This window comes from Giraffa tippelskirchi, chromosome X, assembly GCF_054371585.1.
Source record: "Giraffa tippelskirchi isolate mGirTip1 chromosome X, T2T-mGirTip1v1.2.pri, whole genome shotgun sequence".
Lineage (NCBI taxonomy): Eukaryota > Metazoa > Chordata > Mammalia > Artiodactyla > Giraffidae > Giraffa > Giraffa tippelskirchi.
In genome coordinates this window covers 49,022,546-49,094,634 of record NC_137289.1, presented here as the reverse complement: position 1 = coordinate 49,094,634, position 72,089 = coordinate 49,022,546, and the positions used below count along the sequence as shown (strand labels likewise).

At 39.4% G+C, this 72,089-nt stretch overlaps 1 protein-coding gene across 3 annotated transcripts; it reads left to right on the top strand.

Annotated features, from left to right (window-relative positions):
- The first annotated feature begins 28,465 nt into the window (after nucleotides 1-28,465).
- On the top strand, nucleotides 28,466-36,171 carry NXT2 (nuclear transport factor 2 like export factor 2). 3 transcript variants are annotated; one of them, XM_081566808.1, is made up of 5 exons: nucleotides 28,466-28,650; nucleotides 29,654-29,738; nucleotides 30,786-30,872; nucleotides 32,927-33,071; nucleotides 33,953-36,171. In XM_081566808.1, exons 1-5 carry the CDS (start codon nucleotides 28,556-28,558, stop codon nucleotides 34,132-34,134), a joined length of 594 nt encoding a protein of 197 aa, XP_081422934.1. In that variant the 5' UTR covers nucleotides 28,466-28,555; the 3' UTR covers nucleotides 34,135-36,171. The 3 variants fall into 3 exon arrangements, with proteins under 3 accessions (XP_081422934.1, XP_081422935.1, XP_081422936.1); XM_081566809.1 differs by lacking the exon at nucleotides 28,466-28,650 and adding an exon at nucleotides 29,489-29,531; XM_081566810.1 differs by lacking the exons at nucleotides 28,466-28,650; nucleotides 29,654-29,738 and adding an exon at nucleotides 29,832-30,001.
- Nucleotides 36,172-72,089: the final 35,918 nt, after the last annotated feature.

The window sequence follows — 72,089 nt, the reverse complement described above, 5'->3', positions numbered from 1 at the left end:
ATGTTGCTGAAGTGTTTAGCACTTGCTTCTATCTGGCAGATCCAGTTCCTGATCATTTTAAATTTTGGTCTAGAATCCTCTATCAAGTACTTATAATGTGAAGTTCCCCCCACCCTTGCTGGAGTTATGCCACACTGAAAATCTGGACTCCTAGAACCATTCACTATCATATCATCATTATGAAGAAGGATACATTGAGAACCTGGTTTGTCCTAGGCGTGTGTGAGCACTCAGTGGCTCAGTAGTGTCTGACTCTTTGCGACCTAATGGACTGTAGCCTGCCAGGCTCCTTTGTCCATGGACTTTTCCAGGCAAGAATAGTGGAGAAGGTTTGCCATTTTCTCCTCCACGGGATCTTCCCAACCCAGGGATTGAATCCATGTCTCTTGAATCTCCTGCATTAGCAGGCAGATTCTATATCACTGTGCCACCTGGCAAGCTAGGCCTGTAGCTACAAGAAAAAAAAGTGGGGGCATATAAGGCTTGGCCAAGAAATTTTACCAGGAAAAGAAACTATACACACATCAGGAGGAAAAGGGCAACAATGTCCATCAACATGGTTCTATGTAAAGTCAAATTTGTAAGTTCCCTGCTTGTTTTTGCTCACTATGGTATCTCCAGGGCCATGCCCAGCCTGAAACATTATACATATTCAGTAAATATTTGTTGAATAAAATAGTGAAGAGGAGACATGGAGTACAAGTAAAATGTTTTATATTACCACGTTCTTGAAAAGGCTCTATTTTAGGCCTTGGTTAGGAACCACCTTTGGCAAATTATCCAGCAGGCAAAGTTTGTGTTCAAAGTTCTAGTTGGGCTTTCTTTGCTCCCTCTATTAATGGAGAGGAAAAGCAGCTCTACAGAAAGAAACTTTTTAAGTGATTTCCACTGATATGTAAAAGAATAATAATATTTGATACTTTCCCCTTCTCCTCCCCAACAAATGGTGTTTGTTTTTAAACATGGGGTGGGGAGAAGTTTATGACAAAGGAATTAATCCATAATATTATCATTTCAATTTCAAGCATCAGTAGCAGGTAGGCAAAGGGGGATGGACACTTTTTGAATAGAAAAATAAAGGGATTTTTGGCACTTCTCATATCAAAGTGATCAGCTGTCTATTCTAGTTGTAAGGTTGGCATTTTTAAGTTATAATTCAGGTCATTCCACCTAAGCAGAATGCTTACCCATTCCAAGTTCTAAAAAGTTTGTTTTTCAAGAGTACTTTAAAGATTTATATACCATGATCAAATTGGATTTATCCCTGGGATGTAAGGATGGTTCAAATTCATAAATCAATAAATACGATACTGCATGAACAAAATGAAGGATTAAATCACATTATCATCTCAATAAAAGCAGACAAAGCATTAGGCAAAATTCAACACCCTTTCATGATAAAAACTCTCAACAAAATAGGTAGAGAAGGAATGTACCTCAAAACAATAAAGGCCATATATAATAAGTTCACAGTTCATATCATACTCAAGGGTGAAAAACTAAAAGCTTTTCCTCTAGATCACAAACAGGACAGGGATGCCCTTTCTTACCACTCCTATTCAACTTAGTACTGGATGTCCTAGCTAGGGCAACTAGGCAAGAAAAAGAAATAAAAGACGTCCAAATTGGAAATGAAGAAGTAAAGTTATCCCAGTTCCTAGATTACTTGACCTTATACAAAGAAAACCCTAATGACTCAAAACAAAAACCCCACCTATTAGAACTTAAAAGTGAACTCAATAAAGTTGCAGGAATAAAACCAATATACAAAAATTAGTTGCATTTCTATATACTAACAATGAACTACACAAAAAAGTAAATTTAAAACACAATCCTATTTACAATAGCATCAAAAAATAATAAACTACTTAGGAATAAATTTTACAAAGGAGTTGAAAGACTTTCACACTGAAAACTATAAGACAATGATGAAAGAAATTAAGGAATACTCTCAAATAAATGGAAACATATCCCAGATAATGGATTGGAAGAATTAATATTATAAAGATGTCCTTACTACACAAAGCAATCTATAGATTCAGTATTATTCCCATCAAAATTCCAATATTTTTTATAGAAACAGAAAAATAATCCTAAAATTCATATTGAACCACAAAAAAACTTAATAGCCAAAGCAATCCTGTTAAAGCTGGAAGTATCACACTCCTGATATCAAAATACATTACAAAGCTACAGTAATCAAAACAGTGTGGTATTGGCATAATCACTGACATATAGACCAATGGAGCAGAATAGAGAACATAGAAATAAACCCATGCATATAGAGTCAACTGATCTTTAATAAGGGAGCCAAGAATACACTGTCCTCACTGTCCTGTGAGGAAAGGACAGTTTTTTCAATAAATGATAATAGGAAAACTGAAAAGGGATGAGTTGGACTCTTACTTTACACTATATACAAACATTAACTTGAATGGATCAAAAATCTAAATAAGTAAGAGCTAGAACTATTAAACTCCTAGAAGAAAACAAGCAGAAATCCTCTTGGCATTAGTCTTGGCAATGACTTCTTGGATTTGATGCCAAAAGCACAGTAAACAAAAACAAAAACAGAAAAGGAGGACTACATCAAACGAAAAGCTCTGCACAGCAAAGGAAATAATCAACAGGATGAGAAGGCAACCTACAGAGTGGGAGAAGATATTTGCAAATTCTAAATCTGATAAGTGGTTTATATTCAAAACATATAAGGAACTCCTACAACTCAACAGCAAATAATACTAATGTGATTTAAAAATGGGCAAGGGACATTAATAGATATTTCTCTGAAGAAGACATACAAATGCTATGTCTATGAATATAGACAGATGGTAGATGAAGAGGTGCTGAGTATTACTAATCATCAGGGAAATGCAACTCAAAACCATAATGAGATACCCCTCACACTTGTCAACATGGCTATTATTTTTTAAAAAGTGCTAACAAATGTTGATAAGCATGCAGAGAAATTGAAATCCTTGCATACTGTTGATGGGAATGTAAAATGGTGTAGCAGCTGTGGAAGACAGTATGGACATTCCTCAAAACATTAAAAATAGATCTACCATATAATCTAGTAGTCCACCTTCTGGATATATATCTAATGAATTGAAACTAGGTTCTCAAAGAGATATCTGAACTCCCATGTTCATTTCAGTATTATTCACAATAGCCAAGATATAGAAACAACCTAAATGTGCATTGATGGACAAATAGAAAAGAAAATGTGGTATATACATAAAATGGAATATTATTAAGCCTTTAAAAAGAAGGAAATCCTGCCATATGCAATTACATGGATTAACCTGGAGGATATTATGCTAAGCGAGATAAGCCATGACAAATATTGTATAATTATACTTATATGAGATATCTAACATAGTCAAATGCATTAAAGCAAAGAATAGAATAGTCGTTGCTGAGGGCTATGGAGAGAGGGAAATGGTGAGGTGTTTTTCAATGAGTATAAAGTTTCAGTTAATCAAGTTGAAAAAGGTCTAGTGATTTACTGTACAACACAGTGCCTATAGTTAACAGTATATATTTTGCACTTAAAAATTTGTTAAGAGAGTAGATCTCATGTTAAGTGTTCTTATAATAAAAATTTAAATTAAAATTTTGTTCTTTCTGTGTAGCATTATTCAACTTTACACATTTATAACATGGATCCTTCCTCAAGGCACATGTCAGAAAATACCTTTCTATTTGTATTTGTCTAGGTGTTGCCCTTTGTAAAACAACTTCCAAGCTGAAGATTTGTCCCTCCATTCTTTCTGGGCTCTATTTCATGCCTTGGCTGGTATTTATAACTCTTCTAGGACTCCCTTGGAGACCAGAAAGTTCTGTGTTGCTCTAGAATTTAGTCTTGATCCCTGATACCAGGATTTTTCAGAAGTAAACTTAGTCTGAGAAAACATGTGGGAAGACAGAAAAGAGAGGAAGACAAGGAAGGAAGGAGGGAAGGGGAAAAAAGGAAGAGGGAGGGAGGGGTGAGAGAGGATACCCTAAGCCTTCTTCATTGGGTTTAAAAACAAAATTATAAAGTTCTCATGTAAAAGACACCACCTTCACAACAAGCCTGCTGAAGCCTTCCTTCAGGTTAAAAGGAAATAAGGATATAACTGAAAGTTTGAAGGTATGAAATTTTGAAAGTTGAATACTACTGACCCACAGCTCTTCTGGGGCTGTTGCCTAGGTAACTCAGGTTTGAAATCCTGCATGGAATCAGGCTTCCATGGAAAGTAACTACAGCATAGAGATGCAACATTTTATTTCTGGTAGCTTTCATAATGTGACGGAAAGCCTGATTTCACAAGGGAAATGACTGTTCTTTAAACCTGTACAAAGAAAGACTATGACAAATAGCTCTGAGGAAAATGGTTCCTCATCCTAGCTTGTCAAGCTGAATACATCTATGGATGATTGATCTTTGCAGTTACAGCCTGAGTCAAGTTAACAGCTTGTGTAAGACAACATCAGGAAGAAATAAAAAAGAATCATGAGAGAAACTAAATGAAAACTTGGATGAGAGCCTTTGAGCCCAAATCTTGATTTAAAGTGTCCTGAAAGTTCCTTTTCCAACCCTTTTCTCTCATTCTTTCTCTTCTTTCACTCTTTATTTTGTTTCTTTTTCCCCCACTACATATTGCTATAAAACTGATGTATCTCAGTCAGAAGTCTGAACTGTCGAGTGGGCTGTGTTTTTTCCCCACTACAATCTTTCTAATAAACAAGAGATGTCAACGACTCACCATGTAATTCACTGCTCCAATGTCTTCAATTTACCGTCTGCACAGGCAAATCTCTGGCATGGCTACTCAGTGGGCCCATTTTGGTGCATCCTCTATGCGTTCATAATCCTGCCAAGGACTCCAGTCTGTTGATAAATTCCATTAATGGGGTAAATAATTGAGAGGGATAGTAAATCATTTTTAAAATTACTCTTCAGCATCCTTAGCCCAAGACTAGGATTAGGATTTAGAGACACTTCTAATCCTTTAAATTGATCCCACCTGTAGCAGAGATACTGCTGACCTAAACACATTGACCCAGAGATTAACAAACAGTCCCCTGGATAAATTCGTCCTCAACAGACTACTTACTGCCTTCTTCTACCTTTCAAAGTTGGACTCACATACCCTCGGATTTTGCCTCTGAGTTCTTTGTTCTTTTTCCATTCTAATAATCACATATCACCCTTTTTCTAGGATGGCTTTAAATGCCAGAACATTCATCATTTGTGATTCCAGTCCAGGATATGAAAGGTGATCCAGGCTGACTCCCTGCAAAATTCAAAGTAGGTGAAGTTTTTCTCCTTCTTCTGTTCTCCTTGAATGCCTTCACTGCCTTTCCTTCCAAGAGAAACCCCCAACTCCCTCCCCTCAACTCTGCACATACCCTCACCCTTTAAATCTATCCATTTTCCCTTAGCAATCTTCCTTGTCGTGAGTGTCATTCATTCAGGGAACTGTTCTGGAATCCTAAGGTAAGAGCTGAGGTGTTGGTGGCTAAAAATGACTTCTGTTAAATGATGACTACCACATGGCAGACATTAAAAAAACTGACAGCTTTACTGAGACATAATTCACATACCATAAAATTCACTCCTTAAAAGCGTACAATTTGGTGGCTTTGATATATATAACCACACAGTTGTATAACCATCACCACTATCCAATTCCAGAACATTTTTATCACTCCCCACAAAGAAATCTTGTATCCATTTAGCAGTCATTCTCTATTCTTCCCCTCCTCCCAGCCATTGTCAACCACCAATCTACTTTCTGTGGATTTGCCTATTCTGGAAATTTCATACAAATGCACACATACAATATGCTGTCATTTGTGACTTGGCACAATGTTTTCAAAGGTCATACATATGGTAGCATGGATCAGTACTTCATTTGCTTTTATTAATATCACTGAATAATTTTCTACTTTACTGAATATATCACATTTTGTTCACTCATTTATGAATGGATAGACATTTGGGTAATTTCCACTTTCTAGCTAGTATGAATAATGCTTCTACCAACATTGTGTACAAGTTTTTGTGTGGACATACTTTTTCAATTCTTTTGTTTATATACCTAAACATCAAATAGCTGGGTCATGTGATGATACCTCTGTTTAGCTTTCTGAAAAACTGTCAAACTGTTTTCCAAAGAGGCTATACCTGAGATTTCCCTGGCGATCCAGTGGTTGGGACTCTGTGCTTCCACTATAGGGGGCCCAGGTTCCATCCCTAGTCAGGAAACTAAGATTCCACAAGTTGCACACGGAGGCCAAACAAACAAATTTAAAAAAAGCTAAAAAAACAAAGAGGCTGTACCATTTTATATTCCCACCATAAATATATAAGAGTTCTTGTTTCTCCACCTGTTCTTGCCAATTCTCATTATTTGTCTGCCTTCTTTTTTTTAGTATAGTAAACATTTTTACATGTATATGATCTCATTTTATATTCACAATAACCAAGAAAGTAGCTATTATTCCCCCCATTCTGTAAAGGAAGATGCCAAGACTCAGATAAGTTAGACAATAATAATATTTATTGAGTACTGATGATATGGCCGGCATCCCTATCTTGGAATCCCTAGTTCCTTTAATCTGTACAGTGATCTCATAAGGTAGGTACTGTTTGAATTGCAGACATAAAGATAGGAGGTTAAAGTAACTTACCCAAAGTCACACAGCCACTAATCAGTGGAGCCAGAATTTAAACCCAGACAGTCTGATTCTGAATAAGTGATGTAGTTAAAATTCAAACCCGAGGCCATTTGACTCCAACAAAGCCCATTCGTATCCTTGCTACATTCCACTAATGCATCTCTTGTGCTATGCCTCCAAGGCTACTTGCATCTTAACAGGGGGCTCCAGGAAAACCTGGTGACTACCCAAAGGAAACAATCCTTAATTGTGGAATGCTGGGTAACCTGATGGAAATATTCATGCAAGTGAGGGCCTTCTAGATATACCTACAGTGCCAGCAGATAATTCACAGGAGTGTTCTGATGAGGGCTAGGATGGATGCTCAAGGAGCCATATTCAAGAAATGCTTGAAAATCCTGAATAGGCATGAGATTCCAAATTTCTAGGTAGGAGTAGCTGAGAATTACATGAATAAAACTATATAAATAAAATTTATATAAAGTTATATAAACTTCTAAAGAGATATTTTTACTGAGTTTCATAAACACTTGTCTCTCTCTTGTTAATAATGATAATTAACAGTTACTAAAGGTTCACTATGTACTAGGCACTGTTCTATGGGCTTTACATATACTAAATCACTGAATCATCACAATAGTCCTATAGGATTTGTAGTATTACTATCACCCACATTTTATAGATGAGGAAACTGAAGCACAGAGAGGTCAAGTAACTTGCCCAAGGATGCACAACTACTATGTGGTGGAGCCAGATTGTGAAAAATGGTGTAGCTTTAGAGTCAAGGCCTCTTAAAAGGCATCATAGGGTGAGGCCATTGGATTTATCCATAAGCTCAAAAATATCCATTGGATCTCTAGACCTCCCTCAGTGACAGTATAATTACTGATGATATATGACTGAAAATGATTCAAAACCACTTGGGTTCCTTGTGAGTCAAAAATTGCAAAAATTTTACATTCATTCATGAGTACAGTCTTAGGGAACATTCCTATGGACCTTTTAGGATCACTGTGTCAGAAACATCAGCTACATTGTCTGATTAAATATTGTCCCTCGGGGTCTTGTTGAAAAGCATTCATTGGATTCTATTGGATTTTATTGAAGCTTATATCAGTTCCCATTCTATGTTCCTTATATTGAAGTCTAGTGATTTACAGAATTCAGGCATCTCTGGATGATCTTTACTTCCTAAGGAGCCATGGAACAAAAGGATCCAAATGGATCCAACCCTCTCTCCCCACAAGACTGATTGTGAAGCCAGACACATATCTCTAGATTCCTTCTTAACTTTAGCTGCAAAAGCAGAAACACAATCCCTTAATATTTAATGATTCTTTTTTGTACTTCTAAACACTACAGGAAACCTCCAATTATATACATCATGGGAAAGTGGCCAAGGTTTTCCATGACATTACCCTGGGATCTATGCATTCTTTTCGAGACACAGGATGAATAGTTCTGCAGGGCTGGAGCCTCAATTATAAAAATAGGTCCAGAATGATGTGTTCCTAGTTAATCGTCCAGAACAAGGCTTAGACAAGTAGCTCTTTGCAGTCAGGAAGTCATGTGAGAGCCTAAGGAGCAAGGGAGGTAGGGGAAGATGACAGAATGGGAGAGGAAAACAACAAGGAATGATGTTAGACAATCATACACATTTTGCCACAAGGGCTGTCATGTCATGTGTAACCCCACTGAGGATAAGGAGGAAAACAAAATTTAACAGTTGCTGTGAGCTCTACATGTGCTACAAGCATGAAAGGCACTCTCACTTTTCAATTATCACAAAAACTCTATGACGCACATAATATTATTTTCTCCATCTTTGACAAATGAGGCGTAGACAGAGCAGGTAACTTGCTCGGGCTCAAGCCAGATCTTCCTGATTCCAGTACAGGCTCTGAACGGCAATTTTCAACTTCTCTTTAAATGTTTCATATAAACCCCATCCCACTGAAACTTCTCTTGTGAATTCAGTAATAGTGATAAAGTTCTCTTTGCTTATAATGCTCAACAAGGTATATACCGATTCTTAAAGGAAGGATAGCTTTGGATAACAGGCAATATAATAATTACCAATCATTAAGCACCCCCCAAATGACACTGTAAGTGTATTATTTCATTTCTTTCTCACAAAACCCTAATACGGGACAATTCTTATCCTCAGTTTAGAGATGTAGAAAAAGATAAAGTACAGAGGGGTTGTGTGAGTTGGCCAAGATCACAAAGCTAGGAAATGCTAGAGTCACGTCTCAAATTTAGGCAACATGGATCCAGGGCTGGGAGCTTAATGACTTTGTTATATTGCTTCAGGATACAGAGAAGCTATTAGAGAGTATTTTATTTACCTATTTATCCGTCTATCTATTTATCTATGAGTCAGTGGCAGCTCCGCTTCTTGTGATCTTCTCTCCAGGACCCGGCTAGTGGAGTAGCCTGTCTAGAATACACCCAACCAAGGCATTAGTGAACTTTTCCTGCTGTGGATTCCTGGCAATTTTGTGAAACTTACAGACCCTTCCCAGAACAATATTTTAAGTATAATAAAATCACATTAAACTCTACTTAAGTATAATTGCCCAAAAAATGGCATTATAAATTTTCTTCTCCAATTTTGAGAGAAAAGGTGAAATCCTGACCAAGTTTTCTGCCACATTAGCCCAGAAATCTTGACCAACATAAAGCTCAGTGCTGCCTTCAAGTAGTCAGCTCCCAAACTGTAATTAAAGCTAAGACTGCAATGACCTCCATATTTCCACAGGATGTCACTATTGTGCAAGTATTCTCAAACGCATTTTTTTTAAGTGTTGCATGACTTGTAAAAATATTTTAGAAAATGCAGAACAGTAAAAATCAGAAAAATTTTGTTATTAATGAATACTGTATTTTTTTCTAAAGTCACAATCAAACCACATATACATTTTTGTGAGCTTCTTTAATAAAAAATAACTTCATAATATACATAAACTTAAAGGTTCAGGATATGGAATCAAGCCAACCTGCCTTTGAATTCCAGCTTCACCTTTCCTAGCCATGTGATCTTGAGATACTTGCGTAATTCCTCTTATGAAAGAAATGATGATTAAACATAGCTACAAACCAGCACTATTGTGGGGATTAAAAATGATGCATATAAAGAGCTTGGCACACACTAGGTACGAAAAACATGGCATTTCGTAGGCAGAGCATTTTAAGACCATACTAAACCGCATGTACTCTTACTTTTGGAGGCCCACTCTATATATTTCTACTTATACTTTTAACATGTACTCACATCCTACATTAAATATATTTTTTGCTAAATTGAAGTAATTTTTAAAATTTTGCTTTTGAAATTTAGAACTTATGACTTCTTAGCAGAGATCATGTATACTCAGGAGTTCTTACAAAAAGGTAACCATCAAATTTTTTTCTGATATATTATAATGTTTCTGAATATAAAAAGAAATAATTTACAAAATTAATGTGTTACATTTTTTACATCTACTTAGACATTTATTGACTTTAATTTTGCAGTTACCTACATAATTTGAAGCCAATAATTTTCAGCAAGTGTAAAGCACATTTGCAGGTCCTTGAAAAGGTCAGTCAGTCAGTTCACTTGCTCAGTCGTGTCTGACTCTTTGCGACCCCATGGACTGCAGCACACCAGGCTTCCCTGTCCATCACCTTGCTCAAACTCATGTCCATCGAGGCAGTGATGCCATCCAACCATCTTCTCCTCTGTCATCCCCTTCTCCTCCTGCCTTCAATCTTTCCCAGCATCAGGGTCTTTTCAAATGAGTCAGTTCTTTGAATTAGATGGCCAAAGTATTGGAGCTTCAGCTTCAGCATCAATCCTTCCAATGAATATTCAGGACTGAATTCCTTTAGGATGGACTGGTTGGATCTCCTTGCAGTCCAAGGGACTCTCAAGAGTCTTCTCCAACACCACAGTTCAAAAGCATCAATTCTTCGGTGCTCAGCTTTCTTCACCTTCCAACTCTCACAACCATACATGACCACTGGAAAAACCATAGCCTTGACTAGACGGACTTTTGTTGGCAAAGTAATGTCTCTGCTTTTAAATATGCTATCTAGGTTGGCCATAACCTTCCTTCCAAGGAGTAAGCGTCTTTTAATTTCATGGCTGCAGTCACCATCAGCAGTGATTCTGGAGCCCCAAAAAATAAAGTCTGCCACTGTTTCCACTGTTTCCCCATCTATTTCCCATGAAGTGATGGGACCAGATGCCATGATCTTAGTTTTCTGAACGTTGAGCTTTAAGCCAACTTTTTCACTCTCCTCTTTCATCTTCATCAAGAGGCCCTTTAGTTCTTCTTCACTTTCTGCCATAAGGGTGGTGTCATTCGCATATCTGAGGTTATTGATATTTCTCTCGGCAATCTTGATTCCAGCTTGTGTTTCTCCAGTAGGAGACTTTAATACCCCACTCACACCAATGGACAGATCATCAAAGGAGAAAATTAATAAGGAAACACAAGTCTTAAATGATACATTAAATGAGATGGATCTCATTGATATCTTCAGGACATTCCATCCAAATGCAGAAGAACACACCTTCTTCTCAAGTGCACATGGAACATCCTCCAGGAGAGACCACATCTTGTGTCACAAATCAAACCTCAGTAAACTTCAGAAAACTGAAATCATATCAAGCATCTTTTCTGACCACAACACTATGAGACTAGATATCAATTACAAGAAAAAAACTGTAATAAACACAAACACATGGAGATTAAACACTACATTCCTAAATAACCAACAGGTTACTGAAGAAATCAAAAGGGAAATAAAATATTTTCTAGAAACAAATGACAATGAAAACATGACAACTCAAAACTATGGGATGCAGCAAAAGCAGTTATAAGAAGGAAGTTTATAGTAATTCAATCCTACAAGAAGCAAGAAAAACATCGAATAGACATCCTAACTTTACACCTAAAACAACTGGAAAAAGAAGAACAAAAAAAATTAGCAGAAGGAAAAAAATCATAAAGATCTGAGCAGAAATAAATGAAAAAGAAATGAAAGAAACAATTGTAAAGATTAATCAAACTAAATACTGGTTCTTTGAGAAGATAAACAAAATTGACAAACATTTAGCCAGACTCATCAAGAAGAAAGGAGAGAAGAACCCAATCAGCAAAATTAGAAATGAAAAAGGAGAGGTTACAACAGACAATTCAGAAATACAAAGGATTATAAGAGACTATTATGAACAATTAAATGGTAATGAAAGGGATAACCTGGGAGAAATGGACAGATTCTTAGAAAAGTTCAATCTTCCAAGATTGAACCAGGAAGAAATAGAAATTATGAACAACCCAATTACAAGCACTGAAATTGAAGCTGTGATCAAAAATCTCCCCCAAAACAAAATCCCAGGACCAGATGGCTTCACAGGAGAATTCTATCAAACATTTAAAGAAGAGCTGATGCCTATCCTTCTAAAACTCTTTCAAAAATTGCAGAGGAAGGAACACTTCCAAACTCATTCTACTAGGCCACCATCACCCTGATACCAAAACCAGACAAAGACAACACATAAAAAGAAAACTATAAGCCAATATCACTGATGAACATAGATGCAAAAATCCTCAACAGAATTTTAGGAAACAGAATTCACCAACACATCAAAAAGCTCATACACCACGATCAAGTTGGTTTATTTCAGGGATTCAAGCATTCTTCAATATACACAAATCAATCAATGTGGTACACTGTTGTGGTCTTTGATGGACTGGAACCTGGCAGTCCAGAGTCGACGGTAAGAAAGTAAAAGAGAGAAAGAGGCTGATATTCCCTGGTTTACGCAGAAAACCAATAAAGCCCTTGACACAGTGCTTGCACCACTCACGAAGGCTCAGGGCATCCTCTCGAGGAGGTCTTGAAAGCCCGGGCAAGAAAGTGAGCTCGGGGGGCTTCCATGCTCTGGAGAATTAGCCTGAGGGAGAGAGAGACAGAGGGAAAGAAAGACATGGCGACCCAAGCTCTGATGGAACAAAGGTCCTTTATTTGCAGAAATGCAGATTTTTATATCTTCATACAAGGCAGCTTTAGGCAGTAAAAAAAATTGAGCAAAAACAAAGCCAAGCAAATAGCAAATTCAAAAAGGGCCAGAAAACATTCCATATCCTGAGTAAGTGGGGCATAACTGAATAGATTTCACTTAAGTAAGGTCATTGAAGGGAGTCATTGAAGGGAGTCACTAAAAGGCATCCAAGCAAGTGTCCTCTCTCATAATCTCATTCCTGAGAGCTGCTTGCAGTTCTGCTCGTCCTTGGACTGATAAGGAATAGAGAATCCTTGAGAACCGGCACACAGAATAACATATTGGATCCCTTAAAGCTGAACGTCCCCCAACAATACACCATATTAACAAATTGATAAAAACTATATGATCATCTCAACAGATGCTGAAAAAGCCTTTGAAAAAATTCATCACCGATTTATGATGAAAACTCTTCAAAAAATGGGCATAGAAGGAACCTACTCCAACATAGTAAAAGCCATATATGATAAGCCTACAGCAAACATTATTCTCAATGGTGAAAAACTGAAAACATTCCCCCTAAGATCAGGAATAAGACAAGGGTGTCCATTTTCACCACTATTATTCAACATAGTTGAATACAGCAATCAGAGAAGAATACAGAATAGTTGAATACAGCAATCAGAGAAGAAAAAGAAATAAAAGAAATTCAGATCAGAAAAGAAGAAGTAAAACTCTCAGATGACATGATACTGTACCTAGAAAACTCTAAAGATACTATCAGAAAATTACTAGAGCTAATCAGTGAATTTAGCAAAGTTGCAGGATACAAAATCAATACCCAGAAATCATTTGCATTTCTATATACTAACAATGAAAAATCAGAAAGAGAAATTAAGGAATCAATCCCATTCACCATTGCAACAAAAAGAATAAAATATCTAGGAATAAAGTTACCTAAGGAGACAAAAGAACTGTGCACAGAAAATTATAAGACACTGATGAAAGAAATCAAAGATGACATAAACAGATGAGAGATATTCCATGTTCCTGGGTAGGATGAATCAATATTGTGAAAATGACTATACTACCAAACACAATCTACAGATTTAATGTGATCCCTATCAAATTACCAGTGGCATTTTTCACAGAACTAGAACAAAAAAATTTCACAATTCATATGGAAACACAAAAGACTCCGAATAGCCAAAGCATTCTTCATGTAAACCCATGGCTGATTCATGTCAATGTATGGCAAAAACTATTGCAATGTTGTGAAGTGATTGGCCCCCAACTAAAATAAATAAATTTATAAAAAAAAAAAAAAAAAAAAGAATGGAGCTGGAGGAATCAACCTTTCTGACTTCAGATTATACTACAAAGCTACAGTCATCAAAACAGTATGGTAGTGGCACAAAAACAGAAATATAGACCAATGGAACAAGATAGAAAGCCCAGAAAGAAACCCATGCACCTATGGGTACCTTATTTTTGACAAAGGAGGCAAGAATATACAATGGGGCAAAGACAGCCTCTTCAATAAATGGTGCTGTGAAAACTGGACAGCTCCACGTAAAAGAATGAAATTAGAACACTTCCTAACACCATACACAAAGATAAATTAAAAATGGATTAAAGACATGAATGTAAAAGCAGAAACTATAAAACTCTTAGAGGAAAACATAGGCAGAACACTCGATGACATAAATCAAAGCAAGATCCACTATGACCCACCTCCTAGAGTAATGGAAATAAAAACAAAAGTAAACAAGTGGGACCTTTGTACAGCAAAGGAAACTATACACAAGATGAAAAGACAACCCTCAGAATGGGAGAAAATAATAGCAAATGAAACAGCTGACAAAGGATTACTTTCCACAATATACAAGCAGCCCATACAACTGAGTACCAGAAAAACAAACAATCCAATCAAAAAGTGCAAAAAAACCTAAACAGACATTTCTCCAAAGAAGACATACAGATGGCTAACAAACACATGAAAAGATGCTCAACATCGCTCATTATTAGAGAAATGCAAATCAAAACCACAATGAGGTACCATCTCAGGCCAGTCAGAATGGCTGCTATCAAGAAGTCTACAAACAATAAATGCTGGAGAGGGTGTAGAGAAAAAGGAACCCTCTTACACTGTTGTTGGGAATGCAAACTAGTACAGCCACTATGGAAAACAGTGTGGAGATTACTTTAAAAACTGGAAATAGAACTGCCATATGACCCAGCAATCCCACTGCTGGGCATACACACCGAGGAAACCAGAATTGAAAGAGACACGTGTACCCCAATGATTATCGCAGCACTGTTTACAATAGCCAGGGCGTGGAAGCAACCTAGATGTCCTTCAGCAGATGAATGGATAAGAAAGCTGTGGTACATATACACAATGGAATATTACTCAGCCATTAAAAAGAATGCATTTGAATCAGTTCTAATGAGGTGGATGAAACTGGAGCTTATTATATAGAGTGAAGTAAGTCAGAAAGAAAAACAGCAATACAGTATATTCACGCATATATATGGAATTTAGAAAGATGGTAACGATGACCCTATACGCGAGACAGCAAAAGAGACGGAGATGTAAAGAATAGTCTTTTGGACTCTGTGGCAGAAGGTGAGGGTGGGATGATTTGAGAGGGTAGCGTTGAAACATGTATATTATCATATGTGAAGCAGATCACCAGTCCAGGTTCGATGCATGAGACAGGGTGCTCAGGGTTGGTGCACTGGGATGACCCTGGGGGATGGGATGGGGAGGGAGGTGGGAGGGGTGTTCTGGATGGGAAACACATGTGTGCCTGTGGCTGATTCATGTCAATGTATAGCAAAAACCACTACAATATTGTAAAGTAATTAGCCTTCAATTAAAATTAATTAATTAATTTTAAAAAACTAGGAATAAAACGACCATATGACCCAGCAATCCTACTCCTAGGCATATATCCTGAGAAAACCAAAATTGAAAAAGACACATGTATCCCACTGCAATACTATTTACAATAGCTAGAACATGGAATCAACCTAGATGTCCATTGACAGATGAATGGGTAAGAAGTTGTGGTATATATACACAATGTAATATTACTCAGCCATAAAAAGGAATGCATTTGAGTCAGTTTTAATGAGGTGGATGAACCTAGGGCCTATTATACAGAGTGCAGTAAGTCAGAAAAACAAAGATAAATATCATGTACTAACACATGTATACAGAATCTAGAAAAATGGTACTGAAGAATTTATTTACAGGGCAGCAATGGATAAACAGACATAGAGGATAGACTTATGGACATGGGGAGAGGGGAGAAGAGGGTGAGATGTATGGAGAGAGTAATATGGAAAGTTACATTACCATCTGTAAAACAGATAGCCAACAGGAATTTGCTGTATGTCTCAGGAAACTCAAACAGGGGCTTTGTATCAACCTATAGGGGTAGGATGGGGAGGGAGATGGGAGGGAGGTTCAAAAGGGAGGGGATATATGTATACCCATGGCTGATTAATGTTGATGTTTGACAGGAAACAACAAAATTCTGTAAAGCAATTATCCTTCAATTAAAAAATAAATAAATTTAAAAAAATAAAAAAAATAAAATGTGCATAGTTGCATTTACTTCAGAACATAGAGAGGATTTCATTCAAGACTTACAGACATAAATTATTACCAGTATGCAATGATACATAAGCATGGCATTTTTCTGGAAACAGAGATCACTCCATCTAGTATTGCTTAGTGCTTTTTTAATAAGGTTATATTATATTTTTGCACTGAAATTTGAAATCAAATGAGACTTTCTTGATGCAGGGTTTGTTTCTAGAGGTTTGGGTTTTTCTATAAACTCCAAATCCATGTGTGGTTCATAGAAAATATTGGTAAGACTCAATCAACTTTTAGAAAACATGGATAAAATTTCAAGCAATTAGGAACAAGAGAATAAATGTGCTTTGTTTACTTTAGGCCAAACTTTGTGGCTTTTGAATTTTGAATTGAACAACTGGGCTTTAAGTTCCATCCATTCACAGGGAAATCATGACTTCCTAATGGAAAGATCTGGAGAAAACAACTTTTACTTTGGAAAAGTATAGAAATTGTTCATGCGTAGCCTCTAGAACAAAACATCATGGTTTAAAAGAGGTTGCCTGAAAGGAATTTAAAGAAATTGTGTAATGCAGTATGTTACCACTGGTTGTTATGCTTGCTACTGAGATGAATTCCCAGAAGCTATAAGAGCTGTCAACACACATAATCTTTAGCAAAAAAATGTTAACATAAGTCATATATTAATAGACAAAATTCAACAAGTTGCTTTTAAAATAAACAGTGTGTTTTGAAAAGCAAAAAAAAAAGTAATACAGTATAAAAATAGGGTAATAAAAATATTTTAATAATAAAAAGGCAAGAAAGGAAAACTAAAAATAGATAGGCCAAGTAAAAAACAAGTAGCACGATGGTAGCTATAAGCCCAACCATATTCAATAGTTATTTTAAGTGTAATGGATTAAACACTTCAATTAAAATTAAAAGATTATCAGATTGCTTTTTCTTTTATAGAAAACAATGCAAATACGTGGTGCTTAAAAGAGACTCAGATTAAATAATAGGTACAGAAAAGTTAAAAGTAAAAAAGGTGGGAATATATACAATGCAAACACCAAAAGAGAAATCCAAAGTAGTTGTATTTAATGAGGCCAGCAGAACACTGATACCAAAGCCTAATAAGGAAAAAACAAGAAAGGAAGAATGCAAGTCAGTATCTGTCATGAAGACAGATTCAAAAATCCTAAACAAATTTTAAGAAAATAAATCTAGCAATGTATGAAATGAATCATGACAAGTGAGGTTTATCTCAATAACAAATCTTGGTTAAACATTTAAAAGTCAACCAATTCAATTTATTATATTAGCTGAATAAAGGAGAAGGCTGCCAATACTTGCAGAATAGGCATTTGATAAAATTCAACACCTGTATATAATTTTAAGGAATAAAAAACATACACACCAAATGAGGAATGGAAAGAAACTTCTCTAAATCAAGGACTTTTTTTAAAAGCCAGAATACAATTTAATAATGAAATATTGAACTCTTTCTCCCTCAGATCAGTTTTCTTCTCCACTCTCCCTTTTGTTATCTCCCTTTTGAAGCTGTTATAAAGAGTGAACTATTGCTAAAATGCAAGAACTTGGATGCTCTCATACTAATGCTGAGTGAAAGAAGCCATTGTTAAAGAGTACATGCTATATAAATCCATTTATATGAAAAAAGTGATCTATAATCATAAAAGTCATTATACTGGTTTCCTTTGGGGAGCATTGACTGAGAGTAGACAAAATGGAGCTTTCTGGGCACTGAAAATATTGTTTGATGTAGTTAGTGATTAGCTATATGACTGTATACTTTTGTAAAAATCCATGATGTAGTACACAAGCTTTATGAACATTACTGTAGGAACATAATACATTATTTTTGAAAGACAGACTATGAAGCCCAGAAAAATCAAGCTATATGAAATCTACAAAGGACACTCTTCAACATAGCGACTCAAAAGGTTAAAAAGAAAATGATGAGAAAATGTTTTGTCAGGAAAATAAAAACAAAAAAATTTGTAGATCTATGTTAATATCAGGAAAACATATACTTAATGGTAAAAAGAATAGAGAAAAAATGAGTGACTACATTAAGCCCCTAGCAGCATCTTTTTTTCCTTTCCTTTTTTTGAGGGGTGGGGACAAGTTTTTGTTTTGTTTATTTCTGTTGAATACATGGGAGCAGAAAAGAAGTTGGAAATAGATGGGAGAGAGAAGGTAAGAAAAAGTACAGATGTTTATTATAAAAATGACTTCTAAGATAGAGCCAAATAAGATAAGAAAATTTGCAGATCTTAGTTTCTCATCCTGCTAATTAACAGTATGCCCCTGTCTGAACCTTACATTATGATGTCTTGACAATGATAATTCACGTTTTTCTAAAAATTTTTAGACTGGTTGAGCCAGAATGTTAGTCAGATTTCCCAAAACCTGAGCGCTCAGCCAATACAAAAGCCTTATTGTACATTCTGCTTCTGAAAATAATTACTTGAAGGAAAAGAAGTTTGCATCAGAGTTGAAAGAATTGTTCTCTACTTAAGATAAGGCTTGTGAATACCCCATAGAGGAGGCAGTTGAAAAGCAATGAGGTGAAAATGGATTATTCTCTCATTTTTATCATGGTAGGAATAAAAAGTTCCCTTTGTAAGAAATTAGGTCACATTCTCACTTCCTTCAGAATGGATTCAGAATGAGGCTAAAGGAGGATGAAATTTCATTTGAATATTCACTTTTAACTACCTACTACTCCATGTAAGGTTTTTACTCAATACCAGTGGTATGAGTGAGTGTTTAAGGTATGAAAAACATACGGTTAGCCACAGGAACTTCAAATCTAATAAAGAATATAAATAAATAATAACAAAAGGAAGACTACAATAATGCCTTTTAAAAGATTACACAAGGGCTATGCAGGCAGGGTTTCAGGAATGGCAGAGTGAGGACCTCTGTAAGTCCACCCTTCAATAAAAGCAATAAAAACACTAGCAAAATTGTCAAAATTAACTTTTTCAGAACTCTAGAAATTAAGCAAACACTTTCAAATTCTAAGAAGTACTTATTCAAGAGGAACTGCTAAACACTGATAAACACATCAGGGTTTGTAGTGTTATAACTTGACCTACTCACCTATTCCCATCCCCCTCTCTACAGCTCCACAGCAGTGAAAAGACAATTCGCAGAATGAGAAAAAATACTTACCAATTGCATATATGATCAGGGACTTGTTTCTAGAATATATGAAGAATATTTAAAACAGTGATAAAAAGGCAGATAACCTAATTTTTAAAATAGACAAAGGATCTGAATGTACAGATTCTAAAGAAGATTGTTGTTGTTGTTTTTCAGATGCTAAGTCATGTCTGACTCTTTGTGGCCCCATGGACTGCAGCACACCAGGCTCCTCTGTCCTCCACTAAAGAATATCTACAAATGACCAATAAGCTCATGAAAAGATGCTCAACATCATTAGGTATCAGGGAGATGAAAATCAAAGCCTCAGTGAGATACTACTTTGAACTCACTAGGATGGCTATAATTAAAAAGATAGACAATACAACCACCTGAAAAAGAATGAAACTAGAACACTTTCTAACACCACACAGAAAAATAAACTCAAAATGGATTAAAGATCTAAATGTAAGACCAGAAACTATAAAACTCTTAGAGGAAAAACACTCTCTGACATAAATCACAGCAGGATCCTCCATGACCCACCTCCCAGAATACTGGGAAAAAAAGCAAAAATAAACAAATGGGACCTAATTAAAATTAAAAGCTTTTGCACAACAAAGGAAACTATAAGCAAGGTGAAAAGACAGCCCTCAGAATGGGAGAAAATAATAGCAAACGAAGCAACAGACAAACAATTAATCTCAAAAAAATACAAGCAACTCCTGCCCCTCAATTCCAGAAAAATAAATGACCCAATCAAAAAATGGGCCAAAGAACTAAACAGACATTTCTCCAAAGAAGACATACAGATGGCTAACAAACACATGAAAAGATGCTCAACATCACTCATTATTAGAGAAATGCAAATCAAAACCACAATGAGGTATCATTTCACACCAGTCAGAATGGCTGCTATCCAAAAGTCTACAAGCAATAAATGCTGGAGAGGGTGTGGAGAAAAGGGAACCCTCTTACACTGCTGGTGGGAATGCAAACTAGTACAGCCACTATGGAGAACAGTGTGGAGATTCCTCAAAAAACTGGGAATAGAACTGCCATATGACCCAGCAATCCCACTGCTGGGCATACACACCGAGGAAACCAGAATTGAAAGAGACACGTGTACCCCAATGTTCATCGCAGCACTGTTTATAATAGCCAGGACATGGACGCAACCTAGATGTCCATCAACAGACAAATGGATAAGGAAGCTCTGGTACATATACACAATGGAATACTACTCAGCTATTAAAAAGAATTCATTTGAATCAGTTCTATTGAGATGGATGAAACTGGAGCCCATTATACAGAGTGAAGTAAGCCAGAAAGAAAAACACCAATACAGTATACTAATGCATATATATGGAATTTGAAAGATGGTAACGATAACCCTATATGCGAGACAGAATAAGAGACACAGATGCACAGAAGAGTCTTAAGGACTCTGAGGGAGAAGGTGAGGGTGGGACGTTCTGAGAGAATAGCATTGAAACATATATATTATATTATGTGAAACAGAACACCATTCCAGGTTCGATGCATGAAACAAATGCTCAAGGCTGGGGCAATGGGATGACCCAGAGGGATGGGATGGGGAGGGAGGTGGGAGTGGGGTTCAGGATGGGGAACACATGTAAACCCATGGCTGATTCATGTCAATGTATGGCAAAAACCACTACAATATTGTAAAATAATTAGCCCCCAACTAAAATAAATAAATTTATTTTTTAAAAAAGGAAAATGCTGGAAATGATATGGAACAACAACAACAACAACAAAAAAAAACTCTTAGAGGAAAACATAGTCAGAACACTCTCTGACATAAATCACAGCAAGATCCTCTATGACCCACCTCCCAGAGTAATGGAAATAAAAACAAAAATAAACAAATTGGACCTAATTAAAAGCTTTTGCACAACGAAGGAAACTATAAGCAGGGTGAAAAGGCAGCCTTCAGAATGGGAGAAAATAATAGCTAATGAAGCAACTGACAAAGAATTCATCTCCAAAATATACAAGCAACTCATGCAGCTCAATACAAGAAAAATAAACGACTCAATCAAAAAGTGGGCCAAAGAACTAAACAGACATTTCTCCAAAGAAGACATGCAGATGGCTAACATGTGAAAAGATGCTCAACATCACTCATTATCAGAGAAATGCAAATCAAAACCACAATGAGGTACCATCTCACACCGGTCAGAATGGCTGCCATTCAAAAGTCTACAAACAATAATGCTGGAGAGGGCACGGAGAAAAGGGAACCCTCTTACACTGTTGGTGGGGATGCAAACTAGTACAGCCACTATGGAGAACAGTGTGGAGATTCCTTAAAAAACTGGAAATAGAACTGCCATACAACCCAGCAATCCCACTGCTGGGCATACACACAGAGGAAACCAGAATCGAAAGAGACACATGTACACCAAAGTTCACTCTAACACTGTTTACAATAGCTAGGACTTGGAAGCAACCTAGATGTCCACTGGCAGACAAATGGATAAGGAAGTTGTGGTACATATACACAATGGAATATTACTCAGCTATAAAAATGAATGCATTTGAGTCAGTTCTAATGAGGTAGATGAAACTGGAGCCTATTATACAAAGTGAAGTAAGTCAGAAAGAGAAACACCAATACAGTATATTAATGCATATAATATGGAATTTAGAAAGACAGTAACAACAACCCTATATTGAAGACAGAGACAGCAAGAGACACAGACGTAAAGAACAGACTTTTGAACTCTGTGGGAGAATGCAATGGTGGGATGATTTGAGAGAATGGCATTGAAACATGTATATTACCATATGCAAAACAGATGACCAATGCAAGTTCAATGCATGAAGCAGGGCACTCAAAGCTGGTGCTCTGGGACAACCCAGAGGGATGAGGTGAAGAGGGAGGTGGAAGGGGGATTCAGGATGGGGGAACACATGTACACCCATGGCTGGTTCATGTCGATGTATAGCAAAATCCACTACAGTATTGTAAAGTAATTAGCCTCCAATTAAAATAAATTAATTTAATAAAAAAAATTTTTAAGATAGACAATAACAAGCGTTGGTGAGGATGTGGAGAAATTGGAACTCTCATGCATTGCTGGCAGGATTGTAAAATGATTCAGCCACTGTTGAAAACAATCCAGCAGTTCCATAAAATGTTAAACATATGTTTAAAAACAAAACAGGACCAAAATGGAATGGTTTATGCTAAGCCTCAATATCACCAAACCAAGGCTTAATTACAGTTTGGGCTCTCCCCAAAATGAAATAGTAAACCAATCAAGAATCATCTGATCACTACTAGTTAGGCAATCTGCCCAATAGGCCCCTGGTGGTGGTTTAGTCGCTAAGCCACGTCCGACTCTTGAGACCCCATGGACTGCAGCCTACCAGGCTCCTCTGTCCATGGGCTTCTCCAGGCAAGAATACTGCAGTTGGTTGCTGTGCCCTCCTCCAGGTGACATTCCCAACCCTGGGATTGAACCCACATCTCCTGCGGCTCCTGCATTGCAACTGGTTTCTTTACCACTGAGCCACCTGGAAAGCCCATAAATTACAACATGACCCAGAAATTACACTCCCAGATATCTACCCAAGAGAACTGAAAGTATGTCCACACAAAAACTTGTACACAAACTTTTATGGAAGAATTATTCATAATATCCTAAAATGGAAACCACCCAAATACCCATCAATGGATTAATGAATAAACAAAACTTTATATTCATACAGTTGGAATATTATTCTGCAATTAAAAGGAAAAGAGTACTGATACATGCTAAAACATGGATGAACTTTGATAACATTATGCTGAAACACAAAGAACCATGTATTGTAGGATTCCATTTATATGAAATGTCCAGAATGACAAATATATGTAAGTAAAAAGTGCATTGCTGGTACCAGGAGCTGGGGTGAAAGAGGAATGGGAAATGACTGCTAATGGGAAAGGGATTTCTTTTCAGGACATTCAAAAAGTTCTAAAATTTCATGATGATGCTTTCACAACTCTGTGAATATACTAAAATCCACCGAATTCTACACCTTAAATGGGTGATGTGAATTGTATCTCAAAAAAAGTTGTTTTTCAAAAGCACTATTTAATGTGAACAGGCCAAATGTGCCTGGCTAACTTAGTGGGTAAAGCAGGAGACTTAATGTGAATGCTGGTCACCAGTTAGAGACCTGAGAAGAGACTGACTGCTCAGATCACTTCCCTGATTGACCTAGACTAGTCCTTCTTGAATCAAGACCAAGGGGAAGGTTCAGATAGGAATGGTGATAAGTCCAAAGAGCTTTGGTTCCATTATGTCTACACTTGACCGAGAGAAATGGCTGAACAGAATAGCCATAAGCAGCCCTACAACCCAGTTTATTGCTCCTACAGTCTGCTATTCCAGGCCTCTTAACCATCTCCTGAATTGTACTGATGCCTCTCAACACACCAAAATTTATCTAATCAGTCCCAACTTCATACACTCAAATAGGGGGCTGGCTGCATAATCTCCTGTCATGGGTAGGAAAATATTTCTGAATCAGGGACTGTATGCCAGACGATCACCTATAAAGCGGTAAACATCAGTCATTTTTGGTAAACAGTAGTTAACCCAAGACGGATGGGTCATGGTGGAGAGGTCTGACAGATTGTGGTCCACTGGAGAAGGGCATGACAAACCACTTCAGTATTCTTGCCTTGAGAACCCCATGAACAGTATGAAAAGGCAAAAAGATAGGACACTGAAAGATGAACTCCCCAGGTCAGTAGGTGCGCAATATACTAATGGAGATCAGTGGAGAAATAACTCCAGAAAGAATGATGGGATGGAGCCAAAGCAAAAACGATACCCAACTGTGGATGTGACTGGTGATAGACGCAAAGTCCGATGCTGTAAAGAGCAATATTGCATAGGAACCTGGAATGTTAGGTCCATGAATCAAGGCAAATTGGAAGTGGTCAAACAGGAGATGGCAAGAGTGAACGTCGACATTCTAGGAATCAGCGAACTAAGATGGACTGGAATGGGTGAATTTAACTCAGATGACCATTATATCTACCACTGTGAGCAAGAATCCCTTAGAAGAAATGGAGTAGCCATCATGGTCAACAAGAGTCCAAAATGCAGTACTTGGATGCAATCTCAAAAACGATAGAATGATCTCTGTTTGTTTCCAAGGCAAACCATTCAATATCACGGTAATCCAAGTCTAATCCCCAACCGGTAATGCCGAAGAAGCTGAAGTTGAATGATTCTATGAAGACCTACAAGACCTTTTAGAACTAACACCCAAAAAAGATGTCCTTTTCATTATATGGGACTGCAATGCAAAAGTAGGAAGTCAAGAAACACCTGGCGTAACAGGCAAGTTTGGCCTTGGAGTACAGAAGGAAGCAGGGCAAAGGCTAATAGAGATTTGCCACAAGAACACACTGGTAACAGCAAACACCCTATTCCAACAACACAAGAGAAGACTCTACACGTGGACATCACCAGATGGTCAACACCGAAATCAGATTGATTATATTCTTTGCAGCCAAAGATGGAGAAGCTCTATACAGTCAGCAAAAACAAGACCGGGAGCAGACTGTGGCTCAGATCATGAACTGCTTATTGCCAAATTCAGACTTAAATTGAAGAAAGTAGGGAAAACCACTAGACCATTCAAGTATGACCTAGATCAAATCCCTTATGAGGATACAGTGGAAGTGAGAAATAGATTTAAGGGACTAGACCTGATAGACAGAGTGCCTGATGAACTATGGACAAAGGTTCGTGACATTGTACAGGAGACAGGGATCAAGACCATCCCCATGGAAAAGAAATGCAAAAAAGCAAAATGGCTGTCTGAGAAGGCCTTACAGATAGCTGGGAAAGAGAAGAGAAGCGAAAAGCAAAGGAGAAAAGGAAAGATATTCCCATCTGAATGCAGAGTTCCAAAGAATAGCAAGGAGAGATCAGAAAGCCTTCCTCAGCGATCAATGCAAAGAAATAGAGGAAAACAACAGATTGGGAAAGACTAGAGATCTCTTCAAGAAAATTAGAGATACCAAAGGAACATTTGATGCAAACATAGGCTCGATAAAGGACAGAAATGGTATGGACCTAACAGAAGCAGAAGATATTAAGAAGAGGTGGCAAGAATACACAGAAGAACTGTACAAAAAAGATCTTCATGACACAGATAATCACGATGGTGTGATCACTCACCTAGAGCCAGACATCCTGGAATGTGAAGTCAAGCGGGCCTTAGGAAGCATCACTACCAACAAAGCTAGTGGAGGTGATGGAATTCCAGTTGAGCTATTTCAAATCCTTAAAGGCGATGCTGTGAAAGTGCTGCACTCGATATGCCAGCAAATTTGGAAAACTCAGCAGTGGCCACAGGACTGGAAGAGGTCAGTCTTCGTTCCAATCCCAAAGAAAGGCAATGCCAAAGAATGCTCAAACTAACGCACAATTGCACTCATCTCACATGCTAGTAAAGTAATGCTCAAAATTCTCCAAGTCAGGCTTCAGCAATATGTGAACCGTGAACTTCCAGATGTTCAAGCTGGTTTTAGAAAAGGCAGAGGAACCAGAGATCAAATTGCCAATATCCGCTGGATCATCGAAAAAGCAAGAAAGTTCCAGAAAAACATCTATTTCTGCTTTGTTGACGATGCCAAAGCCTTTGACTGTGTGGATCACAATAAACTGTGGAAAATTCTGAAAGAGATGGGAATACCAGACCATCTGACCTGTCTCTTGAGAAACCTGTATGCAGGTCAGGAAGCAACAGTTAGAACTGGACATGGAACAACAGAGTGGTTCCAAATAGGAAAAGGAGTACGTCAAGGCTGTATATTGTCACCCTGCTTATTTAACTTATATGTAGAGTACATCATGAGAAACGCTGGGCTGGAAGAAACACAAGCTGGAATCAAGATTGCCGGGAGAAACCTCAGATATGCGGATGACACCACCCTTATGGCAGAAAGTGAAGAAGAACTAAAGAGCCTCTTGATGAAGGTGAAAGAGGAGAGTGAAAAAGTTGGCTTAAAGCTCAACATTCAGAAAACTAAGATCATGGCATCTGGTCCCATCACTCCATGGGAAATAGATGGGGAAACAGTGGAAACAGTGGCAGACTTTATTTATTTGGGCTCCAAAATCACTGCTGATGGTGACTGCAGCCATGAAATTAAAAGACGCTTATTCCTTGGAAGGAAGGTTATGGCCAACCTAGATAGCATATTTAAAAGCAGAGACGTTACTTTGCCAACAAAAGTCCGTCTAGTCAAGGCTATGGTTTTTCCAGTGGTCATGTATGGATGTGAGAGTTGGACGGTGAAGAAAGCTGAGCGCCGAAGAATTGATGCTTTTGAACTGTGGTGTTGGAGAAGACTCTTGAGAGTCCCTTGGACTGCAAGGAGATCCAATCAATCCATCCTAAAAGAGATCAATCCTGGGTGTTCATTGGAAGGTCTGATGTTGAAGCTGAAACTCCAATACTTTGGGCACCTCATGCGAAGGGTTGACTCATTGGAAAAGACCCTAATGCTGGGTAGGATTGGGGGCGGGAGGAGAAGGGGACAACAGAGGATGAGATGGTTGAATGGGATCACCGGCTCGATGGACATGGGTTTGGTAGACCCCGGGAGTTGGTGATGGACAGAGAGGCCTGGCGTGCTGCAATTCATGGGGTCGCAAAGAGTCGGACACGACTGAGCGACTGAACTGAACTGAAGTTAACTTTGCCGGAGGAGGCAATGGCACCCTGCTCCAGTACTCTTGCCCGGAAAATCCCATGGACAGAGGAGCCTGGTAGGCTGCAGTCCATGGGGTCGCAAAGAGTCGGACACTACTGAGCGACTTGGCTTTCACTTTTCACTTTATTGCATTGGAGAAGGAAATGGCAACGCACTCCAGTGTTCTTGCCTGGAGAATCCCAGGCACGGGGGAGCCTGGTGTGCTGCCGTCTATGGGGTCGCACAGAGTCGGGTACGACTGAAGCTACTTAGCAGCAGCAGCAGCAGTTAACTTTGCCAGTATTGGTAAATAATAGGAGAGAAGTCTGGAAGGGAAAATTGAGGCTAGACTAAGATAGGTCTTTAAAAACTAGAAGAATTTTGGAAAAAATGAGAATAGAGCGATCAAAGTTCGTGTCGAGGAAAGGGAAAGAAAGGCGGAATGGGGTGAGAGAGAGTTAGAATGGGCAGAATTGGGCAAGTTACTTGGAACTCCTCTGTAATCCATTGTTTCATTTATTGTCCATTATTCCCAATTATATTTTGAGCTTCATGAGGGTATGCTAAGTCGCTTCAGTCGTGTCCGACTCTGTGCGGCCCCATAGACGGCAGCCCACCAGGCTCCGCCCTCCCTGGGATTCTCCAGGCAAGAACACTGGAGTGGGCTGCCATTTCCTTCTCCGGAAAGGGAAAAGTGAAAGTGAAGTTGCTCAGTCGTGTCCGACTTAGCAACCCCATGGACCGTACCCTACCAGGCTCCTCTGTCCATGGGATTTTCCAGGCAAGAGTACTGGAGTGGGGTGCCATTGCCTTCTCCTCATGAGGGTATAGATCATGTCTATTTTGCTCATCACTATATATCCAGAACCTTGCACAATGCCTGTCCCATAGTATGTGTTCAATAAATATTTGTTGAGTGAACGAATGAATTACAATGATGGGGGGAGGAGGGGAAAGACACCAAAAAAATTAAATAGAAACATTCCAAAAATTCAAGCACGGATAACAGAAAGCATACAGAAGATTATAAGTGCAGAAGAAAAAATGCATTCAAATTTTGGACTCACCAAATCTGAGAAGCCTGTAGTGCATGCCGGTGTTCATATTTAGTGAAATTCAATAGGTAGAACTGCAACCCAGAGACCAGTTGGGGGGCGGTGCTGGACACGTGTTATTGAAATTCATTAGCATACAAGTAACAATTGAGACGACGTAGGAGGAGGGAGGTGTTAAACGGAAGACACCCCGGAAGTGATGTCAATAAGAGGGGCGCAAAAGACGTAGCGTACGCGGCGATCTCGCGCAAAGGTTGTAGGGTACGCGGCAGAGTCGTTATTTCAGTTAGAGCTAGGCCGAAGGGAGGAGACACAGGAAAAAGGCAGATTGAACTATGAGAAAATCCAGAAGTGACTGGTCTCAGCGAGACAGAGAACGATACCAAAGAAGAAGTGATGTTTCTGAGGAGCCACACACCAGCTCTTCATGGTAAGAATATCAAAATATCTGACTGACTTGACTGCCCCGAAATCGTTGGAGACTTTGATTGGGTTTGAAGTATGTTGAGGAGTGGAGTCCAGTTGCAGTGGTAGTTAAACTATTTAAACTTTAATTACAATTAGTTTTGTGACCCTATTTAATCACTCTATGTGTTAAATGTATAACAGATAATTACCTCATAGCATTATTGTGTAAGTGATAAATGATTATGTGTTAAATGTATAACAGATAATTACCTCATAGCATTATTGTGTAAGTGATAAATGACTATGTGTTAAAATGCTTAGAAAAGTACCTTGCTCATGGTCACCACTCTGTAAAATTTTAGCTGTTTTTAGAGAGTACGTTGTGGAAAGTGGTGAAATCATTCATTTGAGGTCTCCAAGACCTTTCATAATAGAAGAACTAAATGAACATTTTCCACTGAATAGTGCCAAATCAAAGTAGTGAATAATTGTAGGAGTATTACTTAGACACTGGGGTAAATTCAGTTAAGATTGAGTCTTTGAGAAGGTTCCAGAACCTTACGCCATTTTCTGCCAGTCCTGTGCAGTATTGTTGCACGCTTTCCCCCAAGCTCCACCCATTTTTCCTACTCGCTACAGATCTGGTAGGTTTCCTCTCCTTTCATCAGCTAGCCCTTTCCGCATCCCCTGGAGCAGAGAAGGCCCCACATTGGACGCTTTAAATAGGTCTTTTTTTTGCTGTCCTTGGACGTGTTGGAGAAATGGATACTTTTGTTAACATTATCCAGTTACAAAAGCGGAGTGATTTTTTTTTTTTCCAAACTAAGTTAATAAATATCAAACAAGTGAATACATAAGGCAGACGGTACGGTACGGTCGGAACTGAAGAGAACTGTACTTAAGGTTGGTACACCGGGGTGATTTTAACATCGGACCGAGTTACTTCCGGGAGAGAATGGGCGGGCAGAGAATTCTGTGCGTTTGGCGGGTTTCGCTGTCTTGCTAAGTATTTGATCATCCCACAGGCGGGGGAACCAGAGACGAGAGGACGCAGTGACGCCGCCACTGCAGGAAAAGGGCAAGTTGGACTCCCCGATGGCCATGGCTGTGGTGAGTGCCCCGGCCGCTGCAGGGTGCAGGGCGCGGGCGGCTGAGGGGAGGGGCTCTGGGGCGGGCTGGTTGCTGGTCACGTGGTCAAGCGGCGAATCAGGGTTTGGCGCGTCAGGCGCCGGGGGCGGGGCCCACTCTCTGAAGCCCTCCACTATTCCGGGACCCCCGACCCCCGACCCCCGTACCTCCCAGGGCTGTGCAGTTGCTTTCCGATCCTGGAAAGGACCCTAAGACGGGAACTAGCAAGAGTTGGAAATGTTGAGGTCTGTTGCTTATGGCTTGTAATCTTTTCACGATTTAAATAACTTTCAGTTACCTGAGAGTGAAATGAAATTAGTTCTTAATTCAAATAATAGTTTGGTCTGGTAAATGGCTGGGGAAGAAAGTAATTTTCTCGCTGGAGAAAACCACAACAGCATTTCTTTTCTTCCGTTTTAAAATCCTTTACATTGCTTGCTTTGGCAGCACGTATGCTAAAATCCTTTACAAACTCCTGTAAATGTTTACATAATGTGAGGACGTTTTCTGAGGACCTACTTTTTCAAATAAGTTCATAGAACATACTCAGTTTTTTTCTCATTCAACAACTTTTGAATAACTTATCAATAACTTATCAGCTTGAAAAGAGAACTCAACTTATTGCTAACTTATTCAATGGCAATTCGCGCCTGCCTGCACCGCCCCCCGCCTCTTTTTTTTTTTTTTTTTATGGTTCAGAACCCATCGTTTATTAAGGTAAATGTTTTCTAAAATACTGGAAGCCTAAAACACCAGTTGCCATGCAAAGATAGTAAATTTATGTTTAGAGTAAGAAAAAACTGAAATTCACTAATGAATGGTTAATATGTCCTAACCATAATGTACTTAAAAATAGTGAAAGTTGGAAACTTAGGCCCTAACCTTAAAAATGTTCAAATTTATATGGAAGAATGTAGACTGTGTATGGAGTTATAAAATGATTGAAATAAACTATCAGCTTTTGTTGGTGATATGTTTGTGAGGGGTTGGAGGGGTGGTAATTACATTTTAATGAAATTTTTCTTGTAGGAATTTAAAACTTATGTAGATCAGGCGTGCAGAGCCGCTGAGGAATTTGTCAATATTTACTATGAGACAATGGACAAAAGAAGAAGGGTGAGTGTTACAGACTACTATTCTTTATTAAATACCATTTCTTTCTTTCTTTTTTTTTTTTGAGCCAGCCATTCATCTGAATTGCATAAGTGATATAGCTATGTTCTCTAAAAGCACACTGCTTAGGAAAGGGTTGGTATGGCATTATGGATGTGTGAACTCTGGAATCATACCCCAGCTTTGTGTTTGCCAAGCTCTGTGATCTTGGGCAAGTTGCTAACCTTTCTCAACCCCGTTTTATTTTTAGGGTGGTAAATGGGAATTAAATACTGCACTTAACATGGGACCCAACATATATTTACTTAAATATGTTACATTTTCTTAATCACATCATTTAACCAATATGGTTAAAATAGTATTAGTGCTAGTGAAGGGGTCTGTCATTACAGAGAATGTTCCCTGATTTGCCCCTTTAATTTCATATATTAATTGATAATTTTGTGTTAAAGCTCACAGCTGTATCTGGCACTCACATAATCTGCCTGGCTTGTATACTTTTAGTCTTCCACAGAGAAAGTTGTCACTTAATCAGCTTTTTTCATGGCAGTGTGTTCCTGAGCCATATCTTTTAAGGATTTCTGTATGTGACCTAGAATCTTCCCTAGGTCTCTTATCAGTATAACACTATGTTGCAGAGAACTCTGTCTATGCTGCAGAAGTTAATATCTCTAAAAGCTATTTTGTTAAGGCAGAAGATTAAAAAGAAGTTCTTGATACTGATGTTTTGATGATGTGGGACCCGGCACAGGATGTAACAGTGGACATTTGTTGGGCTTTGGTGCCTTCAAGGAAAAGTAGCAAAAAAGAAAGCAACATAGCTCATTTCCAGAGTCCAGATATGTGTTGGCCCTTTAAGTTAAAATTTAGAGCTAAGCAAATAATGTCCCCTGTCACACACTAAATTCCTGTGGCTGACTCCAGGGACTAAAGAGTTAACTGTTGAATTCTGCCTTATTTGAGTTTTAACTTACTTGACTTATCAAAGACTCTGCTTTAGCAAGTACTACTGATTCTTTTGGACTGAATATGCTATTTCCATGGCGATAAAAGGAACTAATTCTTCTTAACACATACAACATTAAATGGTTCAGATATTAAAGGGCTCACATGTATATAAACACTAGGATTGAAAGGTACAGGTAGGGCCTGACAGACAACTTTGTTCACAGAATTAGAAAAAGGAGGGAGATTCAAACTGGTTCTGGGCTGCAAGGGCTTTGAAACCTGTGATCATTTAATTCATTTTAATTACAGAAAACAAAACTTAAAAAAAAAGCCTCTCTTTCCATTTGATACAAAGGTTTCTCAGTGTGGCTAAAGTGAAATATGAAAAAAAAAGCAATAGTCTCTTATGATCCTTTGTATTTCTGTGTTGTCTGTTGTGATCTCTCCATTTTCATTTCTAATTTTGTTGATTTGATTCTTCTCCCTTTGTTTCTTGGTGAGACAGGGTGCTCGGGGCTGGTGCACCGGGATGACCCGGAGGGATGGGATGGGGAGGGAGGTGGGAGGGGGGTTCTGGAAGGGGAAAACATGTACACCCATAGTGGATTCATGTCAATGTGTGGCAAAACAAATACAATATTGTAAAGTTAAAAAAAAGATAAATTAATTAAAAAAAAGTAGCTAGCTGCCTAGTATATTAAGAGGGCTTCCCTGGTAGCTCAGCTGGTAAAGAATCCACCTGCAATGTGGGAGACCTGGGTTCAGATCCCCTGGAGGAGGGCATGGCAACCCACTCCAGTATTCTTGCATGGAGATTCCCAGGGACTGAGGAGCCTGGAGGGCTACAGTCCATGAGGTTGCAAAGAGTTGGATATGACTGAGTGACTAAGCACAGCATAGCACAGGATAATACCCATTTAAGGGCAACTTGATAAGGCAGATACCTTGTTCACATTGTCCTCCCGTGGGAGGGGACAAGGGAAGGAGAGATGGAGGAAGAACTATAAAAACGTTTAGACACTCGCTGTAACCTTTCAATCCATTTCTACAAGATAATTTGCCTGAAAGCAAAAATCTTTCCCCTTTTTTTCTTTTTTCTTTCTTTTTAGGCATTGACCAGGCTGTATCTAGACAAGGCCACTTTAATATGGAATGGAAATGCTGTTACAGGGCTGGAAGCCCTAGCCAATTTTTTTGACATGTTGCCTTCTAGTGAATTCCAGGTCAATATGTTAGATTGCCAGCCAGTTCATGGTAAGATTATGGTCTTTTGAGGTATTTGTTTTCCTTTAGTGGGCACTGAACTTTAACACCAAAAGCAGCTAGCAACTTTCAGTGGTAGCAGTAATTACTTTTTTGAGTAAGTTAAATATGAAAAATTCAGCTATCAAATCAAACTTTTGATCTTTGTTTAGATGCATCTAACTCCAGAGAGCCACTGGTAGGTTTTGGTGGATTGAGTGATTGTGCGGCTTATTAAAAGTCATGTGGCAAATTGAGCCTTACTATGATTTCTGTTGATGGAGAGGAACAACTATCTGTTTTCCCTAAATAAATAGTTGCCTTCTGTACCTTGAAATGTCTCAAAAGAAAAAAATATACCATATCTCTGATTAATGTGTTTTATTATCTTACAACCTATTAAAATTTCACAGCAGTTTACTCTGTTATGTGAAAGGGTAGCTTTTGTCAAGGCAGATTTTGATTCCAGGCAGACTGATGCAGTTTATAAGATTAACCTCTAGGTGGGGTCCTAAGCATTTTAAGCAGTAGTTTCCTGAGTGATTTTTTTGCCTTTATAGTTCTTGAAAAGAATGACAACTTAAGAAACAAAATTTTGACAAAGTTCTGTTAAAAAAACCAAGGAGATATTAACACAGGAACCAAAAAGCTAGATATTGAAAGTTAACCCAAAATCTTTCTGGACTGAAAATAATGTTAGCATCTTTGAAATGGTTATTGAGTTTTCTGGCTTTGGGTGTGCATGCTCAAGATTATGCTTAAAGTAAAGACAGTTTATAGTGTCTTTTTTTTAAACACTGTTTTTAGTGTTTAAGTTATAGGCAATGTGTTTAAGCCTGAAAATCTGCTTATGTAAAGAATCCAATCTCTTCTCTTTTCTTGTGTGGGTGCAGAGCAAGCTACTCAGGCCCAGACCACAGTTCTTGTTGTGACCAGTGGAACTGTGAAGTTTGATGGCAACAAGCAACACTACTTCAACCAGAACTTCCTGCTGACTGCGCAGACTACTGGTAACAATACGGTGTGGAAGATTGCAAGTGACTGCTTCCGTTTTCAAGATTGGGCTACTATTTAAAGGGGGCAAAAGTCCATTCTTTTTTGGTCCATTAGTTCCAGCAACAGAAATTTATGTGAGTTATTAATTAATTTCATTGTGGAACCACTAAAAACCAGTATGTGCTGAAACTAAATTTAATATTTTTTTATTCCTAGCAGCACCTTTTCTAGCGGCTGCCAATTTGAATCATTGCCCTTAAGAGCTTTAATGCTAGTTTTCTACATGCCTTATACATGTTCCACTAATGACATTCTTACAGTAACATTATATCCATGATCTCTGTATTAACATACTCACTGTGAGCCCAGCTTATCGCAAAAATGAAATCTTTTTATAGTATTATCTATGGGATATCAGCACAATGTAACTTTCTGGGAGGAAGTGGAGTGTTTATTGTTGTTGTTATTAGATTAATTTAGGTTAATTTTGTAGTATAAAATGTACCTTTTTTGTTTAACACTGGTAATGCAGTTTTAATACAAGGCTTTTTCAAAGCAATTCAATGAACACATTACTAGTTTAGGTTTACATAACTACTCTGACATACTAGAATCACATGTAGAGATGTTCAATAGTCTTTTTATGTTAAGTAATTGTTTTCATGTTGGCATGTTTTCTTATGAAGTGAATTAATCTACTCGAGAGATGTAAAATGTTCTCAGTTGATACCCGAGTGTTGGATACACTCAGTGGCTTAAAAGCAAGACTTCTTTAAAAGCTTTTTCTTGGCAGCCCCAGGTCTGTAATTTTAGATAGTAAATAGTAGTAAGACTAATAGTTTTAACCGGGAGAATGAAGAGTGAGAAATGTATAGATCCGAGGTTGGCCACAAGTAAGGAGGGATGGCCAAGTGGTACACTTTGGGTATTTGTTTTCTACCTCCTAAAAATGTAGCCTAATTTTAGGATTTAAGTCATTAAGGTAACAAGTATCTTTACCAAAAGGTCACAACTGTCACTTTTGTTCTAAGAATTATTTTTAAATGTTTTTCTAGTTCACCTCATACTTATCACCAGTATATGTTTCAATTTATTTAAGAACTTTTTTGGGGGAAATGTCAGCAATAAGCCTGACCCTGCAGCAGGGTCTGACAGAAAAGTTGGAAACAAAGCCATGGCTCTCTCCTTGGGACCCTTAACTTCTAAGTCTTCCACGTGAACTTCAGACCAAAGGTCTGCTACATACTACCCACCCCCAAAGTGAGTGATTTGTACCCTGTGTTTACACTGTCAACTGCATGATATTTTTACTACTTAAAGCTAAAATTATTTAATCTCATGATGGTGTTCTTCCATATGGCATTGAGCAAATAGATCTGCTGTAAAACATGTTCCTGTTATGTAGCTCATGTTTTCTTTTTGGAAAAGATAGAGAACAGCAGATCTTCATAAGCCTATGAACTTCAGAAAAAAACAGTTGATTCATTCTGTGTCTCAGCATCTGAAGGGAAAGAAATCTTTGTTTTTTTGGTTAAAACTTGATAAACGTTTTTCCATTCTTGAATTCATCATTCTCATGTTTTTACACTATATGTGCCAGCTTTGTTTCCACATTCCAACTCCGTGTTTCTTGTTACTTAATTTGAAGATCAACGATTCATTTACTCTTATCGCAAACTACCTGTCACATTTCTGATATATTAATAAAATAGAATTAGGAGAAAGGGATGGAATAGAAATTTAGACCACTCCTTCTTGCAGTACTGACTAAAGCTTACACATATTCTACTCAAACTGAGTTTATTCTAATTTTGGATTGACTTTTTAAAACCACAGCTTTAGTAGCAACAATCAGATTGCCCAAATATTGCCTTTTCCCTAAAGGAGAACAGTCTCAAGTAAAAGTGGCATATACTAGCAATAACTGAATTGACTGGTTTTATATATACTGTTTATTAATTGAATGTCTTAAGACTTGTGTATGAATTGCTATTTCCAAACTCTGTATAACTTTTAAATGGCTGGAACTACTCTTATATGGACTAGACTGTATTTTTAACATGTGCATATTTTTGTAACTTAAAAAAATAAAATTGCTTTTAACAAGTTTTCTCAAGCTTGGTTTAAGGTCTTTTGATTTTTTTTAAGGCTCCAAAACAGTTAGTTGTTTCTTCTTATACTATAAGGTTTAAAAAAGAATTTTAAGTTAGGATATTGAAAACAATGATTGACAGCTAGGACTTTGTCTTTTCTCTAGCCTACCTTGTTCTTCCTCTTTTCCTACCAAATACATTCCTGAGATCACCTGTTTGAAGTAGCAATGAAGTTTCTAGTGAAATGTTAGAAATTTTAAGTTTGAAAACTAGCCAAATATTAAAAAAAAAAAAACTAGCCAAAATTCAGTAGGCAGTGAAACCAAAAGACAGTTCATTTTCAGGAAAAAAAAAATGGTCCCATTAACTTTAATTCTACATTAAAAATATGTCAACAGACACTTGAGGAGTGAAAAGAGGCAACAGCCTTTGAAATCAACCCCTGTATTTCATCTCTTCAATGAGGCATGTATTTTTCACAGTTTAATACCCCTGAAATTGATGTATTATAAATTCTTGCTAAAGCATACTTTAATCAGCCTTTTTCTCCTTTCTCACTGGTACATAAAATGCTGTCTTAAAATCAATGGTGTTTTAGATTGATGAAATACAGTAATGAATTTTGCTAGATAAAAATGGTTAGGAATCTACTTAGGTGTAAATTTTTAGGCATTAGTGAAAGTAAAAGACTACAAGCTTAAAAGGTTCATGACTCATGACTCAAACTCTGTCACCAAGTTATTTGCTTTTCATGTCTACCTCATAAGGCTGAAAGAGCCACAGACCTCATTTAAGCATATAAGTGCCTTGGTGAACAGGAGTCAGCATTTTCCTAATTTCTGGAAATTTCCTAGTAATGTATTTGTTGTTTAGCTAAGTGGTGTCCAACTCTTTTGCAACTCCATGGACTGTAGCCTACCAGGCTCCTCTGTCCATGGAATGTCCAGGCAAGAATACTGGAGTAGGTTGCCATTTTCCCTCTCCAGGGGATCTTCCTGATCCAGGGATCAAACCCCCATCTCCTGTATTTGCAGGTGGATTCTTTATCACTGAGTCACCAGGGAAGCCCATTAATAACATACAGTGTGTCTAAAAAGATAACTCTTGATGAGGTTAAAGGATAAATGCAGTGTTTGGGAAAGGAGCAAGAAGTCAAAGTCAAGAAGGCATTTTATTCTGAAATGTTGCTGGATTGACTTGCCTGAAATTACTGATGCAGGAAATTTGATAAGGGACTTCAGTTGCTGATTTTTGTTATAATTTAATTATTTAATATTAAATTATTGATTTAATATACGATAGAAAAAGCATAGATGTGCTTTAACATAACCTTATATATTTAGGGAGAGATGGTGGCTTATTTAGCTTTTTTATTTAGCAACTGTCTCTATAATAAAAATACTCCATCAAAACAGTTGCTACCAAACTTTGCTGTATTCTATTAGATATTTGCCCTTCTTTGTCAAATGCATCTTTCTATACAAAAGATTTCTTGGTGACTTATCAGTGGGCTATATACATCAATTTTGCTTCCCAGAGAAGCCCTAAAAAGTACAGAACTGTAGAATATTGTTGGAATAATGTGTCGGATGGAAGGTCTTAGACTACAGACTCCATCTGAGGTTGAAGTATATGCACCCTCTAGATCAGTGGTTTTCAAAGTTTTGCTCTAACCCACAGAGGTGTAAAATGTCACAAGCCAGTATACAAATACATCTACATATAACAAACTAGTAATAAAACTTACGTGTCTAAAATAAAACTCATGTTTTATTTTGTGATGTGCTTCTGGTATTTTCTACTTCATTTTATTAATTTTTAAAGTGCTGATCATAACCTACTTAATTGATTTTTACAACTTCCTGTTAGATTGTACCAGCAGTTTGGAAAGCACGAAAATAGAGGAAGCATAATATTTTCACCATCACTTTCTAGCAGGGGGTAGGGAGGAGGATTAGCTTTTAAAAAGCAGTGTTGTGTCGGTGATGTCACCTGGGGCTTGGAAAAGATCAAAAATTTCCTCTCAGGCATGTCATATTTGTGGAGGACAATGAAGGGGCAGGCCTGTTTTCCCTCCATTCCTTATCTTGCACCTGAAGTTCACCGCTAAGAAAACAACTGGTTAGGCTAGTCTTTAGGCAGAATCTGGGAATAGGATGTGTGGCAATGAAATAAAGATGAAACGGAGGAGGCTGCCCTATTTCAGATGTCCAAGCAGAGAACTGAGAAAACATTCCAGCAGAACCATTTTGAACATGGTTTGATACCAAATACACTGTATTTCAACCTATTTTAAGTCAATTTCATGTGTTTTTCTCTTTCCCTCCCTTCTTGGACACCCCAAACATCTGCATTCAACCCTCCTGGTTGGGAATTCCCTGGCAGTCTAGTGATTAGGACTCAGCACTTTCACTTCCAAGGCATGGGTTCGATCCCTAGTTGGGGAACTAAGATCCTGCAAGCCACACAGTGCATTGGGAGAAAAAAAAAAAAACATGGTTTAACAAAGGCTATGGTGGGCTCTAAGGTGTAAATCTTAGCAGGACTTGTCCAGCTCCACAAAAAGCCTAAGATTAGATTGATACAGATAGAGATGACTTTTTTTTAACCATGAAAGGAGATTCAGGGCCTTTAAGAAAAGCAAGGATAGCAATTCACAGATGTATTTTTGAGAGGTCTTTCTATAAAGGGAAAAAAAAATGGGCCTGAACATTATTGATTCCAGTTCTCTTACTCAACGGCAGGATATCAGCAAGAGATGTCTGCAACACTTAGCAACTTGGAGCCCCAAGCTGCCTGAGGCAGCCAGCCTACTGTCTCTTCCCCTAACCCTTCTGTGTTGTTTCTGAAGGAGCCTTTGGGAAGGACTTCTCTAATAAGCTCATCTGTCCATCGGTGGCACCCAGGATTCCCAGTGGTCCAAGTCCAATCTCGGGGATAAAAATTCATTGTCTCTTGATGTTGCTAATGAGAAATTGCAAGCTTGGGACAAGGGACTAGAAGAGAAATTAGCTGGGGGGAGGCAGAGGGGCAATTGGATAAATTTTGCCTTCTAAACAACTGAAAGTAAAAGGAGGAAGTAGGGGAGAGAAACTAGAAAATTTAGCCTCCCTTGGATAGGAAATTTATCATCACTGCATGGCAGTTAAGGATGCCCTTGCATCCTAGAATGAGAAATGCAGCTAAAATATACATATACGGGACTTCCCTGGTGGTCCAGTGGTTAAGAATCCACCTTCTAATGCAAGGGACGTGAGTTTGATCCCTGATCAGGGAACTAAGATTCTTACATACCACAGGGCAACTGAGCCTGCATGCCACAACTAGAAATAAGCCCATGTACCACAACTAAGAACTGAAAGTGTAAAGTGAAAGTGTTAGTTGCTCAGTTGTGTCTGACTCTGTACAACCCTATAGACTGTAGCCCGCCAGGCTCCTCTGTCCATGGAATTCTCCAGGCAAGAATACTAGAGAGGGTTTGCAGCCAAAAATAAATAAATAAATATCTTAACAAATAAAATATACATACATATGCTTACAAATCTCTGGGAGACCAGTGCAAAACTAATAATGGGGACCTCCATCTTCCATGTGCCCCTTTCTCCCAATCTTCTGAGGCCCTACATTGTTATGCTTCCTAAAAATCTCCTCAATTTCAGACTCTGGTCCTATCCTGCCATCCCCTCAAATCCCTCTTTCCATCCCACCCAAACTTCTTCTCCTAAGAGTCATCACCTCAGGCTCCACTCTCCACTTTCAAGTTAAGTTTAACTCATAAATTCACCATGGAGATGATTGGCTTCTATCTCTTGGGGTTGTTATATTTTGTCTGGAAGCAGCTGGAACAGTACCATAATTCAAAGGAATGGCTTACTAATCTTGGCTCTTCAGACATATTTTGTGTGTGAGGAATGGGAGAAGTTTGACTTGAAGATCAGAGAGAGGGATGTTTGGTGCCCCTCCTATTATACCATGTAGGAGGGGAACTCATATGTATCATTTATCATGGCATATAAATGAGCCCACCATATAAGCTCCCAAATATCTTACTGATGATATTTTCTTTTGACTTTTGTTCACTGTCCTAAATGGCTTTCATTCCACTGCTGCTCTCTCTCTGTCAGTGGGCTGAGAACACTCCCAAACATCATATCTCCCTCATGCTGCTTATGAGACTGCAGAGCCCCTCTGGCAGCAGCCAAAGAAAGCTCTAGAAGGTGATTTTGTGTGAGCTAATGACTCTGGACTCTAAAGTCAGAACTGGAGATGAATTGAAAACTTGCCAATTGCTAGTTGTGTGATCCTTCAGTAAGTCACTAATCCTCCACCAGAGCCTCCAATACCTCATCTATAAAAGGGAGATGATAATACTGACATGGCAAGGTTATTGTGAGGCCTGAATTAGATGCAGCTGTACTGTTCCTGGCACACAGCAATAATATAGCTGACCATCATTGAGCACTTACATGTGCCCAGCTATGCTGAGCACCTCACATGCATTATTATCTGATTTGACATCACAATAGCCTTATGAGATAGGTATTATTGTCATGACCATGTCACAAATGAGGAAACTGAAGCTTAAAGAGATAGTCACTTGTCCAAGGCCACCTGGTGGCAGAAGCAGTTTTCAAAACCAGTCCTTTATGATTCTAACAATAATGATACCAAAATTACAGACACTTCACCAATAGTAGCAATTTCTGTAATTGCTGTGTGTACATTCTTAAGCAAAGAGGAACTAAAGAGCCTCTGGATGAAGGTGAAAGAGGAGAGTGAAAAAGCTGGCTTAACACTCAACATTCAAAAAACTAAGATCATGGCATCCGGTCCCATCACTTCATGGCAAATAGGTGGGGAAACAGTGGAAACAATGACAGACTTTAATTTTTTGGGCTCCAAAATCACTGCGGACGGTGAGTGCAGCCATGAAATTAAAAAGACGCTTGCTCCTTGGAAGAAAAAGCTATGACAAACGTCAGTTCAGTTCAGTCGCTCAGTCATGTCCAACTCTTTGTGACCCCATGGACCACAGCATGTCAGGCCTTCCTGTCCATCACCAACTCCCAGAGTTTACTCAAACTCATGTCCATTGAGTTGGTGATGCCATCCAACCATATTATCCTCTGGCACCCCCTTCTTCTCCTGCCTTCAATCTTTCCCAGCATCATGGTCTTTTACAATGAGTCAGTTCTCTGCATAAGGTGGCCAAAGTATTGGAGTTTCGGCTTCAGCATCAGTCCTTCCAATGAATATTCAGGACTGATTTCCTTTAGGATGGACTGGTTGGATCTCCTTGCAGTCCAAGGGACTCTCAAGAGTCTTCTCCAACACCACAGTTCAAAAGCATCAATTCTTCTGTGCTCAGCTTTCTTTATAGTCCACCTCTCACATCCATACATGACTACTGGAAAAACCATAGCTTTGACTAGATGGAGCTTTGTTGGCAAAGTAATGTCTCTGCTTTTAATATGCTGTCTAGGTTGGTCAAAACTTTTCTTCCAAGGAGTAAGTGTCTTTTAATTTCATGGCTGCAGTCACCATCTGCGGTGATTTTGGAGCCCAAAAAAATAAAGTCTGTCATCGTTTCCACTGTTTCCCCATCTATTTGCCATGAAGTGATGGGACTAGATGCCATGATCTTAGTTTTCTGCATGTTGAGTTTAAAGCCAACTTTTTCACTCTCCTCTTTCACTTTTATCAAGAGGCTCTTTCCTTCTTTGCTTTCTGCCATGAGGGTGGTGTCATCTGCATATCTGAGGTTACTGATATTTCTCCCAGCAATCTTGATTCCAGCTTGTGCTTCATCCAGCCCAGCGTTTCTCATGCTGTACTCTGCATATAAGTTAAATAAGCAGGGTGACAATATACAGCCTTGACGTACTCCTTTCCCTGTTTGGAACCAGTCTGTTGTTCCATGTTCGGTTCTAACTTGCTTCTTGACCTGCATACAGGTTTCTCAAGAGGCAGGTCAGGTGCGCCGCGGCTAGCGGGCCGGCCAGAGACAGATGGAGCGGAGGCGGAGACGGCACCGTTTCCCGCTTCCCCTCCCGGCTCTGCGGGTCGGCCAGCGAGGCCAGGGATCCCCTGCGAGCCGGGGAGGAGCCGCCGCCTGCCAGGCCGACTGCGCGTCCCAGAAGAGTGAAAGGGGGCGGAGAGCGCGGGGAGCCCTGGCCGATCCGGGCCCTTAAAGCATCCCGCCCTCCCTCGCCGACCCCGGGCGCCCGCCTTCCTCGCTCCAGACCCGCGGCCGCAGGACCCAGAAGCACAAAAGGCTGCTTTGCTACAAAGAGACTGCAGAGGTTCTCTGAGGGCAGGACGTTTGCTCTATTCTTCTGCTCAGATAGTCTTGGGGACAAGTACCTGCAGCAAACTGAGAAGAGAATCGGGTTTTCGCCTTTGTTTCCTCGTGATGCTGCTGTGTCCAGAGGCCGGGAGAGTTAAGGCTCCGCGTCAGTAACATCAAAGTGCTGTCTCCTGATTGGACCGTTTTCAGGAACTGACATCAGTTTTCATACAGCTTAAGCCTAAAAGGTGAAGAAACTGAAGCATGAGAGAGCCACGTGATTGACTGAGTATCATGAAGCCTGGAAGGTGGCGATTCCTTGGTTTCTGCTTTCTCCATCTCACTTAGCAGCACATTGTTTTCTGGCTGTTACATGGAAAATTTATTTTATATTAATCATAAATGAGGCAGTAAGAATTTGCTGTCTAATTTGTGATCACATGGACCACAGCCTTGTCTAACTGAATGAAACTATGAGCCATGCCATGTAGGGCCACCCAAGACAGATGGGTCATGGTGGAGAGTTCTGACAAAATGTGGTCCACTGCAGAAGGGAATGGCAAACCACTTCAGTAGTCTTGCCTTGAGAACCCCATGAACAGTATGAACAGTATGACAAACCTAGACAGCATATTAAAAAGCAGAGACATCAGTTTGCTGACAAAGGTCTGTGTAGTCAAAGCTATGGTTTTTCCAGTAGTCATGTATAGATGTGAGAGTTGGACCATAAAGAAGGCTGAGCACTGAAGAACTGATGTTCTTGAACTGTGGTGTTGGAAAAGACTCTGCTTAGATCGGACCATGATAGCTGTTTTCTTGGGGTTAGAAAAGGTAAGAGGTTGTGTCAGCTAGAATTAACCTTTCAGCTCTGAGGAGGAGAGTTAACTGATAGCCTCCAGCAACAGTGTCTGCAGGATCCTCTGCAGTATTTGAGCTGATGCCATGCTCTTCTTGGGCAGTCTCTAGTCCATGACTGAACACAGCAAGAAGGCTAAAGCCTGGCTATTTCAGCCTTTTGCAGAACTTCTCTAATGGACCATCCTTGCCCTGCAGTCCTCCCCTAGATTGGCCAAGACTTTCAGGTCCACATCACAGGCCTGCCTAACTCCCCTTTTTCTTTTTTTTCTGCTCACAAATATCAGATACACATCAACGTTTGTGGACTTCCTTGGTGGTCCACTGGCTAAGACTGCATGCTCCCAGTGCAGGGGGACTGGCTTCTATCCCTGGTTAGGGAACTAGTTTCCAAATGCTACAACTTAGACCCTAATAATTAATGTCTAGAGACTTCGCTGCCCAACATTGTTTGCTCCCTCTTTATCTTTCACAGGATTAACCCCCAATAAGCCTTTTTTTGGTTTGTTTATCCCTAACTCCATCTCAGTATCTCCTTCTTACAGAACACAAACTGACCCAAAGGGGTTTGTTGTCTGTCCTTTGCTGAACTGAAGCACTGGATCAATCTTGAGAGTGAATGTCTGGTGGCTTCTCAGGCAGATATCCTAGTAGCCTGCTTGACCATTGCCATGGAAACTTCCCCAGGAAAGGGGGAAAAAGAAGGAGATAAGGACTCATTGTAAAGTCCCACAATCAGCCTATGGGAGAGGATCCCCAATCACTTGGACCAAAGGCTTGGTGTCCTGGCCAATTGCATTTGGCCTTGTGAGGGCTGGAATTGAAGAGAGGAAGGAGAGATACTTAGGCTGACCAAGTCTGAAAGAGATGGAGGATGGGGAGGGAAATGCTGGGGAATGGGAGTGTATGGCCCAGAGAGCAGTTAGTATTCAACAAGGAACCGTGTCACCCTCGAGTCTTAGCATCCTGGCAACAAAATCTGCACTTAACTGGTACTTTCCACACAGAAACTGGCCTGCCAAAATTTTCTGTGTGCCCTGGCCTCTTCCCCACTCTACCTCTAGCTCTTCCCTCTGTATGTCCCAATACCACTGCTCTGGAACAGAGACTCTGAACCTAGTCTGGGGGTCCACAGACCCCCAGAGCTTCAGGAGAGGTCTGGGATTCCCCCAAAGAAGCATGAGTATTTATCTGGGAACAGAGCCTGTAGGTTTCATCAGCATCTCAAAGAAAAATGTAATGCTATAGAGATTAGGAACTATTGGTCCAGGGAAAGTGAGTTCATTTTTATAGATTTAGCAGGCAGAATTAGCACATAGTATTGAAACTGTTTGACAGTGTAGGAGATGTAAGAGTCGCAGGTTTGATCCCTGGATCAGGAAGATCCCCTAGAGGAGGGCATGACAATCCACTTCACTATTCTTGCCTGGAGAATTCCATGGGCAGAGGAGCCTGGCGGGCTATAGTCCATAAGGTCACACAGAGTTGGATATGACTGAGCGACTTACCAATGCAGCATGCATAGGTGCCCCCAAATAATAGTTACGTGAGTGAATCAGTGACTAGAAAAAAGAAATGACTCTGAGTAGCAAAAATTTAAATGAGGTAAGACATAAAACACTTAGCACAGTACCTGTCATACAGTAACCATTCAGTAAGAAATATTATCATCACATGGTCAATCTTTTGAACAGGAATCTAGTACTCCAGGCTGGCTGAACAGTAAGGTATTTAACTACTTTCTGTCATTGGATATACCAATTGTCTCCATTTATTTTCTTTTTAAAAAATTTTATCTATTTATTATTTTTATTTTTGGCTGTGTTGGGTCTTCATTACAGCACAGGCTTTCTCCAGTTGCAGTGGGTGGAGGCTACACTTCATTGCAGTGCACAGGCTTCTCATTGCAGTGACTTCTCTTATTATGGGGCACAGGCTCTAGGATATGCAGGCTCAGTAGTTGTGGTGCACAGGTTCAGCTCCCACATGGCATGTGGAATTTTCCTGGACCAGGGATCGAACCTGTATCCCTTGCATTGTCAGCTCGGATTCTTAACTACTGGACCACCAGGGAAGTCCTCCATTTATTTTCTATTACAAATAATGTGACATTGAACATCTTATACACATAGTTTTGCTCACAAGTGTAAATACCTAGAAAATAAAATTTTAGAAGTGCAACTGTTGGGTTAAAGGATATGCACCTTTTAAACCTTGACTGAAACTACCAAACTTCCCTCCAAAAAGTTTCACCAATTATACTCTCACAAAATGAATAAAAACACTTATTTTTCCATACCCTTAGCTACACTGGATATTATTGATTTTTAAAATTTGCCATCTGTGTCTCCATTCCTTCCATGCAAATTGGTCCATCATTACCATTTTTCTAGATTCCACATTTATGCGTTAACATATGACATTTGTTTTTCTCTTTCTGACTTACTTCACTCTGTATAACAGGCTCTAGATTCATCCACTTCATTAGAAGTGACCCAAATTCATTCTTTTTTATGGCTGAGTAAAATTCCATTGTATATAGATATACCACATCTTCTTCATCCATTCATCTGTAGATGGACATCTGGGTGGCTTCCATGTCCTGGCTGTTGTAAATAGTGTTGCAATGAACATTGGGGTACCTGTGTCTTTTAGAATTGTGGCTTTCTCGGGGCCCAGTAGTGTGAAAAATAGATAGCTGATGAGAAGTTGCTGTATAACACTTCTGTTATACAGAAGCCCAGCCTGGTGCTCTGTGTTGATCTAGAGTGGTGGGATGGGGGAGGGGAGGGAGGCTTAACAGGGAGGGGATATAGGTATAATTGTGGCTGATTCACTTTGTTCTATAACAGAAACCAACACAACACTGTAAAGAAATTTTCCTCCAATTAAAAAATAAAATTAAAAAACAAAAAAAAATTTGCCAACCTCATGAGCAAAAAACCAATATTTTGCCTTAGTTTGTATTTCTTTAATTGTTAGGTAATGTGATAATTCTTAAATTTATGCCTTTAGCCATGACCTCCACATTTGTACTCAAATCAGTTGCTTTCTTAGTGTCTAATGGACAATTCTAACTTAATTTAGCATATCCAAAGTCAAAATCCTAATTTGGACAAATTTTTTTTAAAACACAGACATAAAATATAGATGAGAAAACATTTAAAATGAGAGGCAGTTAACAGGTCCAAACTAAACTCCTGATCTTATCCTCAAACCTGCTCTTCCTACACAATATCCCATTTCTGTCAATGGCAACTCCATTCTTCCAATCTTCAGACCAATATTCTGGAGCTGTCCTCGATTCCTCCCTTTCTCTCACACTCTACAGAGTCTGATCACTGCTCACTACCTCTACCAATGCCGCCCTGGTCAAAACCACTACCTTCTTCTGACTGGATTATTGTTCAAACCTTCTGCTTGGTCTCTCTGGTCCCCTTCTACTGCTCCCATGCTGTGGATACCATCCCAGTCCATTCCCAACACAACAACCGAGTGATCCTTTAAAAAGCACAAGTCATAGCATGTCACTCCTCTGCTCAACGCCTGCCCCCATCTCTAATTCCTTTCCATCTCTAAGTAGAAGCCAACATCCTTTCAGCGGCCCACAAGGGCCTCATGGTCTGGCCTCTGCTGCCTCCCTGACCTCATCTTTGTACTCATTCCACTCCAACCACTTGGCCTCTTTGCTAAATATGGACCACGCTAAGGAAGACATCACCTTATAGCCTTTGTGCCTGGCCATAATGTTTCACCAGATATCTTTCCACTGCATCTTCACACTTCACATCCTTTCTGATCAAATGTCATATAATTAGAGATTCTCCCTAGCCATCTGTATTAGTCAGGGTTCACCAAAGAAAATACGCACACACACATGCACAGAAACATCTCTATCTCTATATCCATGTATAACTGGATATATATAGATCTATATGTCATCTATCTATCCATCAAGAGAACATAAGAAATTAGCTTAAATAGTTATGGAGGCTGAGAAGTCCCAACATCTGCAATTGGCAAGCTAGAGCTCCAAGAGAGCCAATAGTATAGTACCAGTCCAAGTCAGAAAGCCTAAGAACCAAGAGAGCTCATGGTATAAGTTTCAATCCAAAAGCCAGCAGGCTCAAGACTCAAGAAGAGTTAACATTTCAGTTCAAGTTCAGATGCTGGAAAAGACCAATGTCTAGCTCAAACAGTCAGGCAGGAGGAATTCCCTTTTACTCAAATCTTTTTGTCCTATTCAGGCTTTCAACTGATTGGATGATGCCCACCTACATTAGTGAGGGCAATCTGCTTTACTAGTCTACCAATTCAAATGTTAATCTCACTCCAAAGATCTTCACATACACACCCAAAATAATGTTTGACCAAATGTGTGGGCACCATATGGCCTTGTAAAAGTGACACATAAAATTAACCATTACACCATCCTTTCTTAAAAAGCAACTTTCCACATCACTCTCTATCATCCTACAGTACTTAATTTTGTTTCAGAGCACTTTTCACCACTGACATATTATGTATCTCAGTTTTTACAATTTGACTCCACTCATTGGCATGTAAGTTCCAAGGAGGCAGGGACTTTATATATTTCGTTCACTGCTTAATCTCCAGCAGCTATTAGAGTGCTTGGCATGTAGAAGCTGCGCACTAAATATTTGTTCAGTAAGTGAATGGTTGAAATTGAGCAGTAGTGAGTATGACCATTTAAAGTGCTTGATCTGTGAACTGACACTTTGTTTCCTTTGCCTGTTTTTACACTGAATTTTTTCTTTTTTTGTTGATTCCTAAATGAGTCCTCTAGAGCAAGTGGATATTAACCCTTTGTTACAGGTATTTTCTCCTGTCACTTACCTTTTTATTTTGTTTATACCTTTGGCCATAGGATCAAATTGCCACCATCCGTTGGATCATCAAAAAAGCAAGAGAGTTCCAAAAAAACATCTACTTCTGCTTTATTGACTATGCCAAAGCCTTTGACTGTGTGGATCACAACAAACTCTGGAAAATTCTTAAAGAGATGGGAATACCAGACCACCTTACCTGCCTCCTGAGAAATCTGTATGCAGGTCAAGAAGAAACAGTTAGAACTGGACATGGAACAACAGACTGGCTCCAAATTGGGAAAGGAGTATGTCAAGGAAGTATAGTGTCACCCTGCGTATTTAACTTATATGCAGAATATATCATGTGAAATGTTGTGCTGGATGAAGCACAAGCTGCAATCAAGATTGCTGGGAGAAATATCAATAACCTCAGATACGCAGATGACACCACCCTTATGGCAGAAAGCAAAAAAGAATGAAAGAGCCTCTTGATGAAAGTGAAAGAGAAGAGTGAAAAAGTTGGCTTAAAGCTCAACATTCAGAAAACTAAGATCATGGCATTTGGTCCCATCACTTCATGGCAAATAGATGGGGAAACAGTGGAAACAGTGGCAGACTTAATTTTTCTGGGCTCCAAAATCACTGCAGATGGTGACTGCAGCCATGAAATTAAAAGACACTTGCTCCTTGGAAGGAAAGTTATGACCAACCTAGACAGCACAGTATAAAGCACAGACATTACTTTGCCAACAAAGGTCCATTTAATCAAAGCTATGGTTTTTCCAGTAGTCATGTATGGATGTGAGAGTTGGACTATAAAGAAAGCTGAGCACAGAAGAATTGATGCTTTTGAACTGTGGTATTGGAGAAGACTCTTGAGAGTCCCTTGGACTGCAAGGAGATCCAACTAGTCCATCCTAAAGGAGATCAGTCCTGGGTGTTCATTGGAAGGACTGATGTTGAAGCTGAAACTCCAATACTTTGGCTACCTTATGCGAAGAACTGACTCATTGTAAAAATCCCTGATGCTGGGAAAGATTGAAGGCTGGAGGATAACGGGATGACAGAGGGTGAGATGGTTGGATGGCATCATCAGCTTGATGGACATGAGTTTGAGCAAGCTCTGGGAGTTGGTGATGGACAGGGAAGCCTGGCGGGCTGAAGTAGAACTATTGAATTAAAGTGGAAAGTCCATGGGGTCGCAAAGAGTTGGACATGACCGAGCGACTGAACTGAACTTGGCCATGTGGATGTTTTATGTCTTTTATCTGGTCAATCATGGTACTCTTTTTTAACTTCTGATGTTCATGGCAAGCTTAAGACAGTATCCCCAATCCAAAAATTATAAATGTATCCTCTCATAGTTTCAAGTGCTTACATAGGTTTGGGGATATTTGTTTTCCTTGGGCTTTTATACAGTATAGATTGATCTGATTAAGAAAAAAATTTCTAGGTATATGTTATAAGTAGAGGTCTAGTTTGCATTCCTGTTTTAGGAAAATGCAGGTAGGGATCACAGATGTAACTGAGCACCAAGCACTGAGTTCATGAGTCTCATAATGGACCTTCCTGCCAAACCTTGCCTTGTGGAGAAGTGAGCTATCTTCACCCACCAGCACTTTCTTCTGAAATCAGCTGAAATAAACCAAGGGATTAGGAAGCAAATTAGCCAGTTTTCCTTCATTCTCCATCAATTTTGAAAAGCTCTGGACTGTAACTTGGGACAGAGAAGGGACGGATGTTTCATTAGCATTATATGTCCCCTCCCACGTGCCTGTTTTTCCCTTACACCTGTCCTCTGAGCTCCAGTCTCAAACATTGAACTGTCTTATTGGTATCCCTTGTTGGATGGATAACCACTATATCTAACTTATTATGCTCAAATCTGAACTTACCATCTCCCTTAAAAATCTGCCCCTTCCCCATATATGGTAACACTGTTGACTTAGTTGCTCATTCAGAAGCCTAGGAGTCCACATTAACACCACTCTCACTTCCTACATTCAATCCACTGTTAAGTCCCATCAGTTTCCCTCTCTAGAATATATCTCAAAAATATCTATAGTTGACCCTCACTATTCACAGATTTCATATTTGTGGATTTACCTACTTGCTAAAGTGCATTTGTAACCTCCAAATTAATATGAGCGCGTGTGCTTGTCGTTTTTCGTCACTCAGTCGTGTCTGACTCTTTGTGATCCCATGGACTACAGCCCACCAGGTTCCTCTGTTCATGGGATTCTCGAGGCAAGGATACTGGAATGGGTTGCCATTCCCTTCTCCAGGGATCTTCCCAACCCAGGGATCGAACCCAGGTCTCCTGCATTGCAGGCAGATTCTTTACTGTCTGAGCTACCAGCGAAGACCTAATATGAGCGTAGAACACTGAAAAATGTAATTCAACCAATGTGCACATTCCCAGCTGAGGTCAAACAAGGTGATGCCTTCTTTTTTTTAGTTCTCGATCTGTAGACAAATGTCCTTTTCATGGTTTATTTTAATGCCACATTTTCACATTTTTTGTACTTTTTTTTTGCTGACAATTTCTGTTTGAAATGGCCCCCAAGTGTAGTGCTCAAGTGCTTTCTAGTGTTGCTAAGTGCAAGAAGGCTGTGATGTGCCTTTCAGAGAAAATACAGAGTTACATAACCATTGTTCTGACATGAACTGTAGTGCTGTTGGCCATGAAGTCAGTGTGAATGAATCAATAATATATATTAAACAAAGTCTTTTTAAGCAAAACACACATGAATTTATGGATTCATCAGTTGATGAAAATGTTATGACCAAAGGTTTTCCAGAACTTAACCATGTTTTATTTCCTTTAGGAACAACAGTTCCATCTTTATTGATGCAGTGTTCATAGCAACTTTATAACTATTATGAATAATGGGAATCACCTGTACTTTACTCAGTTTCCACAGCCTTTACCCAAGACCAAGCCACCATGCCACCATCTCTTGTCTAAGCTGCTGCAGTATCTCCTAGAGTGATATTCTTACTTCTACTCTTGCCTCACTAGAGCCCATTATCCATAAAGCAGCCAGAGTGATCTTCTGGAACAGAAAATCAGATGATATTACTTCCCTCACAAAATCATAGTAGGGGAGATTTCCGGTTGCACCTACAATTCATGACTGTGAAAATTCTGCTCTTTCTTGGAGGTTTGGATACCCTCAGGTCCCAGAGGATGATGAGATACTTTATTTGCTGCTTTTGTTAAGCTGCCTTTTAGCCAGCACAATGCTCACAGCTCATGACCCCTAGAAGTCCCTCCACTCTATTTATTACTTGTCTTCCTATTTTACCCCCTCTCTCATTTCAAACCAAAGTTGTCTCTTGTGTTCAAGGTTGTCAGTTCCATTTTTATCTCCTTGCTCTTTATGTTTTGTGGAACGGAAATTTTTTAAAATTATTTATGTATTTATTTTTGGCTGTGCTGGGTCTTCTTTCCTGGGTGTGGAATTTCTCTAGTTGCAGCAAGTGGTGGCTACCCTTTAGTTGCAGTGTGTGGGCTTCTCATTGCAGTGGCTTCTCACTGCACAGGCTCTAGGTGCTTGGGCTTCCATAGTTCTGTACGTGGGCTTAGCTGCCCCATGGGCATGTGGGATCTTCCCGGATCAGGTATCAAACCAATGTCCCCTGCATTGGTAGGCAGACTCTCAACCACTGGACGATCAGGGAAGTCTAGAATAAATTTTTTGAGATAGGAATTTATATTTTTATTTTCTTCTTGTTTTCCCCATTTCCCTTCTTTCTTCATTTAAGCAAGTAATTGACCCTGTTCTCCTTGACTCAGGGGAGGGATATGTCACAGTGCTTTTTCTGGCTCTTGTGTTATATTGAACTGCCAGGGCCATCAGGCAGTCTGAAGCTTAGAACCTGCCTTTCATGGTAGCTGCCTACAGGTGAGGCCCTCATTTCACATCAAACTCCTTCTGAAACAAGGCAATTCGGGTTTCCCCCTGAATGCGAAGGAACAGTGAGTGAAGCTAGTGTCATGTCTCTTGCTAATATGAGGAGTGGGAATTCCACCAGTGTGTTGCCTAGGATCCTTTGGAGCATTCCTGAATAGGCTCCTTGGTGGGCAATATTTTCCACTGATTGCATCCAGTCTACTTGTAAACTTTTTCTTGGATATTCTAGATCTTTTTGGTTCAAATATCTACCCCTTAATTACTTCTGGCATTTCTCCATTCTCTCCAAACACTGCCCTCAGCACTCCAGGGCTTTCTTTCCTAGGCTACAACTGCTTCCACAATCCATCTAAAGGACACTATAGTACCCTACACATGGACCATCCATTAGTGAAAGTTTTTCATTCCCATGAGATGAAAGCTTACATCTGGAGAGTAAACTCATGTCATCACCTCTCCAGCAAGACTCCTTTCCCTCCCACTACTGATGATTGCTGTAACACTACCCACTGATCTCTGTATTAATCCTCCATCCAATGAAACAACAGTTTAAGGTTACTTAATTCATGGCTGACACTGTTACCATAGTCTTTCCAAGATAGTATCTGTGTGTAGTATAGAGGACATATTAGAATCCTAAAAAGTCTAAAATAGTCATTGGCTAGTTGATCCACTGGCATCATACATGCTTGTTTGTGGTCAGCCCACAACCTGGAATCTTTACATCTCTGCAAATCATTTGTACACAGTCCCTAGTGTAATGTGATATAAACTGATAGCTGTTCTCCAATATATACTACTCACTTCTTCTTTTAATAATAGAAACCCCAAGTTTTAGCTTGGTACTTGGCTTCCCACCTGAAGGTTAAAATTTTAGAAGAAAACGTAAGGGAATACCTTGTTAATTTTAAAGTAGTAATAGATTTATTGAACAAAACACACACGCACACACACACACACACACACACACACACACACACACACACACTAACCATAAAATAAAAGTGCGGAATTAGACTCTCTTAATGTTGAGAACTTTCATTTGTCAAAAGAGATCATAAAGAAAATGAAAAGATAAGCTACAAACTTGGAGGAGATATTTACAAAACATACAACCAAAAAAGGATTCCTGATCAAAAATACAAAGAATTCTTACAAAGTAAAAAGAAAACAAATGTAAAAATGGGCAAAGGACATGAACAGTCATTTGACAGAAGAAATACAAATGGCCAATTAACCTATGAAAAGATGTTAAACTTCATTAGTATTCAGGGAAATGCAAATCAAGACCACAATGAAACAATATTTTGTGCCCATAGGAAAATCTTAAATGTTTGCTAATACCAATGTTGAAGAGGATGTGGATCAGTAGGACTTCTTGTGTGTTTCTGCTATGATTGTCAATGGGTACAACCACTCTGGGAAACAATTTGGCATTATTTTGCATTTACATACTCTATAATCCAGCAGTTTCACTCCTTAGTCTGTTCTCTTGCACATGTGTACCAGGAGTCAAAAATAGAAATGTTTATAAGTACAGTTCATAATAGGAAATATTTGGTAGCAACCCAGATGCTTACCAACAAAAGAATAGATAAACATATTGTGGAATATCACACAACAGTAAAAATGAATGAAATAGTTACATTAAACAATATGGATGGATGTTAGTAACATTATGTTCAGAATAAAGAAAGTCCAAGAAAAAGACTATATACAGTAGGATGCCATTTATACACCGAAAAACTTCTTTTGGCATGCATCAATGTGTAATAAAACTATTCTTTAAAGCAAGAGTATAGAAAACATAGAATTCAAGATACTGGTTATCTCTGGGTCTAGGAAAAGAGTGAGATGGTATACATAGATATTAATTATGAATAATGTTCAATTTTTTAGTTGGGTGATGAATTGATGCATATTTGTCATATTGTTATGAATTTTAATACATGTATATTACATACATAGTTTTATGTATCAAATAATATATTTAAAGAGATAGAGGAAAATTAAGTGTGAGGAATAGATTAATTCATACTTCAGTATGTATTTACATTCTTGGTCATGATTTCACAAAGATAGTATTGAAGTATTCAGTTGTTTACACCTTTATGTCAAGCAACAATGATCCCAGTAGCCAGAAATGCAGAGTGATAAAGATTTGTCTTATTATTAACTCAATATCATGACTGATCAGTGTTGTGGTTTCCCCAAAAGGTAAATAATTGTTCATTAAGTTCCAAAGAAAACAAAGCACAGTTTTCTCTCAATTTGTATAATAGTTACAGTCTTGGGAAATTCAATATGAAAGCTCTTAAAAGCTCCTTTCTGCTTGTATTTAACATAGTGTTAGATTTTGGACTTGATCATTATAATCAGGCTTTGCATCTAACTTGACTATCCAGCAAGACATTTGAAAGTCTTATGGGACAATTCTTTGTTGTGTGGGGATGCGCTGAGCATTGCTAAAGCTCAGTGATACATGTATATGTATAACTGAATCACTTTGTTGTACACCTGAAACTAACCCAACATTGTTAATCAACCATACACCAATATACAATAAAAAATTAAGAAAATAAAATATCCTCAGCCATCACCCATTTAATGCTAATAATGTCCCACAATCATTGTGAGAACCCAAAATGCCCCTACAGATCTCCAATTGCCCCCTAGGAGGAGCGGTACCACCAGAACCACTGTCCTTGTGGAGAGTGTGAAGGTGGGAAATCATCAGCTTTTCATTGACATGGGCTCTTACTTGAATAAGCCAATCAGCTCATCAGAGAAGCTGTCACACCTGGCCATCGAGAAGTGATGTGAAGTGCAAAGTGTGAGAGAGTGTTTAGTTTGAAAGAGAAAGAGGGCAGGGGCAGGAGCCAAAGAGGGCAGAGAAAGAAGATTGAATGCCAGGTCCCCAAACTGGGAGAGTTACTCAAGACAGTGTGCCGTGGATCTTTGGTCTAACACTGTAAACCTATCAGGACCACTTTAGCACCTAAGGTGACCTTGTGTATGCCTGCATGCTAAGTCACTTTAGTCCTGTCTGACTCTTTGCCATTCTATGGACTGCAGCCCACCAGGCTACTCTGTCCATGGGATTCTCCAGACAAGAATACTGGAGCAGGTTGCCATTCCCTTCTCCAGGGGAATCTTTCCAACCCAGGGATCAAATCCACGTCTCTTATGTCTCCTGCACTGGCAGGCAGGTTCTTTACCACTAGTGCCACCTGGGAAGCCCAAAGTGACCTTTGGGGCACCTAATGGGGTGGAAAGGAAGAATCTGTACCTGTGTTGGGTTTGGGGGTGGGGGAGGCGTGCAGAATTCGATCCAGTCTGCAACAGCGGAAAATGGATCTCACAGTTATAAAACTTTATTAAATGTGTGGGGATGTTGTGCCCTGAGCAAAGGAGGCAGTGAAGCCAACATATGTCTTTCCTGGTAATGCCCACACATGACACCAGGAAGGACTCCACCAGCCTTGCCCCCCTTCACTCCTATTTGCACAGGAGCCCCAGCTGTTCACTGACCTCAGCTTTGGGGTAGGGGACAGGGTGAAGAAGGAAACAGGCTTAACAGATATGCAATTGAGCCGAAGGATAAGGTGGCCCAGAATAACCTAGCAAGGCAAATAAAGCACTTGATATACAGGTGCAGTGCCAGGAGTCAAGGACCGGAGATTGGGTCCAGTTGCGGAAACTGGGCATCCTGAGTCTGTCTAAGATAGCTGAGTGTTGGAAGGGCACACCGTATGTGGTAGGGGAAAGCAAGGATGACTGCCAACATATAAAGTCCAGCCTGGGGGCAGCCAGGAACAGGGGGAAGCAGCTGTCAAGGTGATATATTGTAATAATCATCTGACCATTAGGCAGCTGGAAAGAAGAGATCAGGTGAATACACTATGAGGCCATGGTCATTGGATCACAAGAAATAAGTTATGTTAAAAGAATAAATATGAATCGCTTTTGTAAAGAAGATCAGGGTTGTCAAGAAGGAAATTAATTCTTGCAGAATCTACAGTCTAGAGTGGGAGGCTTCTTCCCCACACATTGGAGTTCATTCAACCCCACCACCCACACAATCAAAAGACAATGAGTTGACCTACTGTTTGGAGGGACAAGTTGCAGAACAATGTACAGAATAAAATCTCATTTAAATATTTCATCTACCATGGGAAAACAAACACAGGCACATTTGTAAGAATGTAGATAAAGGTATGGAAGGACATACACCAAATTCTTAACACTGGCTACTTTTAGGGGCTGTGGTTGGGGATAGGGGTGGATAAAGGGTTCTGTGTTTTTCTTTACACACCTCTGTATCACTTGACTTGTTCAACTCTCACGTGAAGAAAAAACTTTTTCATTAAATCTGGTAGACTTGAGCCTACACTCTTCCCTCTGCAGATTCAGCAGAAATTGGGCAAGGGAGGAAAGTCGTTGACATTCAACAAACACCGGAGGCAGCAGAGACATGGGACATGATCACTTTTGTAGGGAGGGGTGGGGCATGTTCCTGGAAAAGAGGAGATAGGGACATGGGGCAAGAAAAGGGTGAAAGGGAGAGGACTTAAGGAGGGGATGAAGAAAGGGGCCAATCAGTGAAGGATGGCCTTCTTCTGGAGGCCTGGGGAGCTTCTGTATGTGATGCCCCCAAAGACCAAGGCAGTGAGGACTTGCACCTGTGTAAAGGAACGAGGAAGCTAGACTAAGGGCACAATGCCTACCCTCATCTCCAACTTGGTATGGCTTTGGACCAATCACCTGAGCTCTGAGAACTGCTTAAACTTCCTTCAGGATTCAAGGTCTATGGTATACTTTAGAGAAAAGGAAATGAGGCAGCAGAGGAGGGAGCCAAAGAAGGAAATGGCTGCTTCCTCCCTCCATGGATATTGACAGCATCCTCCCCATGGACTGTAGGGTAGCAAGGAGTACCTACCTGCAAATGACTGTGGGCAACAAGGTTTCGAGGATTATCCACCCATGGATGGTGATCCAGCTGAAGAGACAGTAAGATCCATTTCCCCTACTCCCCCCACCAGCGGTAGCTACAGACTCACCTTGAGGGCCAGAAAGCAGAAGGAACCACCACTCACATGCAGCTGCACCCCAAAGCAGACCAGATCCTTAAGGACCTTCTGCATCATCAAAGAAAGAATGATCTGTTTGGGTATGGTTCCAATGTTGTCTTTTGTTTTTGAATATTATTAATGCTATGTATCAGCTCAGTAATTCTCCCCAAGTGAAGGGTATTCAGAATTATCTGAGAGTGGGGGGAGTGCTTTTTAAAACCAGATACACTGGTTCAGAGCCCTACATGAGAATCCCCGCCTTTGTGAGCCATTGCTATGAGGAGGAGTGTGTCATAGCACTTGGATGTGTCGGGTCAGAAATGAACAAATGAAAAGGTGAGAATCACTCTTCTAGCCCTATAGTTCTCAAGGTGTGATTCCCAGGCCAGCAGCCTTGGCATCATCTGGCAACTAAGTAGAAATGCAAATTATTGGGCTCCACTGCAGACCATACTGAGTCAGAAACTCTGGATGGGACCCAGAAATATGTTTAACAAAACCCCCAGGTGATTCTGCTGCATGCTTAAGTTTGAGAATCACTGCTCTAGTCAAAGTCTTTAAATATTATCACCCCCCTTGGCAGACCATTCATCTCCAAACCTCCCTGTATTAAGTGAAACTATCACCACCTCCTTTTGCTTAAATATCTCATTCTTCAGTTTTTCTGATTGCTCCTGTCTTTTATTTCTCCTTCAATGTCTCTTTTTCCTCTTCTCTTTCATAAGATGTGAACCTATGCCCAATGCTCAGCCATCTGCCCTTATATCCCTCCTTCTCTATTCTTCTCCCTTCATCCACAGTCATGACTTCAATGATCATTTTTATGTTGATGCAGCTTGACACTTAAGCCCTCTATGACCAAATAACTATAGTCTAATACCAAACAGTACTTTCCACCAAGTGAATTATCTAGTTATTGCTTCAAATTCAACATGCTTAACCTTTCCCACTCTCCATAGTAGCCTTTCCAAACTAAAAAATCTCATGTTTACCTTTGATGGCTCCTTCTTCTCTCTTCTCACCTAATCCATCCAAATATCCTATTTTTAGTGGTTCTTCATAGTATCTCCTGGATGTGTCACTCTCTACTCCTTTTCCCTACCCATGTCTAAATTCTCAACATCTCTCACCTGAACCTCCGAAAGAGATTCAAGACCATTTCCAATCTCTCTTCCTTCAGTCCTTCCAAACAGCTGTTCAAAATAACAGTGTATGCATCATATTACCTCCCTGCTCAAAAATCTATTGATAGCATTGATTATTCACTGCTTCAAATCTAAGTTGCTTGGTATGGTTTTTAAGACCCAGAAAAATTTGGCCTTTTTCTTCCAACCCACCCTTCCCTCATCTAATGAGCAAGTCCATATGTAGGTGCTATATTGTAGCAAACACCTAAATGTTAACCATGACTACAGCAAACAATGTCTCTGGACTATTCCTGGTTTTCCTTCATCGGCTACCTCTTATCTCCCTGCATCTCCAGTCCCTGAACCTTTCTAAACTTCTTCTTTTAGCCCTTTAGTCTTGATGAATTGGCCCAAATCTCCTCTCTGCCTTACCAGACTCAGCTCCCTACTTGACCCTTGGTTTTGTATACTCTTCTGGCTTCAAGATCACTCCCCTACAACTTAGAGAAAGTTTGTTCCACCAACATCAGTCCTAAGAAATCCTTCCAAACCATATGACTCCTCCTTCATCTTCCACTCCCTCTCCATTAAAGGACCTTCTTGGACATTACCTCTATATTAACCTATTCCAGTAAGTCTGACTATTCACTGAGCAAGCACACACACACACACATAAACACACACTCTCACATGCACACTCCCTCATCCTCAAGGTGAGCTCTGTACTCTTTCTGTTCTTCTCATATCCTACCCATCTTTAAAGATCCATCATGTCCAGCCTTCCTGAATTCCTCACACTCATAAGGTAGACTGGTTTAGGTACTAGTTGGGAAACCAGAGTCTGAGGTTGGGTTCCCAGGAGTCATAAAGGCAGGTATACTCTTCCAGGTTGCCCAGATCAGGAAGATAGAGAGTAGCAGGTCCAATCCAAGCCCAAGAGTTTGAAAGGGAGAAGAAAGGTCAAAAACTAGTGAGATAAGATGCAAACATCCAGGTCCAAGGACGAGAGCAGGGTCATAGATAAGACATCGATTTTCTTAACTGGATTGCAACATGTTATAAGTAAAAAGCTGGTCAGAAAAAAAATGAAAGAATATCTTGGAGCAAGGGGCATGGTAAAATATTTGCCAGGAAAAATGTTGGACATTCATGGCTCATTTTATAGAATGACAGAAGTACAAGAATGATATGTTGGCTTAAAGTTTCAAGGTTGAGACAGACCAATTCCACGCCCTTATCGCCTTCTAGTTTATGGCATACAACTTATTTTTTCCTGTACACAATGACTTCTCCATCTGTAAGTTCTTTTGTATCTGTAGTCTGCATTTAATGATCAGCATTTTCACTTTTTTCATTCTGTCCATCTCTCTATCACTTCATTTTTTGATAGTCTTAATAACTTTATTGGATTTTACTATAAATTTAATGATAAATACAATTTATATGTACTAGGTTTAGAGGACATTTTAAAAAGTGACTGAAGACTGAAATTAAGTGATGCCAATATCAAAATTTCAGTAGAGACATGATTTCTGCTGAAAACAAAAGTAATTTTCCAGAGGATAAACTGGAGAAATAACCCACAATACTAGAGCAAAAGCACAGAAAAACTGAAATTATGACTGAAATTATAAGAGACAGAGACATATCCAGAAAACTTGATGTATAAAAAAATAAAATATCAGGAATAATAAAAATGAACATGTTATTGTTGTTTAGTCACTAAGTCATGTCCAACTCTTGTGGCCCCATGGACTATAGCCTGGCAGGCTCCTCTATCCATGGAATTTCCCAGGCAATAATACTGGAGTGGGTTGCCATATCCTTCTCCAGGGGATCTTCCCAACCCAGGGATCAAACCCGCATTTCCTGCATTAGCAGGAGGAGTCTTACCGCTGAGCCACCAGGGAAGCCCAAGAAAAAAATGAATAGGTACAAATATGATAATCAAGAAAATGATAGAAGAAAGCGTCTCTATACTTACAATTTTCATGGATAAAGAGAAAAATCTTACAAGCTTTCAGACAAAGAAGCTTCTTTTCATTTGATTTTATATTTACCAAGGAAAGAAACAGACTAGAATCAGAGGTCTCACCTTCCTCAGTGAAAGCAAAAAAATGATGAAATAATATCTATAGACAAATGAGAAGATTATCATTCAGTAATTTTGTACTCATTCAAGATATTATTCATCTGTGTGGGCAAAAGGCATTCTCAGACACTCAAAGACAAAAAAATTACTAAAGAAATGACTAAACAAATTAAAATGAAATCAAAACAATGATTTCAAGATTAGTAAAGATTTAGGGATTTAAGTTTCAAGAAGCAGTGGTTATATTTACTGCTAAATATAAAAGGATGATGATAATATGACAAAATAGTATGTATTAAGTAAGAATACTTCAAATGAAAAACTAAAAAACACATACACTTCATGGAAAAACTTCTTATCTTAGTCATAGCAATTGCTGCCTAGTTGGTCTCCCCACTTTCTGTTGAATCCTCTCTAATCAACTCACCTTGTAGCAGCCAATGATCTTTGTAAAATGAGTGGTTGAGTGAGAATATACTTATTATTAAATTTTGATATATCTAAAGAGAAAAGTAGCTTAAATATGATTGTTAAAAATAGGAGTGTAACCACTAGCAAAATAGAGCTCTATTTAGAGAACTTCTAAATTCCCTGGGGAAAGAAAAAGGGCAAATAAAGGATTTTAAAAATTTTGATTAAAAAAATTTGATAAACCCAGAAAAGTAAGGAAAGAGAAAACTGGAAACAAAAAGTGTAATGAACAAACCATGAGAGAAGAAATCAGATCAAGTATATTTGTTTTTGCAATAAGTATGCATGCGTGCTAAGTTGCTTCAGTCGTGTCTGATTCTTTGCAACCCTATGGACTGTAGCCCAGCAGGGTCCTCTGTCCGTGGGATTCTCCAGGCAAGAATACTGGAGTGGGTTGCCATGCCCTCCTCCAGGGAACCTTCCCAACTCAGGGAAGATCTCCTGCACTGGCAGGCATGTTCTTTACCAGTAGCACCACCTGGGAAGGCCAGGCATAAATTATTCTTTCCTCAAAAAAATAAAATAGATTTTCAGTTTTTGTTTTAAAAAAACAATGATATGGTACATATAATGAATACTCCTGGAAAAAAAGAACAAAGAACTACTAAATATAAAGCAACAGAAAGACATATGAGATGGGTGCAAGTAAAAATAAAGCAGTATTAAAGTCAGATAACGTGAAATTCAAAGCCAGAAGAATTAAACAGAACAAGGATATATTCATCTAATGATAAAAGACACACAGAATTTATATGTCATAAACCTTATGCACTAAACAATGTAGCAGGTAATACATAAGGAAAAAAAACTTGAAACAAAAGACAACAGAAAGCCATAGTTACAGTGAGAAAATCTATATACCTCTTTAAATATTTACAAATAAATGAGACAAAAATAAGCAAGGATATAAAGAATCCAAGTAATACAATGAACAGATGAATTTATTATAAAGTTGAACTTTACAAAGAAGACACATTCTTAACATATATCTATAGAACATTTCTAAAAATCAGTCAGGTACTTGGCAACAAAGAAAGTCTAACGAACTCCAAAAGGGAGAAATGTATATAATGTATTCTTTGACTAAAATAAAATAAAACAAGAAATTCACAAAAACCATAACTCTCCAAAATTTAACATTTGAAAATGAAGAAATATTCTTCTGAACAGTCACTGGGTCAAACTGGAAATCAAAATTGAAATTACAAATCATCTAGAAATAATTTAAAGAACATTCCATAAAAGAAAATCTGTAAGATGTGGCTAGAGTTAAACTCTGAGGGAAATTTATAGCCTCAGATATTTTTGTTACTAAAAAATAAGCATGAAAATAAATGAACTAAAAATTTAACTTACAAATTTAAAAAAACAACATTAACTTAAAGAAAGTGGAAAGGGAGAATTAATAAAGGCAGAAGCTAAAATTAAAAAAGTAAAAGCTACTACTACCACACAATCCTACTTATCTCCCACAGACACAAAGGAGAATGAATAAAGCCAAATCAACAGACCTATACAGTAAAACTACTTCCTTTGGCAGCTTAGGTTTTTTTTTTTTTTAAAGAGCAAAGGTTAAAATGTATTATTAGAAATGAAAAATGAGATATAACTGCTTAGATAAAATATTTTAAGACAAAATTATAAGCAATTTTGTCAACAATGAAACTCTAAAGCAAATGAATAAATTTCTAGCAAGAGAAAGAATATAATACACTCAAGAAATCGTAGGAGATCTGAACAGACCAGTAATCACAGGGGAAAAAAATAGGAAATTTCTGAGTTCTATCTAACCTTCAAAAAAACTTTCTGAGGGAGAAGGTGAGGGTGGGACGTTCTGGGACAATAGCATTGAAACATGTATATTATCATATGTGAAACAGAACACCATTCCAGGTTCGATGCATGAGACAAATGCTCAGGGCTGGGGCAATGGGATGACCCAGAGGGATGGGATGGGGAGGGAGGTGGGAGGAGGGTTCAGGATGGGGAACACATGTAAACCCATGGCTGATTCATGTCAATGTATGGCAAAAACCACTACAATATTGTAAAGTAATTAGCCCCCAACTAAAATAAATAAATTTATTTAAAAAAAAGATAAAGAAGAGACTCAAGGGACTTCCCTGGTGGTCCAGTGGTTAAGAAAAAAAAAAAAACTTTCTGTTATTCAAACTGATCCGGGTTTATATAGAGCACCCCAATGTATTCTACACATAACTTTTTAAAAATGTGATTAAAGAATACAACAAAGATAAAACTAAAGACCACTTTTACTTATGAATATAGATGCAAAATATTTTAATAAAATATTAGCAAACACATTCCAGAGTAGCAGCAAAAACCTAATTCACTCTGATGAAACAAGGTTTATTTGAACAATGCAAATATGGTTAAATTGAGCAATCTATCAATATAATTTATTACATCCACAAGTTAAAGGTGAGGAATGTTATATAATTGTATTAAAAAGTAATGGAAAAATATTTGATATAATTCAGCAGGCATGGATAATAATAAAACCTTTAAAAAAACAAACTTAGAAAGAAACCACTTCAATCTAATAGACTGTTTAGCAAAATCCAATGACTACTATAAGAAATACTTTGAAGAGAAAAGGTAACATCAAGCCTAGGCTGTTCCTGGCCTCTGTGAGAATGACCTTGATCTACCACAGTGTTGAAACAGAAGAGTTAAGATAAATGCGAAGTGTTATGTCTGTGGTGGTAGCCTTATGGAACTGCCCCCAGGTTTGGCCTTTCATGAGTTGCCTCAGGCCTGCATGGCTAGAGCTAAATATAAGATTAGCAGAAGCTGTTTTTCACTGAGAAAGAATGTCCTTTGGCTAGATAACTGGGATCAAATTGTTAGACTGTTACCTTGTGTTACTCACAAAATAAATTCCAGATGGATTAAATATTTAAATTTTCATATGAAAACCTTATAAGAAAATTAAAAAGAATATTTTTAGAACCACAGAGTGGGAGAGGCCTTCTTATGTAACATAGGAAACTTAGAAGCCATAAAGATTGGCAATTTTGACAACATAATTTAAAATTTGCTGTGGGGCAAAAGAAAAAGTAAAAATTTCACTGAGATGAAATATCTGCAATTAAAACAGACTCATAATCCTAAAATATAGAAGAAACAGATTTATAACCCTATAATAAAAATATAAAGCCTATGCTGCTGCTGCTGCTGCTAAGTCGCTTCAGTCGTGTCCGACTCTGTGCGACCCCATAGACGGCAGCCCACCAGGCTCTGCCGTCCCTGGGATTCTCCAGGCAAGAATACTGGAGTGGGTTGCCATTTCCTTCTCCAGTGCATGAAAGTGAAAAGTGAAAGTGAAGTCGCTCAGTCGTGTCCGACTCTTAGCGACCCCATGGACTGCAGCCTACCAGGCTCCTCCGTCCATAGGATTTTCCAGGCAAGAGTACTGGAGTGGGGTGCCATTGCCTTCTCCGATAAAGCCTATAATATAACCCTAAAATTTTCCATGAAAAAGCCAACCTGAAATTTATGGCAAAGGTAGTGAAGAGACAAATCACAGAAGTGGAAATACAGATATCAAACATGAGAAGTTTCCAGCCTCATAGGTTGTCAAGGATAAAAATATTATAAATGATGGGACAGCAGTTTTTATCCTTCTGTCTGGCACCATTTTAAAATATTGATAGTATTCAGCACTGGCAATAGCAACTCTCTTACTCTATCTTTAGTAGACAAGGGAGTTGCTACAATCATTTTGGAAGGTAATCAGGTAGCAACTACCAAAAAGTTTAAATGTACAAACCTTCTATCTGGTGAAACTTCTTACAGGACTGTAACCTAATATGTTATTTTTACAAGTGAGCAGAGACCTATGCCCAAGGATGTTCACTACAGTTGGCAATGGCAAAATAAAGGACAACAATCTGAAGGTTCATCAAAAGGGGAAAATTTGAGTAAGTTATAGGAATACTGAAAAGCTGAAATCAAGCATGAGTGCTAGCTCTGTATCTGTCTGCCAAGAGAGCTCTCCATGATATATTATTGGTTTTTTAAAGAGGCAGAGTATGAAGCATAGTAAGATGCAATTTTATTTTACAGTAGGTGGGAGGAAGGGACCATGTATCCATGAGCATTGAGCTGAACTCAGAGGAGGATGTCTGAATTCGGCTCAAAGCAGTTCAAGCTTACAATTGAACATGTGTATGGGTAACATGCCCTTGAGTATCAAACCAAAATGCTTTACTTCTGTCACAAGATTCTGGTACTGTGGCTGTCTGGCTATATTTATTAAAGGACTATGTAACAGGTCAAAAGTTTTCAAATAACGAAGAACATCTGCAATTTTGGTAAAGTCTTCAAATCTAAAGAAAGCCTGTGTCAAAACTTAAACTAAGGTGTGCGGGGTGGGAGAGAAAAGTGTGAAAGGGTACACGGCAAACTGAACACTGAAATTGTATAGGAAGGGGAAGTTTTTTCCCCAATATATCTTTGTACTGCTGAAGATCAAGCACGCCATCTTAAAAACCCTTAGTAAAAAGAAATTCAAGAAGATGAGAAAAAGAGTGAGACAGAAGCCAGCATAAAGGCGGGGTGGTGGGGAGGGGACAGAGAGATGAAAGGAAAGAAAGAAGGAAGGGAGGAAAGAAAGAAGGAAGGGAGGAAAGAAAGAAAAAGAAAGGAGAGAGAGAGAGGAAAGAAAGACAGAGAAAAAGACAAGCCGGCAAGGCGCGCAGAGGCAGGCGTGCGGGAGGACCCAAGCGCGGATCATAACGGTGCTGGAGGTCAGCCGCAGCCCAAGAGCTGCTAATCCCCGCGCGTCTGCGGCCAGCTGCCTGCAGCGGCTTGGACTGGCAGGCGCTTCACAGTCATTTTCTGAAGGTAAGGAGATCAAGCCTCTGACTGCAGGCAGATGGGAGCGGCTGCGGCAGAAAGCAGAGCAAATATATATATATATATTCAGGTGGAGCCCAGCCGCCAGCGCGCAGAAACTGGGTAGCCGGAGAAGCCCGCCTGGAAGCCCAGGCTGCATCACAACCTGCCACCCACCCCTTGAGCTATTAAGCAAGGAGGCGACAAGCACCTCTTGTCACAAGAGAGTGAAAATCTGGAGGAGGAGGTGAGGAAGCCCAGAGGATCACAAAGGAAGGGAATGGGACAGAGACAGGCCAGCTATTCCTTCTCCGCCTCCCACTGCGCCCATCCCTTTAGACTGGAGTCATGGAAAGCTCCTATCTCTGTGCCCCGGCCGTGGACAAGCCCTGGGAGCTAGGAATGGGAGAATTACTGCCGGGAGATGAAGAGATGATGATGGAGAGGCCTGACTCTGAGAAGGAAGGGCTTGGAACTGAAGACATCCCGTGGGAACTGAGCCCCTCATCCTGCCAATCTCTACCATTCACGCTGAGGCCTCTCACACAAGACAGAAACTTGAGCGCACAGGCCCTGAATTCAAATCGCAACTTGCCCACTTGCTAATTGTGACCTTGGGCAAGTTATGTAACCCTTCTGGGATTTAGTATCTCCTTTGTGAAATAGAGGCAATAATATCGTTACCCTTCTGTCAGGGTATTGAGGAAGGAGAGAAAGATTAAAGATGATAACACTTATGAAGTCTAGCTCCTAGGAAGATCTGAGTGCTCAATAAATCTTCGGTATTATTAGAACATTAATTAATGTGTCATTTGTAGGCAGAGTCCTAGACCAGGTGCTGAGTTTTAATAGCCGGTGGAGGCTCCTAGATTCCGTCGCTTTCCACGATCTCCAACCCCTCCCCATCTCTTCTTCCTGCCCCCACCAGTGCCGGATCTAAAACCCTCTCTCGTCTGGGAGCATCTCCAGCTGCTAATTTTCCAACAGTTCGCTGTGCCGCCCCACCCCCACCCCAGGCCCGCAACACACACACACATTTCCTTTGGGCACACCTTCACTTGGAGAGTGAAACACACACACCCAAGCCTCCTCCTTTCCAAATCCGCGTGGAATCCCACCCCCGGGGGAGGGGCGCGGGGTGGAGCTGGACGGAGGGCAAGGAAGAGGAACAATCTTAAGCAGCCAACAGATACCAAGAGAAAATCCAGAAAGGATACCGAGCCCCGCTTGAGAGGCCTTTTGGGGTGCTGGAGGCAGCCCGCAAAGAGCAAACGCATCAGGTTGGTTTTTTCATCAAGCATCAGCAGTTGCTGGGTGTAACCCTAGCCCCCCTCCTCTGTGAAATATGTCAATGTGCTCTCATCAAGCATCCCGCCTACTGATTCTCTCACATTTCATTGACTCAATTCCTCTTGCCCCCATTAACCCTGCGTCCTGGGCACTTGCTCTTTCCAATCCCGCTCGACCCCAACAGATGGCCAAGTGTTCTAATGGTTAACCAGCCACCCTGCGCTCCCCGTCTCTGCTTAGACGCCACCCTGTAGAGGAAAACGTGGGGTGTACGAAGGCGGCCCAGGATTATTTCTTTGAACTTTCGCTTGTTTTGCTAGAGTATAAATATGATGCTGTAGAATATGTCCAAATGTTCCCAAAATAGACCCAGTGCTGAGGCTGTGTTCAAGCCTGGACATTCCCAGAACTGGTTTCACTATCCAGATTCAAGTTGCTATCTGTGCAGAAGGTGGTGAGGAATTCTCACTTGATGTGGTGCTGAATAGTCAATCTTTCAAGATTAGAAAAGCTTCTTGATTTAGGAGACATTTGTTATGGAAAGATCTCATTCCCCTTTGGGGAATCTCTTCCCTCCAGCCGCCACCACCAGCCTCTTCTAAAACAGGTTATAGCCGCTGCAAGGATATGCCCACATTTGGTCAGCCTGGACCACTCTGGGCAATCGGAACTTTCCACATTCTCATGTCTTGTCTCCCCAAGTTGCTCCAAGTAGACCTGCTTCTTTTAGTTCCTTATTGTCAGTCACCTCACTGCTCATCATCACCACCTACCACCATGCCTTTAGAATCTGTATCTTTATTTTCTCATTACAAAAATTAAACATGATGATTATAAATATGGAAACATTGCAGAACCACAATCTAACCATGAGAAACACATCAGACAAGCCTAAATTGAGGCACATTCTATAAAAAGAGTTGACCTGTGCTCCTCAAAACTATCCAGGTCATCAAAAACCAGGAAACCCTGTGAAACTGTCACAGCCCAGAGAAGCCAAAAGAGCTAGGATAGCTTAATATAATGTGGTATCCTGGATGGCATAGTGGAATGAAAAAAGGGCATTAGGGGAAAACTAGTAAAATATGATTAAATTGTGGGCTTCAGTTAATAATTATGTATCAGTATTGGTTAATTAGTTATGACAAATATACTGTGTGTGTGTGTGCTAAGTCGCTTCAGTTGTGTCTGATTCTGTGCGACTCCATGGACTATAGCCCGCCAGGCACCTCTGTCAATGGGATTCTCCAAGCAAGAATGCTGGAGTGGGTTGCCGTGCATTCTTCCCGTGGAATCTTCCCGACCCAGGGATCTAACCTGAGTCTCCTGCATTGGCAGGTGGATTCTTTACCCTTGAGACATCTGGGAAGCCCCCTACTCTAAACTTAAAGTGAATGTAAAATATATGAAGGGATGGCTAGAGGAAAAGGTAGTTCAAGAGATACATGTGATAAAGCAAGTAAAGAAAAATGTTAATGGCAGAACCTAAGTGTGAGAAAACAAGTGTTTACTGCACAAGTCTTTCTAATTCTGTAGGTTTAAACTTTTTTCATGGGACAATGCTGGGAAAAATTCCTGAGAGACACTAAGTATAAAGTCTTTATAATCACCCTCCTAGGAGTAACCACTGTTAAGTTTGTTGTGTATTCCTCTATGTTTTCCTACTATACACAGATATTTTTAAAGGGGATACAATTATACATATACTGGTCTACACTCACTGTGTTCCTTTAATCATTTATCTTGGATTATTTCTGTGGCACTCTTTTTAATGTGGCTGCATGGTAATCCATCATATGTTACATAATTAATTTGTTTTGAAGGAAATTTTGGTTCTGTACAAGGGTTTTTGTCTGTTGGCTTGTTTTTTACTGTTACAAACTTTGAAGTAGTGGATTTTATTACACATATATCTTTGTGTGAGTATATCTGTAGAATAAATTGCTAGAAATGGAATTCTTGGCTTAAAAATATTGTGCCAGCCTGCTTTCCCACCAACAGTGTACAAGAATGTTTGGATCCTCACACCTCTGCAAACACTAGTTATTAAAGATTTAATTTTTGTAAATCTGATAGGTAAAAAATATAAGACAATGTTGTTTTTTTTTAACATTTTTTTGATATGGACTATTTTTAACACCTTTTTTGAATTTGTTATCCAACTCCATGGTAGCTCAGTTGGTAAAGAATTTGCCTGCAGTGCAGGAGACCCAGGTTCGATCCCTGGGTCTGGAAGATCCCCTGGAGAAGGAAATGGCAACCCACTCCAGTATTCTTGCCTGGAAAATCCTATGGACAGAGTAGCCTGGTGGGCTACAGTCCATGGGGTCACAAGAGTTGGACACGACTTAGCGACTGAACCACCACCACCATTGAGCTTGTTATAATATTGCTTCTGCTTTTTTATGTTTTGGTTTTTTGACTGTGAGGCATGTGGAATCTTAGCTCCTTAACCAGGGACCGAGTCTCACAACCCCTACATTAGAAGGCAAAGTCTTAACCACTGGACAGCCAAGGAATTCCCTGTTGTTTAATTTTAATTTTTTATTAGTGAGGCTAAACATCAATCCTCTGTTTATGACTGTAGCTCTATTAATTGCCTATTTATTCTTTTTGCCCATTTTTCTACTTTCTTTTTGATTTGCAAGAGCCGTTTGTGTAGTAAACCCTTTGTAGTATGTGTTGCAAATGTTTCTTTTTTTTTCTTTTAATTTTGTCACAACTTAGCTTTCAGTGTTTATCATGGAGCCATTTCTCATTCTCTTTGGTTTTACCTGTCACCTTTCTTTCACATAACAACCCTTTGAGGTAGATAAGATAAAAGATATTGAAAAGTCACATTAGCTGTCCCATCGTCACACAGATGATGATAAAACCACTGCCCTTGGACCCAGACCTCCTCAGTCCTGATCCAGGACCTTTTCCATGACCAAGAAAGAGCAAAAATATTTCCACTTGAAAGAAGGGGAAACTTCTTTCTCCATGCCTGTTGCAAAGTGCTGCTGGAGAAATATTAATATATAACTGGGCAGCCTTTTACATACCCTCCAGTCATGACTACCAATCTCAACTGGGCCCTTCTTGCTGCCATAGTACCTAATTAGCTTGTTCAAATCTCCTCCACCAAGGTTGCTCACTGCAAGAGAGCACTTGCTGTCAGTATCTCTATGAGGTGAGCACTGATGTTACTTGCCAGTCCCAGGAGATGAACTTCACAAGTGCCACTGTATGCCTTGGGCACTGGCAGAATTTTTCCCTGGGAAACTGATTTGGGAGACTGGTCAGACTCCTACTCCCCTCCTTGTCCACTGAGCTGAGCTTAAAGCCCATTTGGTCAAAAGAGTGGCCAGAAACCAGTGGGGACTTTGTAAGTGACTATGTGAGCCCTGAGGCTCAGAGATTGGGAAAACAATTCACTAGGGACTTTATGAGACCCTAGGCAGAAGCAGGCCTAATTTTGGGTACCCCTAACCTAGTGAGGAAGAGAATTAGAGAAGGATGATTTGTCAAGCCCATTTCTCCTGGCTCACACAGGAGTGTCTGGTGCCAGGCAGGTCCCTAGGCATGGACACGCATATGCCCCTCATGGCCACCCTCAGCAACAATAACTGATGTGGACAATGGGTTCTGGAGTAGAACAAAAAGATCAGGGTAATGAGTACAGCTGACAGAGCTGAGTATAGGCACATGGCAGGCATCACTCCAGGGGATACTCAGAAAGAAGTGGGGGAGTTTCTGAGTGGGCCAGCCTACTACCTGGAACAGCTGAGGGATGGGAAAATATAGAATCTTGAACATAACTCTAGAGGTGATGCAGATTCACAGGCTGGAGGACCTGAGAGGCCTTTGAGTAACAGGGCCGTGCTCAATCACTCAGAGAATCTCCAAATATAGAACTGACATTACAGTCCAAGTCTAGAACTCTACCTCTCCAACACACCCTTTCTTTTTTTTCACAGCTAATATTTTTTTCTTTTTTTAACTTTTTATTTTATATTGGAGTACAGTTGATTAACAACGATTTGATAGTTTCAGGTGTACAGCAAAGTGATTCAGTTATATATATACATGTATTTATTCTTTTTCAAATTCTTTTCCCCATTTAGGTTGTTACATAACATCAAGCAGAGTTCCCTGTACTATACAGTAGGACCTTGCTGGTTATACATTTTAAATATAGCAGTGTGTACATGTCCATCCCAAACTCCCTAACTATCCCTTTCCCTTCCCCTCTGGGAAGCCTAAGTTCATTCTCTAAGTCTGTGAGTCTGTTTCTTTTAGTAAATAAGTTCATTTGTATCACTTCTTTTTAGATTTCTCATCTAAGTGACCATATTTCTCTTTCTCTGTCTGACTTACTTCAGTCAATATGACAGTCTCTAGGTCCATCCATGCTGTTGCAAATAGCATTATTTCATTCTTTTTAATGACTGAGTGATATTCCACTGTGGGCTTCCCTGGGGTCTCAGTGGTAAAGAAACCACCTGCCAATGCAGGAGATGTGGGTTCAATCCCTGAGTAGGGAAGATTCCCTGGAGAAGGAAGTGGCAGCCCACTGCAGTATTCTTGCCTAGGAAACCCCATGGACAGAGGAACCTGGAGGGCTAAAGTCCATGGGGTCACAAAAAGAGTCGGACATGACTTAACAACTAAACAACAAAATATTAATTGTATGTATATATATATATACACATATATACCACATCTTCTTTATCCATTCTTCTGTTGATGATATGTTTTAGTTGTTGTAAACAGTGCTGCAGTGGACACTAGGCTGCATATATCCTTTTGGATCATGTTTTTCTCCAGATATATCCCCAAGCCCAGAAGTACAGGGTCATATGGTAGCTTTATTTTTAGTTTTTTAAGGAACCACCATTCTGTTCTCCATAGTGGCTGTACCAATATTCATTCCCACCAACAGTGTAAAAGTGTTCTCCACACCCTCTCTAGCATTTATTTTTTTGTAGACTTCTTAATGATGGACATTCTGACCAGTGTGAAGTGATATCTCATTGTAGTTTTGATTTGCATTTGTCTAATAATTAGCAGAAGAGATTAAGAAGAGTTAGCAAGAAACACAGAAAAACTATACAAAAAAGGTCTTAATGACATCAATAACTGTGATGGTGTGGTCACTCACCT

Coding starts and splice junctions, on each gene's coding strand:
- NXT2 (XM_081566808.1), top strand. CDS start 28,556: ATGAGAAAATCCAGAAGTGACTGGTCTCAGCGAGACAGAGAACGATAC. Junction 28,651..29,653: donor CCACACACCAGCTCTTCATG/GTAAGAATATCA, acceptor ATCATCCCACAG/GCGGGGGAACCAGAGACGAG. Junction 30,873..32,926: donor CAATGGACAAAAGAAGAAGG/GTGAGTGTTACA, acceptor CTTTCTTTTTAG/GCATTGACCAGGCTGTATCT.